At 35.6% G+C, this 72,089-nt stretch overlaps 3 protein-coding genes across 5 annotated transcripts; 1 reads left to right on the forward strand and 2 right to left on the reverse strand.

Moving 5' to 3' along the window:
* Nucleotides 1-19,868: 19,868 nt before the first annotated feature.
* On the reverse strand, nucleotides 19,869-23,695 carry LOC112318422 (olfactory receptor 6C74). 2 transcript variants are annotated; one of them, XM_024575671.3, is made up of 3 exons: nucleotides 23,657-23,695; nucleotides 22,053-22,113; nucleotides 19,869-21,080 (listed from the first exon to the last, which is right to left on the reverse strand). In XM_024575671.3, exon 3 carries the CDS (start codon nucleotides 21,053-21,055, stop codon nucleotides 20,117-20,119), a length of 939 nt encoding a protein of 312 aa, XP_024431439.2. In that variant the 5' UTR covers nucleotides 21,056-21,080; nucleotides 22,053-22,113; nucleotides 23,657-23,695; the 3' UTR covers nucleotides 19,869-20,116. The 2 variants fall into 2 exon arrangements, with proteins under 2 accessions (XP_024431439.2, XP_053776709.1); XM_053920734.1 differs by lacking the exon at nucleotides 23,657-23,695 and adding an exon at nucleotides 22,948-22,997.
* An 11,319-nt stretch (nucleotides 23,696-35,014) lies between these two features.
* On the reverse strand, nucleotides 35,015-43,231 carry OR10A7 (olfactory receptor family 10 subfamily A member 7). 2 transcript variants are annotated; one of them, XR_008426526.1, is made up of 3 exons: nucleotides 43,118-43,231; nucleotides 36,684-39,974; nucleotides 35,015-36,071 (listed from the first exon to the last, which is right to left on the reverse strand). XR_008426526.1 is itself a non-coding variant. In XM_024575907.3 (2 exons), exon 2 carries the CDS (start codon nucleotides 39,689-39,691, stop codon nucleotides 38,741-38,743), a length of 951 nt encoding a protein of 316 aa, XP_024431675.1. In that variant the 5' UTR covers nucleotides 39,692-39,974; nucleotides 43,118-43,231; the 3' UTR covers nucleotides 35,015-38,740. The 2 variants fall into 2 exon arrangements, 1 of the variants encoding a protein (XP_024431675.1); XM_024575907.3 differs by having other exon boundaries at nucleotides 35,015-39,974.
* Nucleotides 43,232-57,473: 14,242 nt separating this feature from the next.
* On the forward strand, nucleotides 57,474-59,334 carry LOC112318269 (olfactory receptor 10A2). The gene has a single exon (XM_024575449.4). The coding sequence runs from the start codon at nucleotides 58,040-58,042 to the stop codon at nucleotides 58,997-58,999; it is 960 nt and encodes a 319-aa protein (XP_024431217.2). The 5' UTR covers nucleotides 57,474-58,039; the 3' UTR covers nucleotides 59,000-59,334.
* Nucleotides 59,335-72,089: the final 12,755 nt, after the last annotated feature.

Raw genomic sequence — 72,089 nt, forward strand, 5'->3', positions numbered from 1 at the left:
ATCAAATCTCCTCCTTCTTACCACACAATAACATTTTCCCCTCTTTAGTCATCTCATACTCTCTTTGACATATCTTATAATATACACAATCTCTCTTACCTTTGTAAATCTTAGTGCAATTGCAGTTGAGATTGCTGATGCGGTGGGGGTGGTTCTTTTGGTTGGCATAGATTTGGTTGTCTGCTAATGCTGGTTTGTTAACCAACACTTTCACAACAGCATACAAGACAAGGTGGGAGTTGTGACTTCTAGTAAGCCCATTGGAGGGAAGAATCCACCTACAAAGAAGCTCCCAACAGGTAAACCCCAAGTATAACAAAAGAGCCCACACAAATGGAAGAAAGGGCAACCCTAGAGCACCAGACAAGGAGATCAAAGAGACCATACTACTGAGTCCCACAGAACCCCTATCACAGATGTTTACCCCACAGGACAGCTGGCAAAGCAGAGCATCCAGAATCTCAGAAACAAACAAAGATTCACTTCAAATGGGGAGGCAAAGAAAGAACCTGCAGTTGAATAGAATTGAAGAATCCCTAGTAAAAAAGCTAAATGAAATGGAGGCAAGCAAATCATCAGACACAGAATTAAAAAGAATGGATATAAGGATACTCAAGGCACTCAGTGAAAACTACAAAGAAATGAGTGGGAAATAAAACAGCATGAAACGGAAATAAAAACTATAAACAAGAACCAAGAAGAAATGAAGAATATAATACCTTAAATAAAAAATACACTTGAAAGAATTACAAGCAGGCTGGATGAAGCAGAGGATGAAATTAGTGAGCTATAAGGCAAGGTAGAAAGAAATACCGAGATAAAGGAGCAGCACTAAAAAAAAAGACTAAAAAATATGAAGATAACTTAAGGGGAATGGCTGAACAACATGAAATGCAACAACATTCGAATCATAGGAATTCCAGAATAGAAAGAGGAAGGGATAGAAAACCTATTTGAAAAAATAATAACAGAAAACTTCCCTAAACTGGAAAGGGGAAAAGCCCTACAAGTTCAGGAAGCACAATCAAGATGAACCCAAAGAGGCCTACTCCATGACACATCATAATTAAAATGCCAAATTTTAAAGACAAAGAGAGGATCTGAAAAGCAAGAGGGAGAAACAGATAGTAACATACAAGGGAGTTCTGTTAAGGCTAGCAGCTGACTTCTCAACAGAAACACTGCAAGCCAGGAGAGAATGGCAAGAATATTCCAAGCAATGAAAAGCAAAGGCCTGAAACCGAGACTACTCTACCCAGGAAAGCTCTCATTAAAAAGGAAGGCAAAATAAGTAGTTTCCCAGACCAAAAAGGCGAAAAGAATACACTCCCACCATGCCAGCGTTGCAAGATATAATAAAGGACTGCTGTAAGAAGAGGAAGGAAAAGAGTGAGACAGAGAGGCACACAGGTGCAAATGGGAAAAATGGCAATGAATATGAACCTATCAATAATAACCTTAAATGTAAATGGATCAAATGCTCCAATCAAAAGACATAGGATAGCTGAATGGATAAGAAAGCATGACATGCACATATGCTGCCTGTAGGAGACCCACTTCAGAAAAAAAGACATACACAGACTGAAAGTGGAGGGTTAAGAAAAAGTATTCCAAGCAAATGGACAGGGAAAATAGGCTGTTGTAGCAATACTTATATCAGACAAAATAGATTTCAAAACAAAGGCCATACAAAAAGACACAAAAGGACACTTCATAATACTCAAGGGAATAATCCATCAAGAAGACACAAACATTGTAAACATATATGCACCCAATATAGGAGCACCAAAATATATAAGGAAAATCTTGGAGGACTTCAAGTAAGAGATAGAAAGCAAGTCAATTAAAATAGGGGATTTTTTTTTTTTTTTTTGCAACAGCATGGATGGAACTGGAGAGCATTATGCTAAGTGAAATAAGCCAGATGGTCAGGGACAAATACCATATGATCTCACCTTTAACTGGAACATAATAAATAGAAGAAAAAAGGAAACAAAATATAACCAGAGACATTGAAGTTAAGAACAATCTAACAATGGGCAGGAGGAGTGGGAAGGGGACAGTGAGGAGAGGGGGTTACAGGAACTACTACAAAGGACACATGGACAAAATCAAGGGGGAGGGTGGAGGTGGGGGAGGGAGGGGGATTCAGCTGGGGTGTGGTGGAAGGATGGGGAGAAAAGGCACACAGCTATAATTGAATAACAATAAAAAAAATTTTTTTAAATAGGGGATTTTAACACTCTAATGTCAACAATGGATACATCTTCCAAACAAAATACCAGCAAGGATATTGCAGAAATGAACAATGCCCTAGATCAAATGGACATAACATATATATATAGACCCTTTCATCCCAGAGAAGCAAAATACATATTCTTTTCAAATGCACATGGAACATTTTCAAAGACAGACCACATATTAGGACACAAAATAAGCCTCAACAAATTCAAGAAAATTGAAATTATATCAAGTATTTTCTCAGACCATAAGGGCTTGAAACCAGAAACCAACCTCAAGGAAAAACTCAAAAACACTCAAATTTATGGAGATTGAATAGCATGCTATTAAACAATGAATGGGTTAATAATGAGATCAAGGTAGCAATTAAAAAGTATCTGGAAACATGAAAATAAACAAACAATAGCCCAAAACCTATGGGACACAGGGAAGGCAGTCCTGAGAGGGGAGTTCATAGCAATACAGAGACCTACCTAAAAAAGATAGAAACATTTTAAATAAATAACCTAACCCCACATCTACAAGAACTGGAGGAAAAACAATAATCAATGCCCAGAGAAAGTAGAAGGAAGTAAATAAAAAAGATCAGGGCAGAATAAATGACAGAAACTAAAAGAACAATTCTAAGGATCAATAAGTCCAAGAACTTGTTCTTTAAACAAAATTGACAAGCCTTTAAGCAAACTCATCAAGGAAAAAAAAGAGAGGATTCAAATATATAAAATCAAAATGAAAGAAGAGAGAATACAACTAATACCACAGAAATACAAATGATTGTAAGAAATTACTACAAACAACTATATGCCGAGAAATTTTGTATCTGGGTGAAATGGACAAATTTCTAGAAAAACATAATCTTCAAAAATTGAATCAAGAAGAAGGAGAAAGCCTGAACAGACCAATAATAGCTAGTGAAATTGAAGCAGTAATCAGAAAACTCCCAGTACACAAAAGCCCTGGAGTGAACAGTTTCACAGGAGAACTTTACAAAACATTTAAGGAAGAGCTAACCCCTATTCTTCTCAGACTATTCCAAAAAGTCCAAGAAGGATGAAGACTCCCAATTCCATTATGAAGCCATAAATATCCTAATCCCAAAACTAGATAAAGACACAACAAAGAAAAAAAACTACAGATCATTATTGCTAGTGAACATAGATGCTAAAATCCACAAAAAAAATATAGGCAAACCGCATCAAGCAATGCATTAAAAAGATAATACACCATGATCAAGTTGGATTCATCCCCGGGATGTAAGGATGGTACAATATTCACAAATCAATAAATGTAATGCATCACATAAACAAAAGAAAAAACAAAAATCACATGATTATATCAATAGATGTGAAAAAGCATTTGATAAGGAACAGCACCCATTTATGATAAAATCATTTAGCAAAGTGGGACTAGAAGGAGCATACCTCAACATAACCAAGGCCATATATGAGAAACCTACAGCCAACATCACACTCAATAGGCAAAAAATAAAGCTTTCTCACAAAGATCAGGAACAAGACAAGGGTGTCTGCTTTCACCACTTCTACTCAACATAGTATTGGAAGTCCAAGCCACAATGATCAGACAAGGAAAAGAAATAAAAGGCATCCAAGTTGGAAAGGAGGAAGTAAAACTGACACTGTTTGCAGATGGCATGATAGTGTACATAGAAAACCCTATAGACTCCACCAAAAAACTATTCAACCTAATGAGGAATTTGGCAGAACAATGGGATACAAAATCAATATTCAGAAATTGAAGGCACTTTTGCATACCAACAATGAAACTGCAGAAACAGAAATCAGGAAAAAAATCCCATTTGATATAGCAACAAGAAAAATAAAATACCTAAGAATAACCTAACCAAAGAGGTAAAAGATCTGTACTGAGAAAACTATACAACACTGAAGAAAGAAATTAAGGGAGACATAAATAAACGGAAGCATATACCTTGTTCATTGATTTGAACTAACATCATCAAAATGTCCATTCTACCCAAAGGAATTTATAAATTCAATGCAATCCTTATTAAAATACCAATGACATACTTCACAGGTACAGAACAAACACTTAAAAAATTTATATGGGACCATAAATGAGCCCAAATAGCCTCAGCAACTTTGAGAAAGAAGAACAAAGAGGGAGGGATCACAATTCCTGATAAAAACTGTATAAAGAGGCCACTGTAATGAAAACAGTCTGGTATGGCGTAAGAACAGACACATAGATCAATGGAACTGAAGAGAGAGCCCAGAAATAAACCCAAGCCTCTATGGTCAATTAATATTTGACAAAGGGGGCAGGACCATAAAATGGAGTAAAAATAGTCTCTTCAACAAATGGTATGGGAGACCTGGACAGCTACACGTAAAAAAATGAAACTTGACCACCAACTTACAACATACAAAAAAATAAACTCAAGATGGATAAAAGATGTAAATATAAGTCATGATACCATAAAAGTCCTAGAGGAGAACATAGACAGAAAAATTTCAGATATTCCACACAACAGTATTTTCAACAATATGTCCCCTGAAGGAACATAAACGAAAGAATAAACAAATGGACTACATCAAATGAAAAAGCTTCTGCATGGCTAAAGATAACATCATCAAAATGAAAAGGGAACAAACCATGTGGGAAAATGTTTGCCAATGATACCTCACACAAGGGTTTGGTCTCCAAAATATATAAAGAACTCACACAACTCCACTCCAGGAAGACAAACAACCCAATTAAAAAATGGGCAAAGGACTTGAACAGACACTTCTCCAAGGAAGACATACAGAGGGTCCAGAGACATGTGAGATGAAGCTCAGCATCACTACCCATCAGATAGATGCAAATTAAAACCACAATGAGGTACTACTTCACACCAGGGAGAATAGCCATCATAAACAAATCAACAAACAAGTGTTAGAGAGGATGTGGAGAAAAGGGAACCCTAGTGCACTGTTGGTGGGAAGGCAGACTGGTGAAGCCACTGTGGAAAAGTTTAGAATTTCCTCAAAAAACTAAAAATGGAACTGCCTTTTGACCTGGCAATTCCACTGCTGGGATTATACCCTAAGAATCCTGAAGCACCAATCCAAAAGAACCTATGCAACCCAATGTTCATAGGAGTGCAATTTACAATAGTCAAGTGCTGGAAACAGCCTAAGTGCCCATCAATAAATGAGAGTATCAAAAAACTGTGGTACATTTACATGATGGAATACTAGTCAGCCTAAAGGAAGAAGGAACTCCTAACCTTTGCAACAGCATGGATGGAACTGGAGAGCATTATGCTAAGTGCAATAAGCTAGGTGGTGAAAGACAAATACCATATGATCTCACCTATAAGTGGAACCTAATCAACAAAAGAAACAAGCAAGCAAAATATAAGCAGAGATATGGACATAAAGAACAAATTGACATTAAGCAGAGGGAAGGGGCAAGGTGGATAAAGGGGGAAAGAAGGGGAAGGGTTATCAAGGAACATCATAAAGAACCCATGGACAAAGACAAATGGGGTGTGAGGATTCAATGTAGGAGGTGGGGGTGGGTAGGGCAGAGGAGGGTAATGGGGGGGAAATGGGGACAACTGTAATTGCACAACAATAAAAACAGGAAAACCATAAGAAAATCAAATTATTAAAAGAATACAATATGAAAATACCTTCTGGTCTAGTTTGCTCCAATAAGAAACTTCCTTTTCCTAATACAGAAATAATAATAGTAATAATAATAATAGGCACATAGCATACTTTAATGTTGCTACAAATAGATTCAGTTATTTTAGCACTTTCGAATTGTTTTATTTCTTTTCCTTCTTTTTTTAATCCATAGATCTTTAATCTTTGCTTTATTTTTAATTACATATATTGAGGGTTACATCAGTTAATAAAATTATATAGGTTTCAAGTGTACAATTCTATAATATATTATCTGTATATTGTATTGTGTATTTATCATCCAAAGTCAAATCTCCTTCACTTGAAAGAAAGAAATTTCTTTTTTCAGTGTTGTGTAGTTTTCTGAGTACAGATCTTTTACCTCCTTGTTTAGGTTTATTCCTAGGTACTTAATTTTTCTTGTTGCTATAGCAAATGGGATTTTTTCCCTAAGTTCTGTTTCTGATATTTTGTTGTTAGTGTACAAAAATGTCTTTGATTTCTGGATATTGACTTTCCATCCCACTGTTTTGCCAAATTTACTTATTAGGTGGAGTAGTGGGGGTTTTTTTTGTGTGTGGAGACTATAGGGTTTTCAAAAAGTCATCAAAAGTAGTAAAAAAAAAAGTGCTACTTGTGTTTAAATATGAAGAAAATTTATTTTAAAATATTTTTAAAGTTAACTTTTTTATTTTAAGTATACTTGGTATACAACATTATATCAGTTTTATTAGTTTTAGGTATACAATATAGTGATTTGACATTTTTCTACTTTACACTGTGTTTGTTTCACTAGTTATAATTATTTAGTTTGCACAGTCTGTCACTCTGCAAACTTACCACAACATTTAAAAAATTTCTTAAGAAAATGTCAAATCTACTACCAGAATTCACACTGCTGTTATGCAAAAAACACATCAGATCAACTTTTGAAAAAACCTATAGTTTCTCAACTCAAAACCTATAGTTTGATTTGAACCTTTGTTTCTCAAATAAAAACCTATAATTTGATTAGAACCTTTGTGAAAAACCAGTAATATTTTTACTGATTTTTAGAGATAGAGAGGAAGGGATAGAGACAGAGAGAAACATCAGTTTCCTTCCACTTTTTCACTGGTTGATTCTTGTTGTGACCTAGAGATTATTATGCTAAGTAAAATAAGCCAGTCAGAAAAAGAAAAATACCATAAAATCTTACTTATGTATGGAATCTAATAAGCAAAATAAAATGATGAACAAAATACAACCAGAGGCGTGGATACATGGAACAGTCTACAGATGACAGAGGAGAGAGGGTGAAAGGATCTGGATAAAAGGTGAAGAGATTAGCCAAAGAACATATATGGACAGACTATAGATGCAGACAACAGTGTGGTGAAAGGCCGGGGGGCTGAGGGGTGGTGGGGCAAGGAAGGGGGAACACAGGCAAAGAGGGGGAAATGGAGGATGTATGCAATAGTCTCGACAATAAAAAACAGTTACATGTATGTGTATATGTGTATGTTGTCTATTTCTGGACTTTATTCTGTTATATTGATCAATTTACCTATTTGAGGATAATGCCACCCTGCATTGGTAACTACAGCTTTATAAGTATTAACATGAGGTAGTTTCCTCTAACATAGTTCTTTTCTAAAACTATTTTGATGATTCTGGGCCCTTTGTGTTTCTATATGAATGTAAGAATCAGGTTGTCATTTTGCACACGCACACACACACAGGGCACCTTCAGGGGTTCTGAGTGACATTGCATCGGATCTCTGGGTCAGTTTCAGCACATTCAGCATTTGAAAAATACTGAGTCTAGCCTATGAACACTATAGCTGAACCATCGACAAATTTTATTTCTTCATTTGATTGTAAACACAGACAATAACATGGTGGTTACCAGAAGGAAATGGCGGTAGAGGGGTAAGAGGATAAAGAGTGTCAAATATATGGTGACAGCCTTTATTTAGGTGGTGAACATACAATGCAATATATAGATGGTGTATCATACAATTGTACACTTGAAACCTATATAATTTTATTAACCAATGTTATCCCGATAAATTTAATAATATGAAAGGGACCCCAACTTTAAAAGTGTTTTCTTAATACACAAGAATGATTCATTTTTTGGTTTACAAGCAAATCTATATAAGAAGAAAGAAAAGAAGAAAGAGAGAGAAAGAGAGAGAGAGAGAGAGAGAAAGAAAGAAAAGGAAGGAAGGAAGGAAGGAAGGAAGGAAGGAAGGAAGGAAGGAAGGAAGGAAGGAAGGAAGGAAGGAAGGAAGGAAGAGAAAAGAAAGAAAAAGAAAGAAAGTAAAGAAGAAGGAAGGAAAGGAAGAAAGAAACCAAGCAAACCACCATGGACATATTCCTGAAGAGTGACATCTCCTCACAAAAAGCTTTAGGCAGGTCCTTCAGGGGGTATTCCAGAAGGTCTTGTTATTGCAAATAACAGCTGCATGTGTGTTATTGCCCCTGAAGATATTTCAATGGAATGAGATATGCAGGTGGCAGACACTGATATTGATAATCTTGACTCTGTGTAGGCCTAGGCTTCTGTGTCTGTGTCTTAGGTTTTTTTTTAATATATTTATTGATTATGCTATTACAGTTGTCCTATTTCCCCCCCCCCCCACTCCACTCCATCCTGCCCACCCTCTCCCTCCCACATTTCCCCCCTATAGTTCATGTCCATGGGTCATACTTATAAGTTCTTTGGCTTCTACATTTCCTATACTATCCTTACCCTCCCCGTGTCTATTTTACACCTATCATCTATGCTACTTGTTCTCTGTACCTTTCCCCCCACTCTCCCCCTCCCACTCCCCTATTGACAACCCTCCATGTGATCTCCATTTCTGTGGTTCTGTTGCTGTTCTAGTTGTTTGCTTAGTTTGTTTTTGTTTTTGTTTTAGGTGTGGTAGTTAAAAACTGTGAGTTTGCTGTCATTTTTACTGTTCATATTTTTGATCTTCCTTTTCTTAGATAAATCCCTTTAACCTTTCATATAATAAAGGCTTGGTGATGATGAACTTCTTTAACTTGACCTTATCTGAGAAGCACTTTATCTGCCCTTCCATTCTAAATGATAGCTTTGCTGGATACAGTAATCTTGGATGTAGGTCCTTGCCTTCCATGACTTGGAATACTTCTTTCCAGACCCTTCTTGCCTGTAAGGTCTCTTTTGAGAAATCAGCTGACAGTCTTATGGGAACTCCTTTGTAGGTAACTGTGTCCTTATCTCTTGCTGCTTCTAAGATTCTCTCCTTATTTTTAATCTTGGGGAATGTAATTATGATGTGCCTTGGTGTGTTCCTCCTTGGCTCCAGCTTCTTTGGGACTCTCTGAGCTTCCTGGAAGTCTATTTCCTTTGTCAGATTAGGGAAGTTCTCCTTCATTATTTGTTCTAATAACTTTTCAATTTTTTGTTCTTCCTCTTCTCCTTCTGGTACCCCTATAATTGAGATGTTGGAACCTTTCAAGATATTCCGGAGGTTCCTAAGCCTCTCCTCATTTTTCTGAGTTCTTGTTTCTTCATTCTTTTCTGTTTGGATGTTTCTTTCTTTCTTCTGGTCCACACCGTTGATTTGAGTCCCAGTTTCCTTGCATCACTATTGATTCCCTGTACATTGTCCTTTGTTTCTCTTAGCATAGCCTTCATTTTCTCATCTAATTTGTGACCAAATTCAACCAATTCTGTGAGCATCCTAATTACCAGTGTTTTGAACTGTGCATCTGATAGGTTGGCTATCTGTTTGCTGCTTACTTGAATGATTTCTGGAGCTTTGAAGTGTTCTGTCATTTGGACCTTTTTTTTTTTTTGTCTTGGCGCGCCTATTATGTAAAGGGGCAGAGCCTTAGGCATTCACCAGGGTGGGGTACTGCTGGTTTCTGTGCTGTGATGCTGTATGTGGAGGGGGGACCGAGAAGGAGCAATGGCGCTTGCTCCACTCTGCCAGATTTCAGTCACTCCCTCTGCTACCCACAATCAAACTGGACCCCTCTGGTACTGATTCCTGAGTGATGGGCTTGTGCACGCTCTAAGCCACTGTGGGTCTCTCCAATGACCTCTGTGAGGCTAGGAGTTTCTCCTGCCGCCTCCTGAACACCCACATGTTTTCAATCAGAGGTTTGAGGCTTTATTTCCCGGAGCTGAAGCCCTGGGTGCGAGGTCTGTTTCACTCCCCCGCTGTTCCTTCCAGTTTATCTGTGCTCGAATGTGGGGTTGCGGGGTCTGCTATCAGTCGCACTGCCTGCCCCATTTGTTCCACAGTCCGCCAAGTCTCTGAGTCTGGCTGTGTCAACGTGAGTCCTGTCTGCCCCGGCTGCCCGTCTCCTCCCCTCCTACCAGTCTGGATGAATGTTTCTTCTTTATCTCCTTGGTTGTCAGACTTCTGTGCAGTTCAATTTTCTGTCAGTTCTGGTTGGTTTTGTTTCTAAATTTGTGTTGTCCTTTCAGCTGTGCGAAGAGGCGCAGTGTGTCTGCCTATGCCTCCATCTTGGTTTTTCATTCTCTTGAGCATCTTTTATATGTCTCTGGACCCTCTGTATGTCCTCCTTGGAGAAGTGTCTGTTCAAGTCCTTTGCCCATTTTTTAATTGGGTTGTTTGTCTTCTTAGAGTGGAGTCGTGTGAGTTCTTTATATATTTTGGAGATTAAACCTTTGTCTGAGGTATCATTGGCAAATATGGTTTCCCATATAGTTGGTTCTCTTTTTATTTTAATACTGTTTTCTTTAGCCGTGCAGAGCTTTTTATTTTGATGAGGTCCCATTTGTTTATTCTTTCCTTTATGTCCCTTGTTCTAGGGGACATATCAGTGAAAATACTGCTGAGTGAAATATCTGAGATTTTCCTGCCTATGTTCTTCCCTAGGAGTTTTATGGTGTTATGACTTATATACAGTTCGATTTTCTGTCAGTTCTGGTTGTTTTTCATTTTTAAATTTTTGTGGTCCTTCTTTTGATTGTGGGAGGAGGCACAGTGTGTCTCCCTATGCCTCCATCTTAGCCGGAAGCCTGATTACATGTTTTTCAAACATTCAGAATTAATGCACTGAGCTGGCTGGGGTTATTGTGGTTTTGATTGTATGCAGGATAGACCTGTCATGTTATGTGAAATTATGACCATGTTACTTTCTTTATTTGGAGACCAAGTAAGGTTTAAGAAAATGTTCATGAGTGTCAGATTGACAAGGTCTAGACTTGAGATGGTTAATTGTTTGTATCAGTTTGACTAGGGTGTACAGTATGCAAATTAACATTATTTCTGTGACAGTGTTTCCAGATGCAATCAGTATTTGAGTCTGCTCCTGAGTAAAACAGATTGCCTGCCAACGCAGTGTGGGTGGGTATCATCCAATCCCTTGAAAATCTAAGTAGAACAAAAAGGTAGAGAAAAGGGGGTGGGGATTTGCTCTCTCCTCCTGCCCTCAGCTGCAGCTTACACCATCAATTATTCCCTGGTTCTCAGAATGGTATCGATGACTTTTCTGAGTCTCCAACTTGCAGAGCAGATTGAGGGATTTCTTAGCCTGCATCATGAAGTGAGACAGTTCCTTAGAATAAATCTCATATTAGTTCCAGATCTCTGGAGCACCATGAATAACATAAGCAGCATATCCATATTTTGCATATAATGATATTTTCTTATCAATTGGCTCTGTTTATGAAACATCCCATTTTATCAATATGAATGCCACTTTCAGTTAAATCTGATGTCCTACCATTAGTCTAATGAGAACTTACATTGTATGATTGATATGTCCATGTTATATAGTTTCTATTCTATTTCTTTATATTAAAAACACATCTAACTTAATCAGCATGTAATTTTATTAATCAAATGAAAATTGGTTTTAAAAAGGTTTTGCTCTTGTAAATTCAATATAATTGCTGATATCTACCTTCCTATTACTATGTCACCTTTTGATTGACCTGTTTTGTTCTTTGAATTCCTTTTACATGCTTTCATTTGGGATAATAGACTTTTATTTTTCCATTTTACCTCTATTGATTGTTTTGTTATATTTAATTATTATTTCAGACATTACCCTACAGATGACAATATGTATCTTACCTTAATTAATTTGTTTTCTGCTGATAAGAACTTTGAGTATTTTAGCTTAATTTACCTCTTCTTACTTTTGAGTTACTGTTGTGCATTTCAACTCTACATGCCTCAAACTCTTCCTGGATCTATTTTTTTAACATAGTTATCATTAAGTCTGTTCATTTAGTTTATCTTATTACTACCATTATCCTTTTTGCATCTCTGTGTTGCCTTCTGATATTTTTTAATAACAGAATTGTTGACAACATATTTTTAGCTACATATTTATTTTATTGTACTACAAATATTTTATTTGAATACTGAATGCTAGATTATTGGTGGAGTGTTATTACATATATGTTTTTAAATATATTTTATTGATTATGCTATTTATAGTTGTCCCATTTTCCCCCCTTTATTCCTTTCCACTCTGTACACCCACTTTTAGTTCATGTCCATGGGTCATACATATAAGTTCTTTGGCTTCTACATTTCCTATACTATTATTTACCTCCCCCTGTCTATTTTCTACCTACCATTTATGCTATTTATTCCTTGTCCCTTTTCCCCACTTCTTACCCTCCCTTCCCCCATTCATAACCATCCATGTGATCTCCATTGCTGTTATCTGTTCCTGTTCTAGTTGTTTGCTTAGTTTGTTTTTGTTTTTGCTTTTTTTAGGTTCAGTTGTTGATAGTCATGAGTATGTTGTCATTTTACTATTCATATTTTTTTATCTTTTTCTTAGATAAGGTCCTTTAACATTTCATATAATAAGGGATTGGTGATGATGAACTCCCTTAACTTGACCTTGTCCGGGAAGCACTTTATCTGCCCTTCCATTCTAAATGATAGCTTTGCTGGATGGAGTAATCTTGCATAGCTTTGTCCTTGCCTCTCATGACTTTGAATACTTCTTTCCAGTCCCTTCTTGCCTGTAAAGTTTCTTTTGAGAAATCAGCCGATGGTCTTATGGGAACTCCTTTGAAGGTAACTGTCTCCTTTTCTCTTGCTGCTTTTAAGATTCTCCCTTATCTTTAATCTTGGGTAATGTAATATGATGTGCCTTGGTGTGCGCTTCTTGGGTCTAACTTCTTTGGGACTCTCTGAGCTTCCTTAATATATGTAAAGCATTGTTACCATAGCAAGTAACAGCTCCGTGTATGTTATTGGAATTTCAAAAATTTGTAACCATTATTCTCTTCATCTAAAGCTTTGGTGCATTTTTCTCTCTTTTGTTTCCTAGGCCTGATTTCATTTTGTCTTATTATTTTTCTTTTTTTTAATATATTTATTGATTATGCTATTACAGCTGTCCCATTTCCCCCCCCACTCCACTCCATCCTGCCCACCCCCCTCCCTCCCACATTCCCCCCCTATAGTTCATGTCCATGGGTCATACTTATAAGTTCTTTGGCTTCTACATTTCCTACACTATTATTACCCTCCCCCTGTCTATTTTCCACCTATCATCTATGCTACTTATTCTCTATACCTTTCCCCCCTCTCCCCCTCCCACTCCCTTAATGACAACCCTCATGTTCTAGTTGTTTGCCTAGTTTGCTCTCATTTTTGTTTTATGTGTGGCCGTTAATAACTGAGTTTGCTGTCATTTTTACTGTTCCTATTTTTGATCTTCTTTTTCTTAGGTAACTCCCTTTCACATTTCATATAATAAGGGCTTGGTGATGATGAACTTCTTTAACTTGACATTATCTGAGAAGCACTTTATCTTCCCTTCCATTCTAAGTGATAGCTTTGCTGGATACAGTAATCTTGGATGTAGGTCCTTGTGTTTAATCTTGGGTAATGTAATTATGATGTGCCTTGTTGTGTTCCTCCTTGGGTCCAGCTTCTTTGGGACTCTCTGAGCTTCCTGGACTTCCCGGAAGTCTATTTTCTTTGCCAGATTAGGGAAGTTCTCCTTCATTATTTGTTCAAATAAGTTTTCAATTTTTTGTTCTTCCTCTTCTCTTTCTGGCACCCCTATAATTCAGATGTTGGAATGTTTCAAGGTGTCCTGGAGGTTCCTAAGCCTTTCCTTATTTTTCCGAGTTCTTGTTTCTTCATTCTTTTCTGGTTGGATGTTTGTTTCTTACTTCTGGTCCACACCATTGATTTGAGTCCCAGTTTCCTTCTCATCACTATTGGTTCCCTGTACATTTTCCTTTGTTTCTCTTAGCATAGGCTTCATTTTTTCATCTGTTTTTTGAATAGATTCAACCAAGTCTGTGAGCATATTGATAACCAGTGCTTTGAACTGTGCATCCGATAGGTTGGCTATCTCTTCGTCGCTTAGTTGTATTTTTTCTGGAGCTTTGAAGTGTTCTGTCATTTGGGCCATTTTTTTTTTTTTTTGGTCTTGGCGCTTGTTACTTTAAGGGGTGGAGCCTTAGGTGTTCACTGGGGCGGGGTAACGCTGGTCCCTGTGCTGTGACGCAGTACGTGGGGGAGGGGCTGAGAGGGAGCAATGGCACCCGCCTCACTCTCCTCCGGATTTCAATCTTTCACTCCGCTACCCACAATCAAACTGAGCCACTCTGGTGCTGGTTCCCGAGTAAGAAGGCCTGTGCACACTCTAGGCCCCTGTGGGTCTCTCCAACAACCTCTCCTGTGAGGCTGGGAGTCTTCTCCTGCTGCCGCCCCAACCCCCACGGGCGTTTTCAATCAGAGGTTTGAGGCTTTATTTCCCGGAGCTGGAGCCCTGGGTTGCGCAGTCTGCTTTGCTCCCCGCCATTTGCCCGGTTTATCTGTGGGCGAATGTGGTGTCCCAGGGTGCTACCCTCTGCTCTGCCTGCCCCGTTCTCCGCCACTCTGAGTCTGGCCCTCTGGGTTTATCTGTGCAAATGTGGGGCCGCAGGGTCTTCTAGTGCTCAGACTGCCTGCGCCATTTGTCCCACACTCCGCCAGTCTCAGTCCCGCCACAGCCACGCGAGTCCTCTCCACCCAGGTGCCCGTCTCCGCCCCTCCTACCAGTCTGGATGAATGTTTATTTTCTATTTCCTTGGTGTTGGTCCCCCTTGCTGTTCGATTCTCTGTCAGTTCTGGTTGTGCGAGGAGGCGCAGTGTGTCTACCTATGCCGCCATCTTGGTTCTCCGTCTTATTATTTTTCTAAGTCCCACAGTAAAGAAATGTGTTCTGCGTACTTTTTATAAAAATAATTCTAGATATTCTCCTAACCAGTTTTCCAGTATTTAATCCCCTCTTCTGTTTCAATTATTGTAAAAATATTTCTTGAATTATCAATACCAATTATTTTTAGATCATTATTTTCTACTCTTAAATAAAAGTATTAGTTCTAATTGTTTCACAAACTGTGTGCTAAATATATGTAGATGTTCTTGAGTCTTTCTATTTCTGTTACTTTCATGGGATTTAGTCATTTGAACCTTTTTTGGTACACTTGTGAATTTTTTACTATATACTCAAAACTGTATGCAAATGTTAAAAGCTCTGAATGATGACTTATTCATACAAATAAGATTTGATTTAATCTGGCACACAGATACAGGCAGACATCCTTGATCAAAAGAAGAAATGAGGTTATTCATATATTTATTTTATTATTATTATTTGAGAAATGATCAATTCATTATGCTTATTCTTAGGGTGTATAATATCAGTGGTCTCAACTAAAAGCCTAGGTATTTAATCAGGCTCTTTCACTTAGACAAATCTTAGTTGTCAATTTTTGTCTTTAGATACTAGAAGAGAGCAAGAATTTCTTCTTAGATTCTTCATCAGTTTAGCTGTTGCTTTGTACTTGTGACCACAGGATTTCATTGCTTGATACTTAGGACTTATTAAATGTGTTCAGGGGGGAAAAACTCTGCAAAATGTCAGGCCTGTTAATCTCCATTTCCCTTTTATCCAGGATATTTTTCTATCTGAGAAAAGTCCTGGGTGCACTGATAAGTGTGGATTCCATTTTGTATCTCCCCGGCTCCATGAGAAAGAAGAAAGCAAAGCTCTACCACTTTCTGCAGGGATATTTACAATGCACTACATAAGAAAGAACAAGAGGTTTTAAGAGAATAGTTGTGGAGAATATGGTTCCTCCTCATAAGTATCCTTCCCTCCAAGACTGGATTCTCAAATCTAGTGCTATTTTGCTCTCTAATAACATCACGTAGTTTTTGTTAATGTTTTCGGGGCACATTATTTTTCAATGTCTTGTTAAGGATAAATTTACCCAGTTTCTGCTAATATAAATATCTTGCATTATCATTACACTGTTGTCAAAAGTAAAATGACAAACTAAAAAAACAGGTATTGGTGCATTAGTAATAACTAAAGTCCTGATTTATTTGTATTTTATTAGTTTTTCACTGACTTTTTTTTTTAATTACAGGTTCTAATCCAGGATACTACTATGTATTTACTCATGAAGTCTCCTTAGTTTTCTCTGGTCTTGATCATTTTACTGTCTTTCTTGTTTTTTATGTACTTAGTATGGAGGAATACTTGTCATATATTTTTTAAAGTTTTCCTCAATTTGAATTTGTCTCTCTCTTTTTTTTAAAGAATAGATTAAGGCTATGTATTTTGGGAAAGAATACAAGAATGATGAAGGACCTTCTAATCACATCTTATTAGGGGGTAAATGACATCAACATGATTTATAGTTATTAATATATTCCTTGGTAACTTGGTTAAGGTAAACTTTTCATGTGAAAGTATTATATTTGTTGTGTTATAATTCCCTCTTGGAAGTAATTCACTAAGATAGTCTACATCTAAAGAATAGAGAAGGATAAATAAGTTCCACTTGCAAGAAAAGGTATTTTCATATATTTTTTTGGAATTCTTCCATAAAGAAGATTTGTTCCTTCTCCCACACTTATTTATATCACTGCAAACTCATGTGAATAAATTTTACATTTTCTTTCAGACTCCCTCACTAATAGTTTGAAGAGTACTTCTAATTTGAAATTGTTTGAATAAATTTCAAATATTTTATTACCCAGTGATTTAGAACATGTATTTCAAAATAATCTGTGTCTAATTCAAAAACTATTATACCACTCCACATAAAGTGCAAGGAAGTTATGATCATATATTTCTAATTCATCCCACTCATCCACATACCATTTTGCTATACTTTTCACTTTACCATAAACACTCAACACATTATTACAATCACTGTCTCAGTCACTGTTATTTTAGAGCAACTAAAATGAGGATGGAGATTATATTTTACCTCCCTTTATTCCATTTTTGAAGCTCTTAATTTTTTTGAGAAATTTTAACTTTTTTATTTATACTATTTTTTCACTACTTTTTTTTATTGTTCAAGTACAGTTGTCTCAATTTTCCTCCCACCACCCCCACTGCCCCACCTATCCCCACCTCCCGCCCTTGATCCTACCCCTCTTTGGCTTTGTCCATGTGTCCTTTATACATGTTCTTTGACGACCCTTCCCCTTCTTTCCCCCATTAACCTCCTCCCCCATCCCTCTGGTTACTATCACTTTGTTCTTTATTTCAATGTCTCTGGTTATATTTTGCTTGCTTGTTTGTTTTGTTTATTAGATTCCACTTATAGGTGAGATCATATGGTATTTGTCTTTTACCACCTATTTTGTCAATAGGAAATTCTTTAACATTTCTTTATATGCAGATTTATTAGCAATACAGTCTTTCAGTTTTGGTCTGTTTTTATTTTTCTTTCATTTTTTCTATGTAGAATTTTAGATTGTGACTGTATTGTCTTTTTGCTTGTCTTGCTTCTGTGAGAAGTCAGGACAAATAGTTATTTGTGTTCATATGTAGTTAATATGCTTTTCCCCTTGAATGCCTTTATGATTTACTGTTTGCCTTGTTATTTTATCAGTTTTACATTGATGCACCTGGTTGTTTTCCCTCATCTTGTGTTCTCTGAGCTTCTTCAATCTATGTTTTGGCATTTCTCAATACTTTTGGAACATTATTAGCCATTCACTTCATAAACACAATTTGGAATTAGGTGTGTGTCTTTTTCTTTCACCAGACTAGGGAAGTTTTTGGTCATTATATCTTCAGATAGGTTCTAGATCCCTTACTCATCTCTTCTCCTTTTAGTATTCCCATGATGCAAATGTTGTTACACTTCAGGTTGTCCCAAAGGTTTCTTAAGCTCTCCTCATTCTTTGTAATTCTTTTTCCTTTTTGCTGTTCTGCTTGGATGTTTTTCTACCTTGTCTTCAAAATCACTGATTCGATGCTCTACTTAATCTAACCTACTGTTTATTCCTTCCAGTCTACTATATTCTAGATATTGCATTCTTTATTTCCGACTGGTCCTTTTTTATTGCTTCTACATCTTTTTTCATGCTCTTAAATATCCTCATAATCATTATACTCTAAACTCCATATCTGATAAATTGCTGGCCTCCTTTTCATTTAGTTCTTCTGGAGGATTCTCTTGTTCTTTCATTTGGGTCCTATTTATTTGTCTTCCAATTTTGGTTGCCTCTTTGTATTTGTTTCTATGTATTAGGTAGATCTGCAAAGACTCTGGTGCAAGTCTTTGTCTCACACTGATTGTGACTGGCCCTGGTCAATGTTTTTGGAGTTATCACCAATCCACAGCACGTGGCTCCCTCTGCTAGGCCTGTTTGTGTGCAGAAAGAACCTGGCTGTGCACCAAGGCTGGCTTTTACTAGCACAGACTCTGGGGGAAGATCAACTAATGTCTCAGAACTCCCATAGATCTGCCTTAGTTGTTAAAATAATCACTGATATAGCCTCACAGTGTACTGAGCAGCCCAGCTGAAGCTCCACAGGGTTGGTCAGAGTTATTCCTGAAGACAGGGCTATTGGTTCCCTTCAGGCTGATGCCACTTACAGGGGAATGCTTTGCCTAAGAAAGATGGCCTCTACAGTATGGGGAATGATTCAGCACAGGGATCCTAATGCTTATTCCTTCAGTTCTCTCCCCAGAGCCACCAAACCCAGTCTCTTGGACAGGTATTTTAAGCAAACTCATCCTGGTTGTCACATAACAGAATCAAAATTAATCAGAATATTAAGAGAACCTTTGATTTTTTTATAGATTGTCTCAAAATTTTATATATACACATTTTTTCTCATTTCTTTGCTCTTAAAATTTATAAAAGATAATGTTTTAGGATGATTAAATCTATTTTCTCAAAATGGATTAAAAACTTTACCAAAATTATCAATAGAAATATAACTTGTTTAAATAACCATTTTTCCTGAAATCATATTCATGACACAAATATATTTTAAGATCCTGTTTATTCAACAAATGCTACACAAATCTACATACTTGTTTAGTCAGTTGCATTGTATATGGAGTTTTTTTCCTGCCTTATATATTACTTCTTTAAATAGTATTTTTCAAATATTAATTCTTTTTTTTAATTCTCACCCTAGGACATGTTTACTGATTAATTTTTTTAGAGAGAGAGGAAGGGAGAAAGAGAGAAAGAAACATGTATGTGAGAGAGAAACATCTATTGGTTGCCCCCCCATGTGTGCCCCAAGTAGGGGTCAACCTACAGCTTAGGTATGTGCCCTGAGGGGGATGGAACCTGCAACTTTTTGGTGTATAGGATGACACTCCACCAACTGTGCCACCTATCCAGGGCTCAAATATAACTTTTAAAAATAACTAGTTTGTATAAAATGTCCTTTAAAATAACAATTATATTTTTAATAAACAAACATTCTCAAAGATGAGCATCAACACTATTGTAATGTTATAATTTCCTTTTAATTTTTTTAAAATAGAATGTGAACCAATGACTTGGTAGTATTACAACAAATATAAATGACTATTAGTTTTAAGTAGGTTATAAATGATTACAAAGAAGTATAGTAATAAACTTTGTATTGCATGCTACATTAAATATAATTCCAATGAAATATTTTAAAGTCTTGACCAACTAGAATTGAGTAACAAAAAATATAGAGTAAAAATTTAAACTCAATTTCTTTTACATATCCAGGGGAAAATAAAGTGAGATCAGAAAAATAGTCTATTGAAAAAAATAGAGAAAATTAATGTCTGTAGAGCAATGATTTCTGTGAAAATAAAGCTTGAAAGACATAAAGCTAAATATCAGAAACGAATGGTAAAAAAAAGGAGAAATTATGTATTGAAAGCTACTGTTGCACACACTGGTGTTATTAGGGAGTCCTTTGTTCATTTTCATTATATAGATAGTGCAATAGGATATTCATTTTTTTGAGAAAATAATTACCCTGTGGACCATAATCATGAAAGCTTTTTTTACTTGTTGGTTCCGTAAAGTGTAGATGAAAGGGTTCAAAAGTGGTGCAACTGAGGTATTCAGAACTGCAATTCCCTTAGAAAAAGCTATTCTTTCTTTGAATGATGGTTTAACATACATAAAAATGCAACTGCCATAAGAAAGAGATATCACAATCATATGAGAGGAACACGTTGAAAAAGCCTTCTTCCTCTGACTAGTTGAAGGGATTTTTAGAATGGTCAAGGCAATACAAGTATATGATGTTATCACCATTAACAATGTGACCACAAGAGTCACAAAAGCTGAAATGAATGCCATCATTTCAAGATTCTGTGTGTCTGTGCAGGAGATCTGGAGGAGAGGAGTAGTGTCACAGTAGAAGTGCTCAATAATATTGGAGGCACAAAATTCTAAGTCCAGGCCCATGACAAGTGGTGGAAAGATGATTAAAAACCCAGCAAGCCAACAACTGAGGACAAGCTGTATGCAGATTTTACTGTTCATGATGGTTGTGTAATGCAGGGGCTTGCAGATGGCAACATAGCGGTCATAGGACATAGCTGCCAGCAAGTAGAACTCAGATGCTCCAAAAAGGAAAGCAAAAAACACTTGAGTGATGCAACAATTATAGGAAATGGTTTTGTCCCCTGTTGCCATAACAACCAGCAATTTGGGAATGCATGTAGTAGTATAGGAAATTTCTAAAAAGGAAAAATTACGAAGGAAAAAATACATGGGGGTCTTGAGGTGAATATCCACCAGGCTGAGTGTGATGATGGTCAGATTGCCAGTGATGCTTAGCAAGTAAATGAGAAGCAGGAAGATAAATAACACAATTTTCCACTGTGGGTCATCAGTCAAACCTGCTAGGATAAACACTGTCACTCTTGTATGGTTTTCCATTACTGTTCTCCAACATTTGCTATGTCTAAATAGGAAATAAAGAAAGAAAATGATGATCTTGATGGAAAAATAACTAGTGTTGAAAGTAAAGTTAGCAAAGTGATGTTTCAGATAGAATTTATACAATGATCATATTTATGTTTTAAAGATGTGTTTGCCAGGAAAAAAATAGTTGAAACTTTAGTTTGCCATTGTACTACTAGAGAATAATCTGTATAGCAATAGTAATTGTTGATTGTTTTTATGTGATTGTTTTAATTAGAGGGATTAGAGAGAGTCTCAAAGCATAGAAAAATGCTTTTTCTCTCCTATTAATATGGAAGAGTTGGGGTGACTTGGCATTTCCTGTCCAAATAAAGAAGTTTGCACACTAGAACCAAAATGATGTCTTTAGAAGCTCATGTTTTGCCTTATATATGCATATACCACAAACCTAGCCAAAATCAATAAATAGAGCTAGTACACATTTTACTATTTTATTTAACTAATCAAATTCAAATGCCTGATTCCTGTCTCATCTACTTTCATGGTTAATTTGATCCAATTCCAGATAAGTGATTAAGAGGCACTGGAAAAATTTTATTTTCTGTCCTCAGTAGTACTTATATCTCCTCAATCTCTGTTACAATCCAGCACTTTCCACTTCGTTACCCCAAACAAAAGCAAGAATAGTCTGGCAATGTCAGGTTATAATTTTGAGAATGGACCAGGTAGAATACAGTGAGAAGTGAGAATAAGTAATATATTTATAGAAGCAGAGGAAAATATATAAATATGAATTCATGGAATTATATGAAACAGAAGTAAAGAGAAAGATAAAGACAAAAATAAAGCTTTATGGAACCCTACAGAGGTAAGGAAAGTTTTTGAGAGACAGGATAGTGAGTTTGAGGGGAAAAAAGGAAACATTAAAAAAATATGTTAGTAGGTAAAAATTATAAGGAGGAATATTTACCAGTGAAACTTCTCTTCAGCTGCTTGCATTTCTTATACTTACCTTTTTGTTCTTTGTCTAAAATACAGACTGAAAACATGAAGAGTTGTGAGATCAACATATCCTAAAAGAGAAGAGAATTATTTGCTAAATTTCAGACACATAATGAATCACAGAATAGTGTGACACAAATTTTAAGAGATATATATTTTATCATCATGAGAATATTCAAATATCTGGCTAACACACAATTGAAGGAATATTATAGATGGCTATTCTCAACATGAGGCATATATTGAGACAGATTGTTCTGGTTTGTACAGCTAGTAAATCGAACATCAGCATTGATTGAAAGAGTGTATTTTCCAAAGTTGCCCTCTTAACAGTACAACATCAGGTACAAATAATTATGGGCCAGATTATGGTGAATTTTTAAAATTAAAAAGTTTAAAGATATCACTAAGAAAAATTTCCTTTCTCAGTATCTTCATCATCAAACACATAAAACGGTTAAGGTCTTATGATGGTATTACATAAAGCAATGTTTTCTATATTGAGGATACCAAAATAATTATTTCTAATCCCTAACCCATGCATTATCATTAAAAAGGTATATAAAGAAATAAAATAAACTTATAAGGACAAACAAAAGCTGATTCCAATAATATCTAGATGAATTTACAGGAGGAAAGGTGGATTCAAAGAGGTTTTAAATATTAAAAAAAAAGAAAGAGAAAGTATTTCTTGGAAAGGAAGCAGCCTGGACAGAGATAAAGTGGAGTACACACATGATTTTCTTAAAGATAATGATTAGAGTTTTATTATCAAAATTATGTATATTTAATATATAGACATTACTGAGTGAAAACCAATTAGTTTTTCCCCTGGACATTCCTTTCACATTCAGATAATTGCAAACCAACCTATTACAAGTATTTTCCTCATTTACACAACTTACCTTAATGGCAACATTGCAGCAAGGCATATATTTAAATCACCCAAATAAAAATTTTGTGATATCTAAAATTGTAAAATAACAAATGTGCATTGTATTAAGCCAACAAGTTTGCTGAAATTTGTTACAACAGCAATAGAAAATGAATATTAAAAAAATTATGATGTCAAGTCATTTCTTTGTCAAATTTCAACAATTGTATTCACCAACTAACCTGCAACACACACTGTAAAATAAACAACAAAATTTATCAAATGAAACCATTAGAAGTTAGGATTATGAATGCAAATATGATTAGCTGTATTAGATACTATCAATACTAGATAGAGTCCAAAAAGAAAAAGGATTTCAGTACTAAACTTTCATTACAGTCTACTTGTCTCTTTTCACCATTTCCCTTAAGTTAAAATTTAAAAGGTTGGGGGAAATGAAGTAAAAGGTAAAAATAGAACAAATGTGAGATTAAATATATTTAACAGGAAATATTGTCATTACATTTTAGAAAAATTGTTTTCATCTTTTTTAGTGTACCAAGAACACCTAAAAACTGAAACACCTTTTTAAATAGATGGATACACAGATTTATCCAGACAAATCACATCTGCCTCAATATTTAGATCTTTCATATCAAGCTGAAGAGAGGACACCAATATCCCATTTTTCAAATGCATCTCCTCATATTCTACAATCTAAACTGTTTTTTATCACCTACTTTGTAAATAGTTTGATTAGCCATTTTATTACAGATTTTAAGATAGTGTGTTAAATTTCCCCATTATTTACTGAATACTCTTAAGTATTACACACTGTTCCATATAAAATTAATCAACACTTGATTCCAAGGAGTATTTATGCTTTCTATGCTCTAAAGGAAAATATCTAGAGATTACGAAGGCTTCTCATAAGGATATGAGATCCATGAACACCATTTCCAAAGCAAACCAATTTATATGTTACACAAGTGTTTTCCCCAGACACTAAATAATTTTAAAAAATAAATTTTTAAAAAATGAGTTTTTATTATGTCTCCAGATAACTCAGTATACATCTCCCTAATATATGTGAGACCTCCCATGCATTCATGCCTTAAAATCTCTGATACATAGAAAAATATTTGAAAGAAAAAGAAGTTTATTTTATTTCACTTAGCATAATGGTCTCCAGTTCCATCCATGCCAGGCAGGGAAAGACAAGTACCATATGATCTAACCTTTAAGTGGAACCTAATCAACAAAACAAACAACAAGCAAAATATAACCAGAGACATTGAAGTAAAGAACAAACTGACAGTAATCAGAGGGGAGGTGGGAGGGGATAATGGTGGGGGAAGGGGGAAGAGTTTTCAGGAAAACTATAAAGGACACATGGACAAAACCAAGGGGGAGCGACCAGGGGAGGGAGGTGGGGATGGCTGGGGTGGGGGGGAGTAAAGGGGGGGTAAATGCAGACAACTGTACTTGAACAACAATAATAATTAATTTTTAAAAGAATAACCTAAAAATATAAAGAAGTTTATTTTAGTCAGTAATAAAATGTGGGAATATGAGATGTACAATTTAGCCTGGTAGAAAATATTGTATCTGAGGCTAAATGTACCATTATTTTGTAATTCTCTAGACAGAGCTATTTTATTTTTACATGCCATTTGTTTCTATACTGAAAGCTGTGTTTCCTCAGGAAAGTGATATTATCTAAAGGATCTTAAACTGATTATTTTATAACTACACATTCTCCACCACTTTGTTGTTAAAGGAATATTCATCTATCTTTCTCTGCAGCTATCCTTCCTTGCTAGTGAAGACATGAGAATAGATTCTGCCCAAAGGATGTAAATGGAGATAATTTGTGCAATTTCCAGGGCTTATTCTTTGATAAAGTGTGTTTGACCACCTCTTCCTCTTTACTCCCTATCATTGTTGGAGTGGAGATGGGATAACAAGCCAGCCTGAGCCATGACTATGGGCCATTACACTAAGAATGGCAAATCAAAAAGAGCAAACGGGAACCAAGATGGCGGCGTAGGTAGACACACTGCGCCTCCTCGCACAACCAGAACTGACAGAGAATCGAACAGCAAGGGGGACCAACACCAAGGAAATAGAAAATAAACATACATCCAGACCGGTAGGAGGGGCGGAGACGGGCACCTGGGTGGAGAGGACTCGCGTGGCTGTGGCGGGACTGAGACTGGCGGAGTGTGGGACAAATGGCGCAGGCAGTCTGAGCACTAGCAGACCCTGCGGCCCCACATTTGCACAGATAAACCCAGAGGGCCGGACTCAGAGTGGCGGAGAACGGGGCAGGCAGAGCGGTGGGTAGCACCCTGCGGCACCACATTCGCCCACAGATAAACCGGACGAACGGCGGGCAGCGAAGCAGACCGCGCAACCCAGGGCTCCAGCTCGGGGAAATAAAGCCTCAAACCTCTGATTGAAAGCGCCCCTGGGGGTTGGGGCGGCAGCAGGAGAGACTCCCAGCCTCACAGGAGAGGTTGTTGGGGAGACCCACAGGGGCCTGGAGTGTGCACAGGCCCACTTACTCGGGCCAGCACCAGAGTGGCCCAGTTTGATTGTGGGTATCGGAGTGAAAGATTGAAATCCGGAAGAGAGTGAGGCGGGCGCCATTGCTCCCGCTCAGCCCCTCCCCCACGTACAGCGTCACAGCGCAGCAACCAGCATTACCCCGCCCCGGTGAACACCTAAGGCTCCGCCCCTTAAAGTAACAGATGCGCCAAGACAAACAAACAAACAAAAAAATGGCCCAAATGACAGAACACTTCAAAGCTCCAGAAAAAATACAACTAAGCGACGAAGAGATAGCCAACCTATCGGATGCACAGTTCAAAGCACTGGTTATCAATATGCTCACAGACTTGGTTGAATCTGTTCGAAAAACAGATGAAAAAATGAAGCCTATGCTAAGAGAAACAAAGGAAAATGTACAGGGAACCAATAGTGATGAGAAGGAAACTGGGACTCAAATCAATGGTATGGACCAGAAGGAAGAAACAAACATTCAACCAGAAAAGAATGAAGAAACAAGAACTTTGAAAAATGAGGAGAGGCTTAGGAACCTCCAGGACACCTTGAAACGTTCCAACATCCAAATTATAGGGGTGCCAGAAGGAGAAGAGGAAGAATAAAAAATTGAAAACTTATTTGAACAAATAATGGAGAACTTCCCTGATCTGGCAAAAGGAAATAGACTTCTGGGAAGTCCAGGAAGCTCAGAGTGTCCCAAAGAAGCTGGACCCAAGGAGGAACACAACAAGGCACATCATAATTACATTACCCAAGATTAAACGCAAGGACCTACATCCAAGATTACTGTGTCCAGCAAAGCTATCATTTAGAATGGAAGGGAAGATAAAGTGCTTCTCAGATAAGGTCAAGTTAAAGAAGCTCATCATCACCAAGCCCTTATTATATGAAATGTTAAAGGGAGTTACCTAAGAAAAAGAAGATCAAAAATAGGAACAGTAAAAATGACACAGTTATTAACGACCACACATAAAACAAAAACGAGAGCAAACTAGGCAAACAACTAGAACATGAGGGTTGGAATAAGTAGCATAGATGATAGGTGGAAAATAGACAGGGGGAGGGTAAGAATAGTGTAGGAAATGTAGAAGCCAAAGAACTTATAAGTATGACCCATGGACATGAACTATGGGGGGGGGATGTGGGAGGGAGGGGGGTGGGCAGGATGGAGTGGAGTGTGGGGGGGAAATGGGACAACTGTAATAGCATAATCAATAAATATATTTAAAAAAAAAAAAAAGAGCAAACGCACAGAGGTTCCTGACACCATGACAGGTTATACCATCAAAGAAACCCTAAGAATGTACCGAAGGGTGTTTTTCCTGTTTTTATTTGGTATTTTTAATGAATTAATATTTTTACAGTTCTTTTTAAAATTTATTGTTGTTCAATTACAGGTGTCCCAATTTTTCCCCTGTTGCTCTCCGCTGCTGCACCCACCCCTGACACCCACAGTTAATCGTCACCCTGTTGTCCATATCCATGGGTCATTTAAATATGTTCCTTGACTTGCCCCTTCCCCTTCTTTCCCCCATTATCCCCACCCACTCATCCCTCAGGCCACTGCCAGTTTGTTCTTTATTTCCATGTCTCTGGTTCTATTTTGCTCATTTGATTTCTTCCTTAAAAAAAAAAATTGTTGTTCAGGTAAGGGCAGTTGTCTCCATTTTCACCCCATCATAGCCTCCCGCCCCACTCATCCCCACCTCCTACCCTGGATGCTACCTCCTTTGGCTTTGTCCATGTGTCCTTTATATATGTTCCTCAGTGACCATTCCCTTATTTTCCCCTATTATTCCTCTTCCCCTTCCCCTCTGGGTACTGTCAGTTTGTTTTCTATTTCTATGTCACTGGTTATATTTTGTTTGCTTGTTTGATTTGTTGATTAGGTTTCACTTATAGGTGAGATCATATGGCATGTGTCTTTCACCATCTGGCTTATTTCACTCAGCATAATGCTCTCCAGTTCCATCCATCCTGTCATGAAGGGTAGGAGCTCCTTCTTCCTTTTGGCTGCGTAGCATTCCATTGTGTAAATGTACCACAGTTTTTTGATCCATTCATTTACAGATGAGTACTTAGGGTGCTTCCAGCACTTGGATATTATAAATTGTGCTGTTATGAACATTAAAATGCATAGGTTCTTTTGAATTTGTGTTTCAGGATTCTTAGGGTATAATCCCAGCAGTGGAATTGCTGGGTCAAAAGGCAGTTCCATTTCTAGTTTTCTGAGGAAATTCCATACTGTTTTCCACAGTGGCTGCACCAGTCTGCCTTCCCACCAACAGTGCACTAGGGTTCCCTTTTCTCCCAACCTCACCAGCACTGGTTTGTTGATTTGTTCATGATGGCCATTCTGACCAGTGTGTAGTGGTATCTCAATGTGGTTTTAATTTGCATCTCTCTGATGGCTAGTGATGCTGAGCATCCTTTCATATGTCTATGGATTCTCTATATGTCCTCCTTGGAGAAGTGTCTGTTCAGGTCTTTTGCCCATTTTTTAAATTGGATTGCCTGTCTTCCTGGTGTTGAGTTGTATTAGTTCTTTATATATTTTGGAGATCAAACCCTTACCTGAGGTATCATGGGCAAAAATGTTTTCCTATACTGTTGAATTCCTTTTCATTTTGATGATGCTTTCTTTAGCCATGCAGAAGCTTTTTAGTTTGATGTATTCCCATTTTTTTATTTTTTCTTTTATGTTGCTTGCCCTAGGAGACATATCAGTGAAAATATTATTGCATGGGGTATCTGAAACTTTCTTACCTATGTTTTTCCCTAGGACTTTTATGGAGTCATGACTTGCATTTAAGTCTTTTATCCATCTTGAGTTTATTTTTATGTATGGCATAAATTGGCGGTCTGGTTTCATTTTTTGCATGTACCTGTCCAGATCTCCCAGCACCATTTATTGAAGAAGGTATTTTTATTCTACTTTAGGCTCCTGCCCTCTAACACACCAGCTGAACATTTAAATGAGAAAATAAACATATTTTTTGTGAACTGCTGTCATAGTTATCTTTTTCATACTCTACCAAATCTATGTTATCAAAATCTGGGAAGGGCCTGAACTTAGAGTCTACCAGGTTATCCCACCACCATTTCATAGGTACTGACAGAGGAGACGAGTATCCTGGGTCTGTGACAACTTTATTACTCACTAACATAACAGGAAGCAGGAGCTTCACATTCTCGTTCCCTTTTCCTTTAAATTAAGAACAGACAGTAACCAGAGGGGATGTGGGAGGGTACAAGGAGGGGGTAGGGGAGAAGGGGGAAGGGTTTTCAGGAACATCTGTAAAGGACACATGGGGAAAATCAAGGGGGTGGGATCAGGGGTGAGAGGTGGGAATGGCTGGGGTGGGGGAGTGGTAGAGAGGCAATAGAGACAACTGTACTTGAATGACAATAAAAAAAATTCTATGGGGAAAGAGGATGGCTACTGGATGTTGTTTATGGCTGAGAAACCCTGAGGTTTGGGAATTCACAGTTTTTAAAAGGGGAAAAAAATTGCCCTAGTCTTTCCAAATTAGAAGACAACGTCTTTAGTATAATGGTCTGAAAGGAAAAAAAAAAAAAAACTGACAAAGCTGTTTACTACAAAACATTCTTTTTTATAACTTGATGTTTATTTTTTAATTTTTAAAGTTATTTTTATCTTCCCCTGAGGACACTTTTTCACTGCTTTTTTTTTTGTACAGAGAGAGGAAGGTGGAGAGAGAGAGAGAGAGAGAAACACCAAACGGTTGCCTCCTGGATGCTACCGGAACAGAAATCAAACCCGCAACCTAGTTATGTGCCCTGACCAGGAATTGAATCCGCAACCTTTCAGTGCATGGGATAGCATTTAAACCAACAGAGCCACACAAGCCAGAGCTATTTTATAATTTTTAATTGAATTTATTAGGGTGACATTGAATAATAAAATTATATAATGTTCAAGTTCAATTCTATAATGATACATCATCATGATTGTATTGATGTTCATAACCTCAAGTCAAGCCTCTTTCCATCACTATTTTATGTTGTCTTTGGAGAAGTGTCTATTCCAGTCCTTTGACCATTTTTGATTGGATTGTCTGTTTTGTTGCTGTTATGTTGTTTGTGTTCTTCATAAATTTTGCATATTAACCCCTTATCAGATGTATCATTGGTGAATATGTTCTCCCAATTCCATGAGTTGTCTTTTCATTTTATTGATGGTTTTCTTTGGGTTTTTTTTTTTTGCATTTTTAATTGTTGTTCAAATACAGTTGTCCCCAGTTTTCCCCATTACTCTCCCCTGCCCTACCCACCCTCACCTCCCACATTCAATTCCCCCCACCATTGTCCATGTCCATGGGTCCTTTGTACATGTTTTTTGACTTGACCCTTTTCCTTCTTTCCACCTTTATCCCTCTTGCCCCACTCTGGTTATTGTCAGTTTGTTCTTTATTTCCATGTCTCTAGTTCTATTGCTTACTTTCCTTTTAGTGCAAAAAGTTATTTAGTTTCAGTAGTCTCATTTGTTTATTTTCTTTTGTTTTCCATGCCTGCACAGATATACCAGAAAAAAATATTTCTGCGAGATATGTCCAAGATTTTACTGCCTATGTTTCTTCTGGGAGTTTTAAGATTTCAAGTCTTACATTTAAGTCTTTGATCCATTTTGAGTTTATTCTTGTTCATAGTGTAAAAACATTGAGTTTCTGACCTATATCATTTTCCGTCTCCTTGAAGGACTTCTTTTAATTTTTTGTAGGGCAGACCTGCTAATGATAAATTCGCTGTTTTTGTTTTTCTGAGAAAGTGTTTACTTCTCCTTCACTCTTAAAGGATAATTTTTCCAAGTATAGGTATCTATGATGATGGCTTTCTTCATTTACCATTTTATTTTTTTAAGATTTTATTTATTTACTTTTAGAGAGAGGGGAAGGGAGGGAGAAAGAAAGAGAGAAACATCAATGTGCAAGAGAGACATCAATTGAACAGATTCATAGTACATTTTTCTAACATCATTTATACAAATAGACTGTATTACTGCTTTTTATGTTCTTGCCTCTTTTCTCAAATATCAATTGACATTAAAGGCATTGGTTTATTTTTTTCTGTTCCATTCCCCTATATTTATGTTTTTATGACAGTATCATGCTGTTTTACATACTATGGCCTTGTAGTATAGCGTGATATCAGGTTGCATGACTCCTCCAACCTTGTTCTTCTTTCTCAAGATTGCTGAAGCTATTTGGGATCTTTTGTGTTTCCATATAAGTTTTTGGAATATTTGTTATAGTTCTGTGAAATATGTGATTGGTGTCTTGATAAGAATTGTGTTGAATCCATAGATTGCTTTAGGAGTATGGACATTTTAATAATCTTAATTCTTCCTATCCATTAACGTGGTATATTCTTTCACTTATTCATATCTTCCTCAATTTCTTTCTTCAGTGTCTTTTAATTGTATGAGTACAGGCCTTTGACCTAATTGGTTAAGTTAATTTCTATGTGCCTACTTTTTTGTTGAAATAGTTATGGGGATTGTTTTCTTAGTTTTTCATTCTGATAAATCATTATTGGTATATAAATATGCCAATGGTTTCTGATTATTAATTTTGTGTACTGCTATTTTACTAAGTTAATTTAACAGTTTCAGTAATTTTTTTGTGGAGTCTTTAGGGTTTTCTACATACAGTATCAAGTCATCTGCAAATAATGACAGTTTAACTTCTTTCTTTCCTATTTGGGTGCCTTTTATTTCTTCTTTTCTGATTACTGTGGCTAGAATTTCCAGTACTATGTTGAATAAGAGTCATGAAAGCAGACATCCCTGTCTTGTTCCTGATCTTAAGGGAAACACTTTTAGTTATTCTTTCTTGAATAATATTGGTTTGTCATATATGACCTTTATTATGTTGAGGTGTGTTCGCACTGTTACTACTTTGCTGAAAGTTTGTCATAAATGAGTGCTGAATTTTATCAAATTCTTTTTTTGCATCTATTGAAACGATCGTGTGATTTTTATCCTTAATTTTATTTATGTAGTGTAGCACATTAATTTGTGAATATTGTACCAACATTGCATTCCAAAAAGAAATACAACTTGATCATGGTATGTGATTTTTTAAATGTGTTGCTGTATTCATTTTGCTAATATTTGGTTGAGGATTTTTGCATCTATGTTCATCGGGGATTTGGCATATAATTTTCTTCTTTTGTAGTGTATTTATCTAGTTTTGAAATTAGAATAACTCTGTCCTTGTATAATGAGCTTGGGAGCCTTCCCTTCTCTGGAATTTTTTGGAATAGTTAGAGAAGGGTAGATGTATGGTCCTTGAATCTTTAGTAATTTGCCATTGAATTCATATTATTCAGAACTTTTGTTTCTGGGATTTGTTTGATTACTGCTTCAATTTCATTAGTTATAATCTATTCAGACTTTCTGATTTGTCCTGATTCAGTTTTGAAAGATTGTATATTTCTAGAAATTTATCTCTTCTCCCAGATTGTCCAAAGTGTTGGCCTATATTTGTTCATAATATTTTTTTATAATGCTTTGTATTTCTTTAGTGTCACTTGTTACTTCTCCTATTTCATTTCTCATTTTATTTATTTTGAGCTTCTCTCGTTTTTTCTTGTTGAGTCTGGTTAAAGGTTTCTCAATCTTGTTTGTCTTTTCAAAGAACCAACTTTTGGTTTCATGATCTTTTGTATTTTTTTAGACTTTATTTTGTTTATTTCTGCTCTGATCTCTAGTGTTTTATTTCTTCTCCTCACTTTGGGCTTTATTTGCTGTTCTTTTTCTAGTTCCTTTAAGTTTATTTTTAATAGGTTTTATTTATTTTATTTAGAGAGAGGGGAAGGTAGGGAGAAAAAAAGGGAGAGAAACATTAATCAGTTGCCTCTGCACATGCCCCAGCTGGGGACCAGGCCCACAACCCAGGCATGTGCCCTGAGCAGGAGTTGAACTGGTGACTTTTCACTTAGCAGGATGATGCCCAACCAACTCAGCCATGCCGGCTAGGGCTAGCTCCTCTAAGTTTAAATTTGGATTTTTTATTTTATATTTTTCTTGTTTCTTGAGGTAGACCTTTAATGCTACAAATTTTCCTCTTAGGACTGCTTTCTCTATGCCCCCATAGATTTTAGGTTGTTGTGTTCTCATTTTCATTTGTTTCAAGGTATCTTTTGATTTATTCCTTGATTTCATTGTTAACCCATTCATTGTTTAGAAACATGCCTTTATTTAGCCTCCATTTCTTTTACGTTTTTCAGTTTTTTTCTTGTGATTGATTTTTATTTTCATAACATTATGCTCAGAGAAGATGCTTGATATGATTCTAATCTTTTAAATTTATAGAGATTTGTTTTGTGTTTCAACATGTGTTCTGTTCAACAAAAAGTTCCAGGTGCACTTGAAAAGAATGTATATTCTGCTCCTCTGGGGTAAAATTCTCTGAAGATATCAATTAAATCCATCTTATCTATTATGTCAGTTAAGGCTGCTGTTTCCTTGTTGATTTTCTGTCCGGAAGACCTATCCATTGATGACAATGGGGTGTTAAAGTCCCACACTATGACTGAATTACTGTTGATCTCTTTATGTTCATCAAGATTTGCTTTTTATATTTAGGTATTCCTAGGTTGGGTGCATACATATTTACAAGTGTTATATCCTCTTTTTGAGTTGCTCCCTTTATCATTATGTAGTGTCCTTCATTTTCTCTTACTAGTACCTTTGTTTTAAAGATTATTTTGTCTCATATAAGTATTGCTACCCCAGCTTTATTTTCATTTCCATTTGAGTAAAATATCTTTTCTACCCCTTTACTTTTAGTTGCTGTGTATTTTTTGTAGTGCCATGGGTCTCTTGTAGACAGCATATATATGGGTCTTGTTTTCTTATCTACTCAGTTACCCTATGTCTTTTGATTGGAACATTTAGGCCATTTACATTTAAAGTGATTACTGATAGGTACATATCTATTGCCATTTTATTCTTTTTAAAAAAATTTTTATTGTTGTTCAAGTATAGTTGTCTCCATTTTCCCCCCTCCCCAACCCCCACTTCCCACCCTTGATTCTACTCTCCTTTTGTTTTGTCCCTGTGTCCTTTATACATATTCCTTGTTTTGTCCATGTTTTGTCCTTTATACACATTCCTTGATGGCCCTTCTCCTATTTTCCCCATTATCCCTCACCCCACTCCTCTCTGGTTACTGTCAGTTTGTTCTTTATTTCAGTGTCTCTGGTTGTATTTTTCTTGCTTGTTTGTTTGGAGTCCGGAGGGTATCCCAACCTGTTGCCTATGCAGGGGAGTACTCCACCCAAGAAAAATAGTGTCTGCGGTGTGGGAGAAGAATTCAGCTCAGGGATCCTGGCAGCTCTCCCTTTAGCTCTTTCCCCAGACCCACAGACACCACTGTTTCCCCACACAACTCTAGTCTGCCCCACCCTCACTCCACTGGTACTCAGGGTGAGTGGCTGTGAAAGATATTTTGTGCATTTGTCTTATAAGAGGACACCTGTGTCTAGCAGACTCTCTTCTGTTCCTGGTGGACAGAATCCCCACTTATTTTCTCTGCCAGATATTATATGGGTACCTCTTCCCAACTCTGGTGCTCTGGGCTGGGGAGCCAGGCTTGCAGTTGAGACTCCACACTTCTAGGGGGAACCTTTGCAGCTGAGATAACTCTCCAGAAACTTAGTTACTGCCTGTGGGAGTCAGGCCAGTCCTTTTTGCATCTTTGTCCTTCATACATGTCGCAATATGGCCACTTGTGTAAATCTTTGGTTATAAGACATCTGTTCAGCATGTCTTTGGGTAGTTCTTCAGGTTGGTTGCTTTATATTTTAGTTGTAACTCAAGTTTGGGCCTGTGAGGAGGTGTGTGTAACATCCACCTACTCTTCCACCACCTTGGATCCCTGTTTTCTCTTCTTAGTACTCTAGGGTTTTAATATATCTTTTAGGTTAGTGCAACTCAGGCATTTTCTACCAAAGCACCATAGCAAAGAATAAGTCACTGACCCAGCAGTTGCAGTAGAAAGGACAGTCATAGCCCAAAAGACTCCCTGTAATATCAAGATATATCTTGGGTTAGTCAACCCCATAATACTGTGCATTTATTTTAATATAAAATAATGCTCTAAATTGCTTACCAATAACATTCCATTTCCCTAAATATTTGAGTAAAGTCATCCCACTAGGAAGAGGCATAACAATTCGCCAATGGCTTCCCAACTTCCTGGTCCCTCCACCCCAGTTTTAGAAACTTAATGCTTTCTGATCAAAATTAATCATTCAGGAGACAATGTATTGCTGAAGATTATTGAGGATGGTAAGTACGTAACAGGGAGAGTGAGTGGGTCAGTGTAAATGTACTCCTTTCAAGATCTAAAGCTTCTGAACTTAAAAGGAAATGTGGAGTCATATTCTTTTTATTATGTCCCATGAAATTAAATTAAATGCCACACAATTATGAAAATAAAACAAAATAAATTAAAACTACTTTAGGGCAGTTTTTATTTATTTTTGTATTAAATGTATTGGGGTGACACTGATTAATAAGATTATATAGGTTGGAAGCACACATTTCTGTATGTATAATCTATATATTGCATTGGTTTTTATTGCATTTTAACATATAAATAAAAAGCAATGCTATATATGTTGGATTGGATTCACTGATTTGACTTGAATGTCATTGAAATAAATCAAAGTTAGATTTTTAAGCTATATTGAAATATCAGCCACATCAATAGCTTTTTCTTCTTAACTCAGCTCCCCTGTATGTGACAAAATTGGATAATATGTAAACTAACTAATCTAGCCAACTTTTATTTAGGTGTACCAGGTTTGGCCTATGAGGACATCCTCTGACATTCAAACATAAGCACATTTAGAGGAAATAGTTCCAGAATTTCTTGTAATGAGCAATATAGGGGCATATATAAGAAGTCGTCTATGGCATTGTAAACTTAAGAAGGGTCCTTGTAAAAAAAAAAAAAAGATTTTTTACTACAACCAAAAAACCACTCATATGTCCATAAAAGCAATGATGAAAACACTTACCCAAAGAAAATTCTGTAATTACTTTTAGTGACAAAAGTGTTAGCACTTCTATTGGTGAGAGAACAGCCCACCAAATCAATCCTGTCAGTCGTTGCTCTAGATATAATGACTGTATTAATTAACTTTTACAACTTTCAGGAAAAATTAATTTGTAAATTGATGCTTAAATATTTTTATTGTTCTTCAGTTACATTTGTCCCACTCATCTCCCCGTTGCTCACCTGTACCCTATACCCCCCACTCCCACAGCCAATCCCCCCATATTGTCCATGCCCATGAGTCCTCTATTCATGTTCCTTTGCTTACCCCTTTCCCTTTTTTCTCCCATTACTCCTGTCCCCATCTCCTCTGGTCACTGTGAGTTTGTTCTTTATTTCCAAGTCTCTGGTTCTATTTTGCTCATTTTTGTTGTTGTTGTTGTTGTTATTGTTATTGTTGTTGATTAGGTTCCACTTACAGGTGAGATCATATGGTATTTGTCTTTCACTGACTGGCTTATTTCACTTAGCATAATGCTCTCCAGTTCCATCCATGAGGCTGAAATTTTTCAAAAAAGGTCTCCATGAAGATCTTGTAGCTCTGTGACTTACATCATTTTTAATAAAACTATTTGAAACATAGTGATTTTATTATAAATTCCATGCAAAAAGCCATGGATTATAAATCATACAGGATATACAGTAGGTGAATGACTTATGAACATTTTTTTTGCATCTTATAGGAAGAAATTAACTACATTTCAATCAGAACATAATATAAGCATAACTAAAATGTACTTGTTAACATATGAGATCCACTCAATATTTCCTTTAATTCTAAAAATAATACTATCACTCAAATGATGTTTACTATGTAACAAGTGCTTCCATAGCTCTTTTTATGTACTGCCTATTTTATTCCATTTATGTGTTATTATGCTACTTTATTAAACATGTACAGGTCTATGCACTACTAAAATGATTTTACAGCCTCACATCTACCCATGAGTCACATGCAGCTAGTATAAAACTATTGCAATAGTCTTATCTGATAGTCACGGAATTTAGTAACATTAATTTAAAATCTATATTAAGCTTTAAGAAATGGCCCCTTTGATAGAGGATTGGATAAAGAAGATGTGGTACATATATACTATGAAATACTACTCACCCATAAGAAAAGATGAACTTCTGACATTTGCAACAACATGGATGGACCTTGAGAACATCCATGGACTTTGACTCTGGGTGGTGGGCACACAATGCAGTGTACATGTCAGGTATGAAGAAATGTGCGCTTAAAACCTGTATGATCTTAAAACCAATGTTACCCCAATAAATTATTTTTAAATAATTACTTAATCTTAAAAATAGCCATTATAAGGAGAAAAGATTTAAAGGAACTGATATTTCTAACCCCAAGTTCCCATTATAATCAGTGAATACAAACCTTAAGAAATCACAATTAAATTAAAATAGTTGTCACAAGTTTTAAATTTGTGATTATTTTTAAATTCTCCTGAAAATTAACAAAGAATTATGGAAGGTGGTAACTGCTTTTAAAATAATCTGTACAATTAAGACAAACATTGGCTAATGACTTAAAATGACAGATCTCATTATATATAAATTGCATAAAGTCAATATATCCTTATGTTAGTGAAATTAAGATTTTCTAAAATTAAACTTGACCCAATCTCATTTTTCTTTTCTGTTGTTTTAAGGCACTTTAAGGCCTTAAAGACCAAATTCCCATATACATGATGCTTTACCATGATGAAAATATGACTAGATATTTTTAAGAAGTTAACATATTGGATTTCAAATTCACAAGGGTCTGAGTTCAAATTCTTGTGGTCATCTCTCAATAACTCTGCCTTGTCAAGTTACTCAGACATTCTGATAATAATTTGTATTTTATGAAAAATAAATGTATCATAGGGTCTATTGCTTGAGTCATTGTAAAGGCATTTTCAAAAGCAGTACCTCGATAAATCATGTTGGCTATAATCATTACTCTTTTGCTTTTACTATAGTGTCAAGCAAATGTTTACTGTTTAAATTCTTAGAAGTAATAGGTGATGAATAAAAACTAATAGCTGATTTAGCCAATGATGAAAGAAGTCTAGAATCAAGTCTAGAAACATTAATACTAAGGTAATTAATTTTATTAAGTAACCTAATTTAAATCAGCAACCATATAAAGAATATACACCATGAATTTTTGGCAAATACAAATCTCCACCTTTCAAAATATCTTTTAAAGTCACTTAAAACACATTATATAATTGATCTTTGCATCATATTAGCTGCAGAATATATAATGGTTTGTGGTGGGCATTTTCATTTACCCTTCATGACTTTTTCCATCCTGCTGCCCCAGAAGGCTGGCCTTTATATAATTCATTAACAGACATTCTTGCTTTCTGTCACAGCTTTGGTTTGATCAAGAATGGGCACCAGCCATAGATTTAAGAGAAATCAGAATAAGGCTGGCATGATTGTCTTTCCCTACTAAAGAACAGAGCTCCTTGTTGGTAGCTTTTTCTTACAGTTTAGCATTCTCCAGGTTCTACTTAAAACTCCTTCTCCTTATCCCTTTAGGTCAAGAGGTGGAATTTCCATCACATGAATTGTGTAACAGTGATCAAAGCCTGCTCCCTTATTTGTAAATAGTCCCCTCATAAAGATTTTCTCAAGTATCCCAATTTTGGAGTACCATCTGTTTTGGGGGGTTTTTTTAAGATTTTATTTACTTATTTTTATTTTTTTTCATTTTTTTCTTTCTTTTAAATGTATTTATTTATTTTTATTCAGTTACAATTGTCTGCATTTTCTCCCCTTCCCTCCACCCCACCCCAGCCAGTGTATTTAGAGAGAGGAGAAGGGAAGGAGAAAGAGAGGGAGAGAAATATCAATGTGTGGTTGCCTCTTGCATGTCCCCTCTTGGGGACCTGGCCTGCAACTCAGGCATGTGCCCCAGTTGGGAATCAAACTAGTGACCCTTTGGTTTACAGCCTGTGCTCAATCCACTGAGCTACACCAGCCAGGGCTGGGGTTTTTTGGTTTGTTTGTTTGTTTTGGATTTCGTTTTGCTGGGACTCTGGACACTGAAATCCACCCATCACAGTGACACTGACAAAATAAGAGCAAATCTTCAAATAAGCTTTTGTTTGTGGGTTCTGCTGCCCCTACTTTGTTTAGAAACACACTATGCAATAATAAAACTCAAAACACATCCAACTTCTGCAAGACTTTTCTAGTGAACATCCTCTTGACTGCTGCCTTCACTTCATTGTTCTTTAGGCTGTAGATTATAGGGTTTAACATAGGAGTGATGACAGTGTAGGACAATGACACTAATTTTTTGCTCTCTGGGGACTGGTTGGATTTGGGCCGTAAGTAGGTCAAGCTGGCTGTTCCATAGAAAAGGGATACCACAATGAGATGTGATGAACAAGTGGAGAATGCCTTCTGGCGACCAGTAGCTGATGGCATCCTTAGGATGGTTGTGATAATACGGGTGTAGGAGACCAAAATGAGGGAAAAGGGAAACATAATAAACAGTAGTGTGGAAGCAAGGGCTTGCATTTCATACATGTTTGTATCCTGAGAGACTAGTTTCAACACTGGGGGACCATCACAAAAAAAGTGGTCCACAGTGTTTGGCCCACAGAAAGGAAGGGCCATCATCCATGCAGTCTGTAGCATAGAGACAGGAACACCGGAAATCCAAGAGCCTACAGCCATCCACAAGCATAAAGACCTATTCATTATGACTGAATATCGAAGAGGGTTACAGATGGCCACAAAGCGATCATAAGCCATCATGGAGAGGAGGAAACATTCAGAGCTGCCAAAGAAGAAGAAAAAGTACATCTGGGTACCACAGCCTATAAAAGAGATGATTTTCCTTGGTGACAGCAGATCTACCAACATCTTCGGCACCATGACCAAGGTGAAACAGACTTCGAGAAGTGATAGGTTTCGGAGAAAGAAGTACATGGGTGTCTGAAGAGCAGGATCCACACTGGTAACTGTGACAATAAGGAAGTTGCCCAACAAAGTGACTGTGTAGATGACCAGGAACAAAGCAAAGAGGGAAACTTGCATCTCAAGGTTGTTAGTCAAACCGAGAAGAATAAACTCAGTGACTCTGGTATGATTTTCACAAATCATATCTTAGACTAGTTTCTCTCTAAAAGTCAAAGTATGTGCATCAAAGGGTAGTCTTAGAATATAAATATAATTTCAAAAATATCAATAAAATCCACACGTATATCTCTGCTTTCAGCTGTCTTACCATTCTATTTTTCTGAAGCAGAGAAAATGTTTATAATAATATACAATCAAGGGAAAATAAATATTTTACATGAGTCTTATTAATTGCTTATCACCTAGGTGAGTTTTTCCTCTCAACAGTAGTCATAGTCTGCAGTTCCTATTCTTCATTAGAGGCATGCTATTTTTCCAGAATTAAGTAGAAAGAGTTAGACAGAAAATAATCAAAATAGAATCATCTACTAATTTTAATATTATTTTATTTTAAATTATTGTTACATTAAAAAACAAATCCAGGATGCAAAAAAAATAAGTTATGGGGTAGCTTGACTTTTCTAATGCTTGATTATGTAAAAGTTTCTACTGAATGAGGTGTATTTAACACCATTATATGTATATATGGGAGAAACAGTAAATAAAGATAAATAAACAAATAAATATAACATATAATGATTTTGGTGCTTTCTTGTCTTCATTGGACAGCTAATTTATGTGACTTTTGATATTGTCTCTTGAACCATACATAATTTGACTTTACTAGGCCCCTATTTCTTATTATAAATATAGTCATATCATTTGAGTTGGACTTTAAAAAACACTGAACAAAGATGACCTACAAAAAAGAAATCTTCTTTCTAGCACTATGTTAATTCCCATCCATCAGAATAGTTCTGCTTCCAGCTGTGCTGTGACTTTGTTAAATTAACATTTATTAGATAAAGCCCAGGAGTGTACGATGGTAAGCCACAGTTCAACAAAAGACCACAAGGGAAAGTGAAATAGCATTTATTACTCCTGGCTCCTGGAAGAGCTACATGGAACACCTCAAGGGGCCTTATGGGGAAGTAAAGTCCAGGTGCAGAACAGGACCTGGGGTTCATGCTTTGTAGGACTGAGGATGAAGTACTTTGGAGTTCCCTGGCTAAGGATGGATTGGTCAATTCTAACCCAAAAAAACAGGGTTTGGTATGCTTCCCACAAGTTTTATCCAAGGGATACACAAATGGGAAGACCCTGGGAGGCAAAGGAGATTGTTTATCACAGGGGCAGTTGAGGAAGTCATGTCAGAAATTTAACATTTCCTAATGACTTTGCAGGCTGCTATGTAGTGTATGCACTCAAGGGAGGGGCTAATGTCAGCACAAGGCCCCTATAGGTTCCTTGGCTACAAAAAAAATGGATGCCAAGTCAGCATTATCATGCAGTAGTTAGCTGAACTCTGAACAGAGTCAATTATGTCCAAACTGCATGGTCAGAAGTGGAAGCTAGTCATTTTCTTCCTTTCTTTTTTTAAGGGGGGAGGGGGAGGGGGCTGATATCTCATTGTGGTTTTAATTTGAATTTCTCTGATGATTAATGATATTAAGCATCTTTTCATATGTCTATTTTCCACCTGTATGTCATATTTTTTACAAATACAGTTGTTCCATTTTCCCACTTTCCCCTGCCCCACCCACCCCCACCTCCCACCCTCCATCCAAGCTAGTCATTTTCAATCATGTGCCTGGTAAAAAGTCCTGCCATAAGGTACTAATTCAACTGTTATAAGCTCAAACACTATCCCTTATTTAGAGTAAATTATTTTAACTAAAAGTGGAATTATACAAATATTTTCTGTATAGGCCTACTTAGCAATAGCATATCAAATGTTACAATCACAGAAACCTATGTTGAAAAAAATTATTCATAATGCTACATTGGAACTAAAACAAATGGTTTCTCATTTTTTCAAATGTTGGGGTAAGGTAAATATTGGATCAATTATTTTATAATACATTTTTCAAATATATTCAGAAACTTTATTTTATAATCAAAATGATATTTAAAATAGATTTGCCCTCTGGAAGTAAAAAACTAAAAACTTACAGCCTATAGATCCATACTGAAACAAGTGGCCCATATTTTAATTCTACTCTATAAATATGTGCTTTGGTAAAATCTCACCTGTTTGTTTACTGGAAGTTCTCAAACCAATGTCCACAATAGAAAAAGGAAAGGGACTCTGGTGATCCCAAGGTATCATGCCTTTAGAAGTCTCAGAATGCTAGGTAACAGATGTTTTAATGATTATGACCATTACCCTCTCATTACAATTGGCAAAACCTGCTTCAATACCATTTTCATCATCAGTAATAGCAACAACAATATTATTATTTCTGGTATATTTAGCAAAACATAATAAAATGCTTTATATGCATTATAGTGCTCACTGGCATTTTACAACAATTCTAAACTTGTTATGCCTCTAAAAATACTCCATCATCTGTCTTGAGGAAAAAAAATATAACACTTGATGAAGGTATTGAGAACATATTGCAGGCTAATAATTTTCTGTGCATTGCTAAAAAACTCAACCACCACTGCTTCTCAGAGTTCTGCTACTTATGTGGCACAAAGCAATGGCTGGTCCTTCCCTGAATGATCAAGGTCTATTGTAAAACTAGAAGTTTATAGTGTCACAAATCGTACCTCTAAATATTCTCTGTCTTTCGAGATCCTAAAAAACCCTACTGACATCCTTTAGAGGATATACTTTGCATATATCCTCTAAAGAAGGAGATTCATCAGCAATGACGTTGCGATAACTACCACAAATCTATACTGAAGTCTTTTTTTTTAATTTGCTAACTGTGGTTGAGTTGCATTAATACTACATAATTCTACAGAATTTTACTGTTTTTACATATTGCATGGTATTTTGATAATTTAATGATATTTACTTAAGTCCTAATTTAGTTGGCTATGTCCTAATAAGGCCAAAGAGTTTTTTCACTTTCCATTAAGCAGGCCACCTTCAACCTTTTCTGAGAAATTAGACCTTACCTCTCATTTCAGCCAGCTTTCTTGAAGTATGTGTTTTTTCATAAAAATGATTATAGATCAATCCAATTATATCACCAGTATTTGGAGTAAAACCTGAAGCGGACATCATCACTAAGTTTCTCTAACTGAAACAGCACTCTAATAACCATAAGTATAAATTAGTAAAAATTAGAGAACAAATAATCAATATCTGAACTGAAAATACTCTATATGGTTAAAATCCAAAGCATTTCTTAAATCAAACTATTGTTTTCCTGATACTCTTTTCCTCAACATTTCAAGGGCCTCATTTTTTTACTTTAATAAAACATAGTTGTTCCTTTTTCCATAATTAAACAAGCTTCCATATTAATTTTTCCTATATAGTTTTGTTGACACAGATACACAGATAAAACTAGGTTTTTAAAAAACTGAGTAAAATAAATTATAAAGAAATATATAATAAAATAAAAATAAAAAAGAATTTATAACCAAGAAAAGAAATATATGAATATATCTTACCAGATAAGACCCCATATTTCTTCTTTAATTAGAAGTTTAATAATTTTTTTAAATATAAGTAATATTTTATAAGAACTGTGAATTGAGCTCTTGATTTTCTCAAATCTTCAGAATTAAGCAAATGACTTTGGCAAACTAATCTGTTTTGCCTTCATAATAAATGGCTGATATAGGTTAGTAATAATATTTAAAAGTGTGACTGGCCTTGGGGAAATAATCCCTGGGACTTTAAAGGGATTACCATTAATTAAACAACTATTTTTATTTCATAAGGGGGAATGCAGAATTTTGATGGAATGGTCTATATTTTCTTTAAGTCATAACAACTACAATTTAATATGTATTTATTTCCCAATAATAGGTATTTTGTGGTAGGTCCATTGGGCATACTGGTCAAGTCCCTTGGGATTACAATTATTAATATGCAAAAGTTATGTGAAGAATATAAATTTTAATTCTCCTCATAAAATTTTTGTATTTACATAGATATACTCTTATTCAGTATTGATAAAACAAATTTGTACCATGCCCTTGAGACACGTGGTTTTGAATTTCATTTTTATTCATTTTTAAAATTTTATTATTTTAAAGTTATACATTTTTAAAATTGTTAAACACAACAAATTAAGACAGAAATTGGCATGCATTTTATTGTTGTTTTGCACCTTAAATAGTTTGACTATTAGTTTATTTCACTATGAGAACACTGTAAACACTACCAAGATGCATATATAGTTCCACGGAAGCATTATCTTATATTATCTAAAATGGTTAATATTATAAACAAGTAAGCAATTTTCCTTTCTTTTTAAATCCTTGGAATTTTTTACAATGTAATAATTTTTTGTTGAATTTAGAGGGGCGACATTAGTTAATGAGATTATATGATTTTTTTATTGTAACTTCATTTTTTTATTTTTCATTTTTCACTTATTTTTTACTATATTTTATTGATTATGCTATTACAGTTGTCCCATTTTCCCCCCTTTATTCCCCTCCACCTTGCACACCCCCTCCCACCCACATTCTCCCACCCCTTTAGTTCATGTCTATGGGTCGTACATATAAGTTCTTTGGTTTCTACATTTCCTATACTATTCTTAACCTCCCTCTGTCTATTTTCCACCTACCATTCATGCTACTTATTCTCTGTACCTTTTCCTCCTCTTTTCCCCTCCCACTCCCCTGTTGATAACCCTCCATGTGATCTCCACTTCTGTGATTCTGTTCCTGTTCTAGTTGTTTGCTTAGTTTGCTTTTGTTTTTGTTTTAGGTGTGGTTGTTAATAACTGAGGTTGCTGTCATTTTACTGTTCCTATTTTTTATCTTCTTTTTCTTAGATAAATCCCTTTAACATTTCATATAATAATGGCTTGGTGATGATGAACTCCTTGAACTTGACCTTATCTGAGAAGCACTTTATCTTCCCTTCCATTCTAAATGATAGCTTTTCTGGATAGAGCAATCTTGGATGTAGGTCCTTGCCTTTTATGACTTCAAATACTTCTTTCCAGCCCCTTCTTGCCTGTAAGGTCTCTTTGGAGAAATCAGCTGACAGTCTTATGGGAACTCCTTTGTAGGTAACCATGTCCTTTTCTCTTGCTGCTTCTAAGATTCTCTCCTTATCTTTAATAATCTTGGGTAATGTAATTATGATGTGCCTTGGTGTGTTCCTCCTTGGGTCCAGCTTCTTTGGGACTCTCTGAGCTTCCTGGACTTCCTGGAAGTGTATTTCCTTTGTCAGATTAGGGAAGTTCTCCTTCATTATTTTTTCAATTAAGTTTTTAATTTCTTGCTCTTCCTCTTCTCCTTCTGGCACCATATGATTCAGATGTTGGAAGGTTTAAAGTTGTCCTGGAGGTTCCTCAGCCTCCCCTCATTTTTTTGAATTCTTGTTTCTTCATTCTCTTCTGTTTAAATGCTTAGTTCTTCCTTCTGGTCAAAATCATTGATTTGAGTCCTGGTTTCCTTACCTTCACAGTTGGTTCCCTGTACAATTTCCTTTATTTCACTTTTCATAGCCTTCACTTTTTCCTCTATTTTGCCAACATACTCAACCAATTCTGTGAGCATCCTGATTACAAGTGTTTTAACTGTGCATCTGATAGGTTGGCTATCTCTTCATTGCATAGTTGTATTTTTTCTGGAGCTTTGATCTGTTCTTTCTTTTGGGCCATTTTCTTTCTTTCTTTTTTTTTTTTTTTCCTCAGTGTGCCTGTTACATAGTAAGGGGTTGAGCCTTAGGTATTAACCAGGGAAGGGCAACCCATGTTGCTGAGTTATGGCGCTATATGAGCGGGATGGGTCTAAGAGGGAACAGTGAGTCCCACTCTGCTCTCTGCTGGCTTCCAGTCCCTTCTGCCACTAATCACTAGCAAATTGGGCCCTTCTGGTGCTGATTCCCAGGGGGTCAGTGGTAGTTTTGTGTACATTCTAGGACCCTGTGGGTCTCTCCAACAAACTCTCCTGTGAAGCTGAGAATTTCTCCCACTACGGCATTTACCACAGGTTTTTACAGTCAGAGGTTTTGAGGCTCTATTTCTTCACACTGGAACCCCGGGTTGCGTGGTCCATCTTGCTCCCCAGTTGTTCTTCCCAGTCTATCTGCATGCAAATGTGGGACCACCTGCTCCACCAGCCACTGTCTTGCCCAGTCCACAGGTCAGTACTCTGCCTGCCCTGGTCCTCCAGCTATCACCTTGCCTCGAGTCCTCTCTGCCCGGCTGCCTGTCTCCACCACTCCTACCAGTCTATATGAATGTTTCTTCTTTAACTCCTTGGTTGTCAGACTTCCATACAGTTTGATTTTCTGTCAGTTCTGGTTGGTTGTTTTTTTTTTTTGTCCTTCTTTTGGTTGTATGAGGAGGCACAGTGTATCCACTTATGTCTCCATCTTGGCCAGAAGTTTGAGATTATATGAATTTCAATGTGATACATGATTTCTGTGATTCATGATTAGTACACTTCATTGTGTGACCTGGAATTTTTTATTCTCAGAATTTCTAAGGCTATTTTAATTTAGTTATAGAGACATATTATTGTTTGAAGTATTTTATAATGAGCCAACAGATCTGTGAAAATCACTCCCTTTTATTTATTATAATTGTTACAGAAGCCGTTCCTAAATAACTTATAAAAACTTAAAACAGTTAGGATTAGCACTATGGGAATGATTTTTAAAAACATCTAATGAGATTTGGGGGAAAAAAACATTTTGAAAAGGCCCTGGCTGGGTGGCTCAGTTGGCTGGAACATGGTCCCATACACCAAAAGGTTGAGGATTCAATTCCCAGTCAGGGCACATACCTGGGTTGCAGGTTGAATCCCCAGTCAGGCACGTTCAGGAGGCCACCAATCAATATTTCTCTCTCACATCAATGTTTCTAGTTAACTTGTGCATGAGCAGGAGACTTAAAAAGTAGCTCCATGGGAAATGCATCACTTCCTCATTTTACTTCCCTCTGAAAAGATAAAGAGAAGGTTCCTACATTTATGTAAATTAAAGGAAAATGCCTTAATCCTTATTTTCCAAGTAAACTAACAATGGTTTTATGATTTAAATGTTTTTAAAAATCATTAATTGATTACATATACCTTAAAATAAGTTTAAAAAAATCTCTAACCATTTTCAAGCAAAATTTATGGCATATGATATATTTCATTTATCTTTTTGTGTGTGTGCCATGACTAGAGATCAAACCCTCAACCTTGGAATATTGGGAGAATGCTCTAACCAAATGATCTACTCAGCCAAAGCCTACAGGCTTTACTTTAAATGTATTTTTATTGTTTAAACTATGACAGTGGTCCCCATTTCTCCCTCTTTGCCCACCTCCATCAATCCCTTGCACCCGCTTTCCCTCAGGTCATCACCACACTGTTGTCTGTGTCTGTAGGTTGTGGATATATGATCTTTAGCTAATCCCTTCATCTTCTTTCAAAGAGCCTCACCTCCCCCACCCCTCTAAGAGCTATCAAGCTCTTCCATGTATCCATGCCTCTGCTCCTCTTCTGTCCGTTACTTTATTTTGTTCATTAGATTCCACATATAAGTGAGATCATATGTTATTAGTCAGTCACTGACTGGCTTATTTCACTTAGCATAATAATCTCCAGTTCCATCCATCCAGTTCCAGTGTAAATGTACCACTGCTTTTTTATCCACTTATCTACTGATTGGTACTTGGGCTGTTTTCAGAACTTGGCCATTATAAATAACACTGCTATGAACACGGGAATGAGTGTATTCTTTCAAATCAGTGTTTTAGGATTTTTAGGATATACTCCCAGAAGTGGGATTACTGGGTCAAAATTTCCATTTTTAATTTTTTGAGGAAACTCCATACTATTTTCCAGAGTGGTTGCACCAGACTGCATTTCTACCAATAATGCATGAGGGTTCCCTTTCTTCCACATCCTCACCAGCATTTGCTGTTTGTTGATTTATTGATGATAACCCTATTGTCAGATGTGATGTGATATCTTACTTGGTTTTAATTTGCATTTCTCTGATGATTAGTGATGTTGAGCATCTTTTCATGTCTATTGGCCATATGTATATCCTCTTTGGAGAAGTGTCCAATCAGGTCTTTTGCCCATTTTTTAATTGGACTGTTTGTCTTCTTGGTGTGGAGTTGTTTAAGTTCTTTATATATTTTGGAGATTAAATCCTTATCAGATGTATCATTGCCAGTTATGTTCTCCCATACAGTGAGTTCCCTTTTCATTTTGTTGATGGTCTCTTTTGCTGTGCAAAAGTTTTTTACTTTTATGTAGTCTTATTTGTTTATTTTTTCTTTGTTTCTCTTGCCCTAGAAGATACATCAGCAAAAATATTGCTACATGAGTTTTCTGAGATTTTACTACCTGTGTTTTCTTCTAGGATTTTTATGATTTTACAACTTACATTTAAGTCTTTTATCCATTTTGAGTTTATTTGTGTGGAGGGTGTAAGTTGGTGGTCTATTTTTGTCTTTGCATGTACCAGCCCAATTTTCCCAACACTATTATTGAAGAGACCATTTTTACTCCATCATATGTTCTTGCTTCTTTTGTCAAATACTAATTGACCATGAAAGTAGGGGTTTACTTTGGACTCTCTGTTCTGTTCCATTGATTTATATGTCTGTTCTTGTGCCAGTACCAAGCATTTTTTATTACAATGACTTTGTCATATAGTTCGATATCTGGTATCATGCTTCCTCCAACTTTGTTCTTTCTTCTCAACATTGTTGAGGCTATTTGGGGTCTTATGGTTCCATATAATTTTTGAAATATTTGTTCTAGATCTGTGAAATATGCTATTGGAGTTTTAATAGAAAATGTGTTGAATATATAGATTGCTTTGGGTAGTATGCACATTTTAATAATGTTAATTTTTCCTACCCATGAACATGGTATATGCTTTTGCTTGTTTGTGTCTTCTTCCATTTTGTTTTTTAATGTCCAGCATTTTCTGAGTATAGATCTTTCATATCTTTGCTTAAATTTATTCCTTGGTACCTTATTTTTTTGTTGCAATAGTAAATGGGATTGTTTTCTTAGTTCCTCTTTCTGATAGTTCATTATTGGTGTATAGAAGTGCCACTGACTGCTGGACATTAATTTTGTACTCTGCTACTTTACCAAAATCATTTTTGAAATCTAGCAGTTTTTTGGTGGAGTCTTTAGGGTTTTCTATGTATAATATCATGTCATCTGTGAATAATGAGACTTTTACTTTCTCTTTTCCAATTTGTATGCCTTTTACTTTATCTTTTTGTCTGATCACTGTGGCCAAGAGTTCCAGTACTATGTTGAATGAGGGTGGTGAAAGCAGACATCCCTGTCTTATTCTGATCTTAAGAGAAACATTTTTAGTTTTTTCCCATTTAGTATGATGTTGGCTGTAGGTTTTTCATACATGGTCTCTATCATTTTGAGGTATGATCTCTCTATTCTCACTTTGCTGAGAGTTTTTCACAGAAATGGATGCTGGAATTTTTCAAATGCTTTTCTGCATCTAGTGATATGATCATGTGATTTTTTATCCTTCAATCTGTTTATGTGATGTATCACATTTATTTATTTGTGAATAATGTACAAACCTTGCATACCAGGAATAAGTCCAACTTGGTCATGGTATATAATCTTTTTAATATATTGCTGAATCCAATTTGCTAACATTTTGTTGAGGAACTTTAGCATCTATGTTTGTCAGGGATATTGGCCTATAATTTTATTTCTTTGTAGGGTATTTATCTGGTTTTGGAATTAGGATAATTCTGGCCTCATAAAAAAGAGCTTGGGATCCTTCCCTCCTCTTGAATATTTTGGAATAGTTTGAGGAGTATAGGTGTTAGTTCTTCCTCAAATGTTTGGTAAAATTCATCTGTAAAGCCATCTGCTCCAGGACTTTTGTTTTGGGGGAGGTTTTTTTTATATAACTGCTTCAGTTTCATTAGTTCTAATTGGTCTGTTCAGGTTTCTGATTCTCCCTAATATAGTTTTGGAAGACTGTATTTCCTAGAAATTTGTCCATTTCACACAGTTTGTCCAATTTGTTGGCACATATTTGTTCATAGTATGTTCTTACAATTCTTTGTATTTCTGTGAAGTCCATTGTTACTTCACCTTTTTCATTTCTGGTTTTATTTATTTGGGTTATCTCTCTTTGATTCTTGATGGGTCTGGCAAAAGGTTTGGCATTGTGTTTTTATTTTCATAAAACCACCTCTTGGTTTCATTGATCTTTTGTATTGTTTTTTTAGTCTCCATGTTATTTATTTTCACACTCATCTTTATTATTTCCTTTCTTCTACTCACTCTGGGCTTTTTCTGTTGTTGTTTTTCTGATTCTTTTAGGTGTAGTGTTAGATTGTTTGAGATTTTTCTTGCTTCTTGAAATAGGCCTGCAATGGTATGATGTTCCCTCTCAGGACTGTTTTTGATGTGTCCTCTAGATTTTAGATTGGTGTGTGTTCATTTTCATTTTTTTCCGGGTAATTTCTGATTTCTTCCTTGATCTTATTGGTAACCCATTCATTGTATAATAACATGCTATTTCACCTCCATGTGTGAATGTGTTTGAGCTTTTTATTGTAGTTGATTCCTCATTTATGTCATTGTGATCCAAGATGATTGTTATGATGTCAATTTTCTTGACTTTGTTAAGCCTTATTTTTTTGTCTTAATATGTGGTGTATCTTTAAAATGTTCCATGTGCACTTGAGAAAAATGTATATTCTGCTGCTTTGGGATAAAATGTTCCATAAATGTCAATTAAATCTATCAGATCTGTGTGTCATTTAAGGTCGCTGTTTCCTTGTTGATTTTCTTTTTTTTGTCTGGAAGATCTATCCATTTAGGTCCTTGGGGTGTGAAAGTCCCCAATGTGACACTATTGCTGTCAATATTTTTTTAACCCTGCAGAGGTTGGGGTCAAAATAATATAGGTGGCATGTATCTGAGAGTTACACTTATTACTAGTTTATGCTGAATTGCAAAAAAATTTAAAATACTTCCATGTTGCATTTATTATACTTATATAATAAAGTACATGATTTTTATTATTATCAATTGGAATCTAGAAATTTTTAAGCAAAGAAATATAAAAATGTAAAGAATGAAAATTTTTTCTTTTCAAATAATAGAAACATGGATACAAACAAAAAAGTTTTTAACATTAATTTAGCAGAATCTTCAATAGGTGGTTTTGCAACACATTTGTAACAATCATCACATGTAACATATTGCTATGCTCAAGGCATAAATCCTTCTCACAACACTTGCAAAAATATTTTGATAAGCGACTCACTTTGGATGCATAGCAACATATCTTTTTCTTTTTCTGCTTATTGACAGAGCCATTTTCAATGGTAAATGAAAAGAAAAACACAACCCTGACTTCAAAGTTCATAAAGTAAAATAACTACACCAACACTGACTTCAGAGTTCACAGTATCTCTCAGATACAATTTACTATCAAATACTGCACACCCGTACAAAACTAGTGTTAAAACCAAACTGACAGCTTAAATGTTATGGCTTAACATTAGTCGCGTACAAATGCACAGCTAGTCATGACATTGAACTTATGCACCCAATGTATGTAACAATATTTAAGAGAAGAGTATGTATCTCCCAGATCAGCCATGACCTCTGCAGGATTAATGTCCACCAAGAGTCTTTTTATATATGTAGGTGATCCTATATTGGATGCATATATGTTTACCAGAATTATATCTTCTTGGTTGGACCAATCCTATTAGTATAATGTAGTGACCTTCTTTGTCTCTTGTTATGGCCATTGTTTTAAAGTCTGTTTTGTTAGATATAAGTATTGCTACCCCTGCTTTTTTTTGTTTGTTTCCGTTATCATGAAATATTTTTTTCCAACCTTTCACTCTCAGCCTTTGTGAATCTTTTGTTCTAAGTTGGGTCTCTTGTCAACAGCATATATATGAGTCAGGTATTTTTTTTAAATCTTTGTTTCTGACTTTTTTGCCTGATGGCCTTCTGCTCTCCCTTTCACATCTGTAGTTGACCTTAATAATCAAAAAGCAAAAATACCACTGAAAGAGGCAGAATAGGGAAAGAAGAGGTAAAAATAAGAATAATAAAGGTAATATTCCCATTTATAAGGCCAAGTGCTAGATGATTTCATTGATAGGTGTTGAAACAATAAATAAAATCATAACAATAAAAATCATAAACATATTATTTAAAGCAATAATGATTCAGCTGCCCTATGTTTTCTGTTTGCACATTTAATCCATTTACATTTAACATTATTATTAGTAGTAGGTACTTATTTATTGCCATTTTATTCTTTATGCCTGTGTTCCTCTCTCTATATATCTTCTTCTTACAGCAGCCCCTTTCACATTTCTTACAATGCTGATTTGGTGGTAATGAATTCCTTTAACCTATTTTTTTGGTCTGAACTCTTTATTTCACCTTCTATTTCAAATGATAGCCTTGCTGGATAGAGTAACTTTGGACTCAGATCCTTGCTTTTCATTACTTTTGAATACTTCATGCCATTCCCTTCTGGCCTGTAGTATTTCTGATGAGGAATCAGCTGACAGCCTATGGGAACTCCCTTGTAGGTAACTAACTGCTTCTCTCTTGCTACCTTTAAGATTCTTGCTTTGTCTTTAACCTTTGTCATTTTAATTATGATCTGTCTTGGTGTGGGTCTCTTTGGGTCCATCTTCATTAGGACTATCTGTGCTTTCTGAATTTCTGTGACTTTTTCTTTTACCAGGTTCAGAAAGTTTTAGTGGTCAGGGATTCCCCAGAGAAGTGTGGGCTCTAAACCTCTAGCTGGGCTCCCCAGCCTACAGCACCAGAGCTGGAAAGGAACCCAGATAACAACAAAGTGTGAAAAGCAGCATGGTTTTCACATTTTGTTGTTATCTGGGTTTTTGTCTGCCAGGGAGAGACAACTAGAGATGCAGAGAGCCTCTTAAAGGGCCAATGTATAACTCTCTGTCTGATAAGTTGCTTACCTCCATTTCATCTATTTCTCCTGGAAAAGTCTCTTGTTCTTCCATTTGGAGTCTGTTTCTTTGTCTCCCCATTTTGGCTGTTTCTGTGTATTTTCTGCCTTAGATGTTAAACTAATCATTCACTAAGCCAATCAGCTGTTAATCTAATCAATCTGTAACCAGCAGTCAGGCTTAAATTCCACAAGGTGGGGCAGAGTAATTCCTGGGGGCAGGGTTATTGCTTCCCCTCAGGCTGATGCCATTCAGAGAGGAGTGTTCTGACTGAGAAAGATGGCCTCTGCAGTGTGGGGAATGATTCCACACAGAGATCCTGGCAGCTGTTCCCTCAGTTCTCTTCCTATAGCCACCAAACATAGACTGTCCTCAAGCATCTCTAGTGCACTCTGCCCTCCCTTTGCTGGAGCCTACAGTAAGTGGCTGCAATCAACATTTTAGAATAATGATTATAAGGATACTCAACAACATAATAAAGACATAGAACCCATAAAAAAGGAACAGTCAAAAATAAAGAATGCAATATCTAAATAAATTATACATTTGAAGGAATAAAGAGTAAGGAAGCAGAGGATCAAATCAGTTTTGGAAGACAAGGTAGAAAAAAAAACACTAAGGCAAAGCAGCAAAAATAAAAAAGACTTTTAAAAAATGAAGAGAGCTTAAGAAACATTTTGGACAACATGAAGTGTTAACAACATCCACATCATGGGAATACCAGAAGAAGAGAGTGAGCAAGAGATCTAGAACCTATTTGAAGAAATAATGATTAAAAACTTCCCTAATTTGGTGAAGGAAAAATACACAAATCCAGGAAGCTCAGGGAGTCCCAAACAAGATGGACTTAAAGAGGACTACACCAAGACACATCATAATTAAAGTAACAAGGCTTAAAGACAAGGAGAGAATCCTAAAAGGTGTAAGAGAAAAGCAGATAGGTACCTACAAAGGAGCAAGAATTAGACTGTCATCTGATTACTCATCAGAAACATTTCAGTCCAGAAAGGAGTGGCGTGAAATACTCAAGGTGATGAAAAGCAAGGACCTACAACCAAGACTACTTTATCCAGCAAGGCTATCATTTAAAATCAAAGGAGAACTAAGGAGCTTCTCAAACAAGAAAAAGCTAAAGTAGTTTGTTAACACCAAACCAGTACTGCAACAAATGTTAAAGGGTTTGCTTCCAGAAGCAGAAGAAGAAAAAAAGAAAGGAAAAAAAAAAAGAGGAAAACAGTCCAACGATAAAATGGTACTACATATGTATCTATCAATAATCACCTTAAATGTAAATAGATTAAATGCTCCAACCAAAAAACATAAGGTAGCTGAATGGTAAGAATACAAGACCCATATATGCTGCCTTCAAGAGGCCCATCTCAGATAGAAAGATACACATAGACTAAAAGTAAAGGGTTGGAAAAAGATATTTCATACAAATGGAAAAGGAAAAAAAAGCTGGGATAGCAGTACTTACATCTGACAAAATACTTTAAAAACAAGGACATAGTAAGAGACAAAGAAGGACACTACATAATGATAAAGGGAACAATCCAACAAGAAGATATAACCCTAGTAAACATTTATGTACCCAACATACTAGCACCTAAATAAGTAAAGCAAATCTTGGACATAAAAGGAGAGAATTTCAGAAATACAATCATAATTGTGGATTTTAACACCCCATTGTCTTCAATGGATAGATATTCCAGTCAGAAAATAAACAAGGAGACAATCACCTGAATTTTCTCTTAACAAATATCCTACATCCAAACATAATATTCATGTTATTTTTTCCTTTTTTAATTATTTTTTTTATTTTATTGTTGTTCAAGTACAGTTGTCTGCATTTACGCCCCTCCTCTCCCCCCACCCCAGCCATCCCCACCTCCCTCCCCTGATTCCACCCTCTCCTTGGTTTTGCCCATGTGTCCTTTATAGTTGTTCCTGAAAACCCTTCCCCCTTTCCTCCCCCATTATCCCCTCCCACCTCTCCTCTGGTTACTGTCAGTTTGTTCTTAATTTCAATGTCTCTGGTTATATTTTGCTTGCTTGTTTGTTTTGTTGATTAGGTTCCACTTAAAGGTGAGATCATATGCCATTTGTCTTTTATCGCCTGGCTTGTTTCACTTAGCATAATGCTCTCCAGTTCCATCCATGCTGTCACAAAGGGTAGAAGCTCCCTCTTTCTTTCTGCTGTGTAGTATTCCATCGTGGAAATGTACCATAGTTTTTTGATCTACTCTTTTACTGATGGGCACTTAGGTTGCTTCCAGCACTTGGCTGTTACAAATTGTGCTGCTATGAACATTGGGGTGCATAGGTTCTTTTGAATTGGTGTTTCAGGGTTCTTAAGATATAGTCCCAGCAGTGGAATTGCTAGGTCAAAAGGCAGTTCCATTTTTAGTTTCCTGAGGAAAGTCCATACTGTTTACCACAGAGGCTGCACCAGTCTGCATCCCCACCATCAGTGCACTAGGGTTCCCTTTTCTCTGCATCCTCTCCAACATTTGTTTGTGGATATGTTTACGTTGGCCACTCTGACTGGTGTGAGATGGTACCTCATTGTGGTTTTAATTTGCATCTCTCTGATGGCTAGTGATGCTGAGCATCTTTTCATATGTCTCTGGGTCATCTGTATGTCTTCCTTGGAGAAGTGTCTGTTCAGGTCTTTTGCCCATTTTTTAATATTGTGCTCTGGTTTCAGAACTAGTTTGAGAAACACTTAACCCAAGTCCAGATGGAAATTGAGAAATATAGTATCAGCTTTTGTTTTGTTTTACTAATATTTTACAAAAAATATCAAAGATGAACACTTAAGTCATTTACATAACTTGGCTATGCTGCAATGAACATGAGGTACAGATATTTATTTGAGATATTGATTTTATTTCCTTCAGATATATACTCAGAAGTAGGATTGCTAGATCCTGTGGGAGTTCTAGTTCAATTTTTTGAGGAACTTCCAAGCTGTTTTCTATAATGGCTGTACCAATTTAAATTTAAACTAATAGTGTACAAGAATTCCCTTTCTTCACATCCTTACCAGTACTTATCTTTTGTCTTTTTGTTAATGGCTGTCCCAACAAATGTGCGGTGATGTCAAAGTGGTTTTGATTTGCATGTCTCTGATGATTAGGGATGTTAAGCATCTTTTCATGTACTGTTGTCCATTTGTGTGTCTTCTTTGGAAAAATACCTATTCAGGTTTTCTGCCCATTATTTGATTGGATTATTTGGGTTTTGCTATTGATGTGCATGAGTTCATTGTATGTTTTGTGTATTATCCCCTTATTAGATACATGGTTTACAAATATTGTCGCCCATTCCACAAGTTGACTTTTCTTTTTGTTGATCATATCCTTTGCTGTCTAGAAACATTCTTGTTTGATGTAGTCCCACTTGTTTATTTTTGCTTCGGTTGCCTGTGCTTTTGGTGTCATATCCAAAAAGCATCTCCAAGACCAATGTCAAAAAGGAATACTATTCAGTCATAAAAAAGGAAATCTTGTCATTTGTGATGGACAACATGGGTGAATCTAGAAGACATAACTGAAATAAGTAAAATAAACTAGACACATAAAGACAAATACTATGCAATCTCACTAATAAGTGTAATCTAAAAAATGTATTTTTAATAACAGAGTAGAATGGGGCAAGAGGTGGGGAAAATAGTGAGATGCTGATCAAAGAGTTCAAGCCTTCAGCTATAAGATGAGTAAGTTCTGAGAGTCTAATGTATAGTGACTATAATTAATAATACTGCACTGCATACTAGAAATTTGCTAACAGTGTAGATCCTAAGCTTTATCACACACACAAAATTAACTATGTGAGGTGATGGATATGGTCAGTAAACTGATTGTGATAATCATTTTACAGTTTATATATACATATATATCAAATGATCATATTGTACAGTTTAAATATATACAATTTTGTCAATTAAACCTCAATAAAGCATTAAAAAGAATAGACAAAGAAAGTGCATTCTGCTTAAAGCAATGGGAAGCCTTGAGAAAGAATGAGTTTTGTTTTGTTTTTTATTGTACTCAAAAAACTATACAACACTGAAGAAAGAAATTAAGGAAGACACAAACAAATGGAATCATGCACCATGTTCATGGATTGGAAGAATTAACATCATCAGAATGTCCATACTACCCAAATCTATTTATAGATTCAACACAATCTGTTGAAGTACCAATGACATATTTCACAGATATAGAACAAACATTTCAAAAATTTATATGGAATCATAAATGACCCTGAATAGCTACAATTTTTTTATTTCTGTAAGACAATGATAAAAATAATTTTCATATTTTGATCAATTATTTTAATTCATTTCATGGGAAATTTAGAGTTTTCCCTCATCAGGCCTATTTATTTATGCTACTAACAATTTAATCACAGATAACAAATAAAGTGAATGCTCCCTGCAGGGTTATGGAGACTACCTTGTGTCCTACACTGTGTCTACTGATATCACAAAGTCCTGAGCAGTGACTGCCCATTTGAAGAGTTTAAAGAAAATTATTATGGCAAATATCCATAAAGTTCAATAATTAGTGTAATGGCATAATGAAAATCCCCTAGAAATTTTAGTTTTGTGTATTATGCAAGCTTAAGTGATGTAACTAAACAATGATAGATTATCTCTGGAAAATGTATTCAAAAAATGAAAACCCAGTGGTACATTGAATGTTCAGTGTTGTTTCTGAACAAATTTCTCTTGAGACAAACATAATTAAGCCATGCAATGGATGTCTGGTCTCTAGTCAGAATAGAAATACTGCTGATTCTACCACCATGTTATAATTTGGAATCTTAGAAAGTCTAGACGCACAGCAAGGAAAAGAAAGTACCTGTGATTCTAGGTATGTTCTTCTATTCATAAATTCCTGTAAAATCACATTGAGGTTGTGGGTAAAAGACTAATCATTTGGGTTTCCTTGGTTTTTAGCTTCATATTCATTGGCTTACTCTTTTCAAATCAGAATGCACAAAAATATGTATGAAAATGAATACATAAATGGCTGGAAATATAATCCCTTCCAAACATGTAAGGAAGGCCATGAAAGTTAGAAGACCAGAATATAGTATATCTACATTTTATTCTATACACTTATGTTTTATGTGACTCCTTTACATTTAATCCTTTCAGATGTTACTTATATATAACAGCCTGTGTATATAAGAATATCAGAAAAAGAAAAAAGAAAAATCACAAGATTCAGAATTCAAAATCAGGAAGAAATACTGCATCTATTTTAATTGAGCAGTTATTTAGAATGGTTTAACAAAAGGAATCCAAGTATGTAGGTTCTCATGACAGACCATTGATCCTAGGAAAACTGCTTTTTCTGAGGGTCATTCAAGACCTTGCCAGATGACCGGATTTGTTTAGATATTATCTGCCCTCTCTGTTGTCTCCACAATGTCTAGCTCTGAGCCTATGAGTGGAAACCAAACCCTCTGCACCATATTCACATTTGCGGCTTTTTCATCTTTAGCAAAGTTACAACCTGTGCTCTTCGTTGTGTTCTTAATCATTTACTTGTTTACTGTGGGAGGAAACCTCATTATCATCTGCCTGATCTGGATCACCCCTTCCCTGCACACTCCCATGTATTTCTTCCTGGTCAACCTCTCCTTTCTGGAGATGTGTTATATCACCAGTGTTGTGCCTCAGATGCTGGTACACCTGCTTGTAGAGACCAAGACCATAAGTGTGGGAGGCTGTGCAGCTCAGATGTACATATTTACCATCTTGGGACTGACAGAATGTTGCCTGCTAGCCGCCATGGCTTATGACCGCTTCGTAGCTATCTGTTACCCACTGCATTACACTCTCCTGATGGGCCCTAGTATGTATTTGAAATTGGCTGCAGCATCTTGGACCACTGGCGTGGTGGTGGAATCAGTCCAGACCACCTGGATCTTCACTCTGCCCTTCTGCGGAACTGGAAAGATTCAGCACTTTTTTTGTGACATCATGCCTGTAGTAAAACTGGCTTGTGTTGATACCTCCCATAATGAGATTGTGGTGTTTGCCGTCTCTGTGCTCTTTATTATGAGTCCCTGTTTCCTCATTCTGTGCTCCTATGTGCGCATTTTTGTAACCATCTTGAGAATCCCTTCAGCAGCTGGCAGACAGAAAGCTTTCTCCACTTGTTCTTCTCATATCCTTGTCGTTTCTCTCTTCTATGGCACTGCCTTGTTCACTTATCTCCAACCTAAGACTTCACACACTCCAGAAACAGACAAAGCGACTTCACTCATGTACACAGTGGTTACACCTGCCCTGAATCCTGTTATCTATACTTTAAGGAACAGGGAAGTGAAGGAAGCCTTTCAAAGGGTAGCACAAAAGAACTGTCTTAGACAAATGGCCTAAACCAGCTACAGTACATAAAACTTACACTATTGTACAGAGAGATTACCCAATGTTTTATGATCCCTCTCCCAACAATATTGTCATTAAAGTGTGTGTGGCATAGTAATCAGGAAACAGTTGGATATGTTCCACATTTTTCAATGTGTTGAAGCAAAAGGGAAATATTCGGTAGGATCATTAAATATTTATCATTCATTCAATCAGCAACATTCAATCAGCATAATTACTGAGTGTCTCCTGTGTCCTGAACACCATTCAGTTTTTCCTTCTACAATGGTAATAGGATTGAAGTTAATATGTTTCATGCCATTTTACTAAGGAAAATAAAATTTTCTTTCTTGTGGGAAAAAAGTAAAAATTAATAGAAAGTAACTAATACATTTTTGGTGTCAAATATAGGCTGTTAAGTTCTTAATTTAAATTCTTAAATGGAGTATACACATTTAATTACTCTGGGCTCTATAGATATTAATAATCATGCATCTGAAATAATCAATGTTAATAAATACTGATGAGTTATGTACATTTTAACACTATAACACAACTCTAACTATTAACTTGTGAATCCAGTGAGGGATCCTGATTACTTATCTAATATATATATATAATTTATACATGTATATGTAATATATTGATATATATATAGGCCAATGATAAAAATATGGCAGTTATGAAAGTTTTTAATCAAATTTTAAAATTGTGATTATTTCATTTTCCTGTTTTCCTCTGTGTTGATTACATAATATATTGCTTTGTTCAGATTATCATTCTCTGTGAATTAACACTCAGGTCCTAAATTTTTCAGAATAGCATTGATTAGAATCTAGGATGTTTATTAATAGAATTACAACTGAAAAGGACATACCTGGGAATTTTAAACTCAGAGACTAATCATCACTGCAAGTAGAAGCTGAACAAATATATTCATTTCTTGTGACTGAACAATATGAATGTAACATTCTCTCCTATTTACAAGAATTGAGTGTTTATGATTGTGCATGAGATACTGTGATAACCTTAGGTGGAAGAAACTTCACAAGAGCAGAATCCTGAAGACTCCATAGGCACTACCTATATAAGAGCAGAGCCTCACCCCTTCCAAAGGTGTCTCTTAGTTGTCTCTGACACACTAACAAATACTTCATATGCATGCATGTGTGTGCACACACGCACACGCACACACATACACCAGTCCAACAGCTGTCAGTCAACCCAATTTCTGATCTTTTACATTGTCTTGTTCTCATTTTAAAATATTCACATGTCTGAGAAGCCCCAGCAGCCTAATGGACAAGGCATTGGCCTCCTAAAATATTCACAGGTCTGCAAAACCACTTAGAAAAGCTCTGCTGTTGTCATGTATTACTAAACTATTAAGAAATATATCTGTAATAGTGTCAACAATGAAAAAAGTAAAAAAAAGAAAAAGAAAATAAGACATAAATAAATAGAGAGATGATGATAGAGATGATAGATGTTAGATGAAATCCATGCTTGTGCCAGACATAGTATTTCTGGATGTTCTCAACCTCAGGTTCTCCAGGATACCAGAATGATGCTGAATTCCCAGAAAAGAGGCTGAAAGAAATGTCTTTACCAAATTTATGTGACCTTTTATTGCTTGAGCTTCAAAGCAGCTATTTCCAAAATTAAAAGTTTAAGGAAAATTTTCCACACATATCATGAGAGGCAAATAAATACTGTTAGTTTAAAAGAACAAGGAAAGATTCCAAAAAGCAATCTCAGAAAATGCCCTATTGGGAAATAGAGGCATGGATATGTGGAACAGACTGACAGCTGTTGCGGGGGTGGGTGGGGACTGGATGAAAGAAGATGAAGGGATTAGCTAAAGAATATTTATGTGTAACCCATGGACACAGACAACAGTGTGGAGATGGCCAGAGGGGAGGGGGGAGCAAGGCTGGGTGGAGGTGGGCAAAGGCGGGGGGAAGGATGGGGACATTTTTAATAGTGTCAACAATAAAATAAGAAAAAAATTTAAAATTTCCTATTATAAAATTTATGGAAGGAAAAGGATGTGTACAAATCTCGAGTTTAAATAACAAATAGTTGTAGGCACCAATGAGCTGCTTTCCCACACATGTTTACTTCTCTAAGAGTTGCCCAGCTCCTCATGTTAACACTACTTGGCATCACATCCACAGCCCCCAGTGCCACAAATCTCTAGTAGTCAGACCTTCAAAATTATAAAACCTGATATTACAATCATTATTTTATGTTTTTAAAGATACTAAAGCATTTTCAAAATCACATATAATGTTGATATTACATGCTGTTTCCTCTCCTTAAAAATCTCTTCTCCAACAACTATCTCCTTTTATCTAATTAATGCACATTCTTCCTTCAAATCTCAACTCAATAATTGCTTACTTATAAAAGCTTCTTTTTTATCTCTATAACTGCAACTTTTCTTCCTATTACATATTTTGTGGCATTGTCTAATTTTCCTTGGATCCTAAGTTTCCTTTTCATATTTACAGTGCTTGAATTGTGCATTTAATTTTTTAATTAATATATGTATTTTCAATAAATTTCAGGTTTCTGAAGGTTAGAACATGTCCATTTATTACTGTATCCCAGAACTTAATTCAGAGCCTGATAAGGATACATATTCAAATAATTAGAAAATATTAATAAATAAGTAAAATAATAAATGACAGTTATTTTTAGGGTTTTAACTCATTCAAGATATTCAAGTATACATTTCTTCTCCAAACTGCTTGTTATTATTACCTCACAGATCTTGTATCAATACTGTTCAGATCTCTTTTGATGTAGTTAGATAACTAACCATTGTGAGGCTAGATCTTCACCTCTATGCTACCTGTTCTTTCAGGAAAATGGATAATAAAACTTAGATCAAATATTTATTTAGCACCTACTATACGCCAGACATTGTCTTGAATGTTTTACAAAGTCTATCTTCTTTCCATTTCACAATAGAACTGTACGAGTATATTACTACCTCCATTATAAAACTGAGAAAACTGAGGCACAAAGAAAGAGTAGGAGATACAGGTAAAGATAAAACACGTGTATGGAATATTAATTTAGTCACTTGGTATTGTTCTACCTAACCACAACCCAATCCCAAAACCAATTAGTCAGTTTGCATTTTTAGTTTCAGAAATTCGATAGAAAATTAGAAATATATAAAATTCTCAAACTGTATATTTTTGACACTCTGCCAATCATGCTTTAGAGGGGAGAAATCTATTCTAAATATATTTCACTATGTTTTTGTTTCCACATTCTATTAATCCTAATGTAGAAGAGGCTTTTAAAAAAATTTTTATCTTCTTAATAACTATTATCCCTTTGCTCTATTTCTTGTTGAACAAACATACTTTCCCAAAACTAACACTTTGCATTAGCATCACATAGCGGGTATGTGACCAAGGCCTAACAGAAGAGATTAACTCAAAGTTTGACACATGACTCAGCAAAGCCCCATCAAACTAACTCTTCAGTTTTTACTTAAGCAAACAAGAAAAAGGTGGAAAAAGGTTTTTACACTTGAACTTGGGAAGATGTAACTCTGGAGCTCCTGAGGGCTGTATCACAAGGAATGAGTGACTTAACTATGATGTCTATGGGAGGAAAACAGTACCTAAAGCTGCCTAAATCTTGAGCCATGAATGACATACAGGCTGGTGAGTCCAGTGATACACTGCAACTTTCTGTTGCATGAGACAATAATGCCCTCCCGCTCTTCTATCATCTTCTTACATCGTTCTGAGACAAGTTAGTTATTCCTTACCAGCAACTGGAAAATCCTCAATAATTCAAAAGTCATCTTAACTGAAATTCTAGAGATTTAGACACAGCTATTTTTTAAACTCATCTTTTAACTCTCCTGGAAAAGATTAGTGATTGCCATACATTCTTCTAGTCTGACACGTCCTCATGTGGTTTAAATGTTTGGTAGCTTTCCCTCTATATCTTGTGAATTCAAATAAATTTTAACAATCTCATATTTAATCAAACAAATCTAGCACACATGTATTCTTTAAGAGTAGTTTAAGAATGATGCAAATTTCTGCAACAAATACTATTCATGTATTACAGAATAAACAATTCTGAGTCACCCATTTGCTGGCAGGATTCCTGAAGATTTTGATTTTATGAGGTTTTTCTATTGTCCTCAAAGGGAAGGGGCTGGACAAATTATAAAATGCAAAAGTAGTCTTTGTAATAAAATCACCTGACTCAAGAGAAGTCTCCCAAATATATGAGCCAAAGTATATGGTTAGTCTCCAGATTCCTTTCAAGAAAGGCATACATGCACTATCATATTGTTTTAATTTTTGAATTTAAAAAAATAATGCTTAAGTAAAACAAAAAATAATATTTTCTATGTATAGTTGTCACTAGGGAAAAGTAAATGCCAATTGTTTGTTAATAATTATTGATTGATCTGGCAACACTGATTAATCTGGCAACAAGAAAAATAACCCCAAATAGAATTTTGTATATTTATGTTTTCACCAAATTATGCATGTTTTCAATATAAGCAATACAATCAGTTCAAGTACTATGGCTGTTTAAAAGCCTCATATGAAAGGAAATAACATACACTATATTCACGTCCTACCAGTTAAAGAAATTTATTGAGAGGCTGTTTATTTTACTGTGTAAGTTTGAATGACTATTGACTGGCGATTTCTTAAATTTTTTATTTTATTTTATTTTTTATTCTTGTTCAGTTACAGTTGTCCCACCTTTTTCCCCATTGCTCACTCCTACCCCAGTGCCCCCTCAAGTCAATCCACCCCCCACCATTGTCTGTGCCTGTGAGTCCTCTCCTTTATTCCTCTTCCTTGAAATGCTCCCTAGCAGTACCATCTGGTGGACAGAATTTGTAGTGATTATATGTGAATGCCTTCTCCGGACATTTTTACAGTTTAAAAAAATATCTGAGCCAGTGTGTGTTTTCTTTAATTTCTCTTTTTTTCTTAATACCTTCACCTTTTTTACGCATCTTAGAAACAGTGTGGTGATTGCCAGAGAGAAAGGTGGAGTGTGGGGAGGCAGGAGAGGGTGATGGAAAGACATTTCACTTGGGGTGGTGAACACACAACAAAATATACAGATGATGCATTATAGAATTGTACACCTGAAATATACATAATTTTATGAAGCAATATCATCCTAATAAATTCAATGAAAAACTTTTAAAAATCTGACACTGATATTTCAGCTCTAAAGATGTGACATGTAATTTCATTAGTTATTACATTTAATAAAGTTATGTAAAATTTACCAAAATGAATAGAATCATATCCTCCTTTGCTCCTTCACTATGTTTTATGTGTATACCAAGTGAAGAACATGCCACACATGCCCAACTTCTTGTCACCTAATTCTGTTATTCTCTATAGCATGTATAACTCCCTGGCATGTCTTTTCCAAATAATTTATAAGCTGCTTGAGAGGAGAGATGGCTACTTATGGGGAACCGTTCCAAGTGTGGGAAATGTGGCCCTGCCCTCACTCAGAAAAGCCAGTGGGGGCAGGACCCACGTCCATGGATAGGGAATCAGGCCTACATTGTACATAGGCTGCTGTGAGACTTGCTTTTTGCTAAAACTCCCTCACCCTGAATTGAGGCAGCAAATGTTTACTGCATATCTTTAAAGTAACTTCCTAAAATCTATGCTAAACCTTTCAAGGACCAGTGTAACCAGAATCACCACTTTTCCCTTTACATTTGCAAATATTCTTCCTCTTTTAAGTAATTAGCAACACCCTCTCCTTTGTTTTCTGTAACCACCTAAAGCCAAATCTGTGCATAGTCAATGAGGATCATCCTCAATGTAATGTGCCGAGGAAAGCAATACAAGCCTGTCAAGGCAAGGGTCAGGGTGCTCTCTTCTTGAGATAGGGGCTGCGCCGTCCCTTTTCCTCCACAGGACTCGGTAGTCTGTGTGTATTTGTCTTTTGCCACAACAACACAGGATCCTGTGGGCCGGGATCCACGTCAGCTACTCTCTATTCTATATTGATGTTATGACCAGCAATAATTTCTACAATATTCAACCCAAAAGATCTACAAACTGTATCTCCATCCTTCAAAGAGGACCTAGAAGGCATTAAATGAATATTTTTAAATAAACAAATGAATAATTTTTCAATTCTAAGTGTTCCCACATTTGAAGGTCCAGGTTAAAAAAAAAAATAGAGCAAGTTCGTAAGGGTGGACAGGGTTGTCGTGTTTGGCCATGATACTTAGGGTCTGTCTTTAGGTAAGATGAATATTTTACAAGAATATTTAAAGGATTTATACTACAGGCTTATCATCAGAGAAGCAAAGGATAGAATTAAAAACAATAAGAAACATCACAGGAAGGTACTTTTCTGCTCAGTGTTGAAGAAAACCTCTAAAAGAACCATAGCTTTATGAAAATGAAGTGGGCTGCCTTCAAAAACATGAAATTCTCAACTGAGGCAACTATTCAAGTACGTCCTAATTGGTTATTGATTTAGGAAGTAAATAGGATTCACTCTGCATTATTTCTTACATTAAATTATCTAAGGCACTTCTATGACATGAAAAAAAACATATTTTGCATGTGAAAGTATTAAATATTTAAAGAAGGCATCTAATATTTAAATCTCCATTGTCTTCCTCCTTCCTATCCCCACCCTGTATATTTAGGTAGAATATGATTCTACCTCAACTTTCAGGGTATTATTTATATGCATGAATACTATAAGATGAACACCTATAATTAAGCACCTTTTTAAGGGTAATTTCTGTCTCATTGTCATTGATAAGAAATAATCTATCATCAAAACTAAAATTTTCTTATTTAACTAAAAATCTTTAACAAGAATAGCTATCTACTTTAAGGGAAAGCTTTACTTTAAAACACTTTCTTACTTAAAATAAGAAATCTCTCACATCTAAGTAATATGAGATTCTGGAAAATATAAAAAAAACATTTAAATTATAGCTTCATTATTTAGTGGCTGGTATTAGCATCAGTGAGAAGATGGACAATGTTATATTTTTGATCAAGAGCTAACATAGTGCCTTGTGTTCCTTTTCTGAAGATGTAAGTACCTATTGCATTGTTTTAGGGAGAGTACAGACAGATTCATTGTTCTCACCATGTCACTCTATTCTTTCATATTTGCCAATTTTAGTCATCATGGACAGAGAATTTCTACCCATAATTACTTTCCCAGAGCTATTCCTAACTTTTGGTGGGTGATGGGAGGAAAACTCTTTTAAAAGAACTTAGTATAATAGGTGTCTTTGGGAAGACTTGACAAAGATTTTTTTGTTAAACATTACTCAAATCCTGTGTATACTTGTTATTACAATTTGTATGTGGTGTGGTTTTTATATTTAATAGATATTAGTCCTAGGAGCATTATAACGGTGAAGTTAAATCAGTGTTACATTGTGCGGCTGCTGTTGTTAAAGGACTGGCTGAGAACAGTTCATCGTACAACTTAGTTCAAAACAACTAAATAGCGAAACAATAGTCCTGAGGTTATATGTGTGTTTGTGTGTATATAGATATTTATTATGCACATAGAGAGCCTTAAAGGGAATACAAATGATGAGTATATTAATGGAGTGAAGTAAAGATTGTAACATGTTCGTCTGATTGACTAATGGAAATATCTTCTTTGAATTCTCTCAATAAAATTTTTGAGCATCTCAAAATAAATTATTTAATTGCATTTTACCACTTGAACTACTTTTAAAAATACATATATATTTAAAATTCTAAGAAATTGGGTAAAATATCACTTTACATATGTGTACTAGAAGTAAGAGAAACTGTCAGTCAAAGTTGTATATGTGTAAGGGAAACAGTTTTAGAAAAAGAGCTCTTCATTGTTTCTCATTATCCTAGGTGATGTTTATTAAACCTGGTAAATAATATAAGATCACTATTTCTAATTAAGGAATAATAAATGAAAGTTAATTTTAAACTAATTTCCAGTGTTTAAATATTATAAAATGAGTTTAAACTGGAAGCTATAAATTACTCTCTCAAACATATTTTTTTTAAAAGATATGTCATCATGGCAGATATAATTCCCCATTGAAGCGGTCAGAAAATAGTGTCTGCATATACAGTAAGGTTACTTTTAACTGTGGACTCAGGAACTGCTCTGGTAATGTTGACATCCACCCTAAAGGTTCTTGTGAGTGCATGTGTGCATGTGCATGGCGGGTGTGAAAACTTAAGGAAACGCTTGTCTCTGAGTTTACATTTTTTGACATTTAATAGACCATTTGAAACTATTTCAAGCTTGAGTTACCCTATGATATTGTATTCAGGGATTTATTAATGTCCTTTCTAATTTTGTTCTTTGACTAAATTCACTTTTTAATAGGGCCCAATGAGACTGATTAAAGTCATGACTAATATTTTACATGAGCTTTATTTAAGATAATTCACAGCAGGATGCAAAGTTTCATTCCACCAAAGGGAATTGCCAGGTTGCCCTGGTGTAACCTATAGCTTATTATGGAAAAACCAGATCAAATTGAGGAAGTACAAGAAATTAGCTACCTTTCACTCCAAATTACCTTGAGACCATCTTCTCATTAACCTCATCAAAGGATGATTCTACCTCTCTTTGCTCTCTCTCTAACTGGCACACTTAACGCTGAAAATGGAGGATTATTTTAGACATCCGGTGGGAATCATGCTATTTGGAAGCCATCAGAATAGAACTGGCTCCAAACAGACTACCCTGAGAGTGACTTCATTTTTAATTTAAAATATTTGTATAAATATACTCCAAGGACAAAGATGATTAATGACAACAGTAGAGAAGTGCTACCTGAGTTTCTTTTGATTGGTCTCCAGGGTTTGTTGCATTAAAGATGTAAACTTCTTTTGACTCTAAACTCCAGAAGTCACATTAGACACTTTAGGTGAAAAGGATACCTTAAAAGGATTTTGTCCTCTTACATAATTAACATTTTATGCTTTTCAAAAAAAGTCAATCAGAAAATTTCCTCATCAATTATATAAACTATCAGGATGAAAGCAGGAAAGCCCTACTTATCAAGAAGTTTGTATCTAATATAAATATGGATGAAGTATTGTACAAAAATATGAAACTTGGAATAAAAAGAGTTGAATTCTAGTAGTGAATGGGTACCAATAAGGAGTGTACACATGGGATAATCATTTTATGTTTGGGGGATTGCACATTTTAAATTTTTAAGAATGCCAGCCTTATATCATAGATTCTTTAAAGACCAAATTTTAAAATCCATGAAAATTAATGTACACTCATTTCTTATTCTATTCTCCAGGATGAACTATATTCAACACAAAGTACCAGGTACCTATCATATTTTAGAGAAAGTAAAACAAATACCTAAAACAAGAGATTTGTCAATACCTTTAAAATACTCATTCTTGTCAAACACAAGTTATCACTAAGTATAACCTCAAATAATACCATGTTTTTCTTCTTCACACTATTTCTTCTATCTATAGTAGGGAAATTATAATTTAATTAGAAATCAAAAATAATAAGGCATCTATAAAATACCCAAATAGCTGGAATTAAATAATATCTAAAAATCAAGGTCAAAATAAGCATAAAAAAAGAAAAAATAACTGAATAATTCTACCTTAAATGATTGTGAAAAAATATCAAAATTACTGAGATGAGGCAAAACATAACCAGAGACATTGAAATAAAGAACAAACTGTCAGTAACCAGAGGGGAGGGAGTAGGAGGAAAATGGGGAAAATAGGGGAAGGGTTGTCAAGGAACATGTATAAAGGACACATGGGCAAAGCCAAAAGGGGGTAGGATCGAGGGTGGAGGTGGGGATGGGTGGGGTGGGGGTAGTGGTGGGGTGAGTATGAAGAGAAGTGTACTTGAACAACAATAAAAATGAATAGAGAACAAATTTAAAAATTGCTGAGATGAAGCTGAAGCAGGACTTAAAGGAAAATATATAGTGATGGATGCATATATATATGATAATAAAAATGTCTGAAACAATTATTTAAGATTCTATCTTGAGAAACTAAGAAAATGAGAAAAACCAAAAAGCAAAATGAACAGTAGAAAGGACATAATAAAGATGAGAGGAGAAGGCACTGCTATTAAAAAAGAAAAGAAAAGAAAAACTGGAGAAAAAGAGTAAAGAAAAACATTAGCTACAAAATGTTCCTATGAAAAGATAAATAAAAATTTATAAAACTCTAGCTATCTTAAAATGAAAAAAATGGACACAGATTAACCAATATCAAGAATAAAAGGACTCATGGACATGAACAACAGTGTGGTGATTGCGGGAAGGGGTAGGGGACATAAGGGAGCTAAGTAGCAATGGAAAAAACACAATTAAAAAGTTAAAATTTTTAAAATTTAAAAAATAATGAGGGTATCAATACACATTCACAGACATTTTTAAAGAATATTATGAACAGATTAGTACCAACTATTCAATGACATTCATAACATTTTTTAATTCCCTAAAAAAATCCCTGAGTTTACTCAAAAAGAAATAGATGTAAAAATTATCGACAAAATACAAGCAAACAATTCAGTTGCATATTCAAAAGATTATATACCATGACCAAGTGTGATCCTCTCCTGGAATGCAAGGATGGTTCTACATATGAAAGTGTATCAAGGTGATACACAGCATTAAAACAAAAAAAATGGAGGAAGTATGATCATCTCAAGTGATGCAGAGCAAGCATTTGATAAAATTTAACACCTTTTATTATAAAAGCACTCAAAAAGCTATGAATAGAAAGAAAGTGTTTCATCATAAAAAGGGCCATATGTGAAAAACAGACATGCTTAATAACAAAATTTTGCTTAATGATGAGAAAGATTAAACTCTTTCCCTCTAAAACCAGGGGGATAAGGCAAGACTGCCCACTTTTGCCAATTACACTCAACAAAGTACTGTAGCCTTAGGAAATTTTTGGCAAAAAAAAAAAGACTTCCAAATTAGAAAGGAAAAGGGAACATTATCTCTGATCACAGATAGCATGAAGTTTTACATAGAAAACTCTAAGTATCACACACACACACACACACACACACACAAACTGAGGGCTAAAAACTTAACAAAATATGAAGTATCAAGATGAAATAGGTAAAGGGATTAAGCAAAAAAAAAAAAAAACCCAAAACAGACAAAACAAAAACTCAGGCACACAGACAATAGTATGGTGATTACCAGAGGGAAGGGGGCATTAGGAGCCAAAGGAAGAGGGTAAATGGGGGATAAATGGTGACTGAAGGAGACTAGACTTTGAATGGTGAGTGCACAATGCAATGTGCAGATGATGTATTGTAGTGTTTTACACTTGAAATCTGTATAAATTTATTGACCAATGTAAACCCAATAAATTCAATAAAAACGATACAAAGTCAGCATGCATTTTTATAAATTAACAATGGACAGTGTGAAAAAATTAAGAAACAATTCTAACTACAATGAAAAAAGATAAAATACTTAGAAATTAACTTAATCAAAGAGGGGAGGTTAGAGGAATCAGGAAGTTATTCCTTATTCCTTAAGTATTCCTTAATCAGGAGGTTAGAGGAATACTTTTTGTTTTCGCCCATTGAGTGTGATGTTGGCTGTAGATTTTTCATATATGGCCTTTATTATGTTGAGGTATGCTCCATCTCTTATTTTGCTGAGAGTTTTTATCATAAATGGGTGCTGGGTTTTATCAAATGCTTTTTCTGCATCTATTGATATGATCATGTGATTTTAATGCCTCATTTTGTTTATGTGGTGTATCAAATGTATTGGTTTGCAAATATTGTACCAACCTTGCATCCCTGGGATAGATCCCATTTGATCACAGTGTATGACAATTTTAATGTATTGCTGAATCTGGTTTACTAGTATTTTGTTGAGGATTTTAGCATCAATGTTCATCAGGGATATTAGCCTATAGCTTTATTTCTTTGTTATGTCTTTATTTAGTGTTGGAATTAGGATAATACAGGCCTGTTTCAAAAGAGGTTATAAACCTTCCCTCTTGTTGAAATTTTTGTAATAGTTTGAGAAGGATAGGTGTTAGTTCTTCTTTGAATGATCAGTGAAATTCACCTGTGAAGCCATCTGGTCCAGGACTTTTATTAGCTGGGAGGTTTTTGTTTTTTATTATTGCTTCAGTTTCATTAGTTATCAATCTATGCAGGTATTCTGCTTCTTCCTGATTCAGTTTTGGGAGATTGTATGATTCTAGAAATTTGTCTCTTTCATCCAGGTTGTCCAATTTCTTGGCATATGGTTGTACATACTATTTTCTTACAATCCTTTATATTTCTGTGGTATCCATTGTTATTTCCCCTCTTTCATTGCTGATTTTATTAATTTGGCTCCTCTCTCTTTTTTTCTTGATGAGTCTGGTTAAAAGTTCATTTACTTTGTTTATCTTTTTAAAGAACCAGCTCTTGGATTCATTAATCTTTTTCATTGTTTTTTTCTTTTTAATCTCTATGTTATTTATTTCTGATCTCCCTTGATTACTTCCTCCCTTCTACTCCCTTTGTGCTTTGTTTGTGGTTGGTTTTCTAGTTTTTTTAGGTGTAGGGTTAGATTGTTTATTTGAGATTTTTCTTGCTTCTTGAAAAGGGCCTCTAATGCTATGAAATTCCCTCTTGGTACTGCTTTTGCTGTGTCCCATAGGTTTTGGGTTGTTGTGTGTTTATTTTCACTTGTTTTCAAGTACTTTTTTTATTTCTTCCATGATCTTACTGATGACCCATCCATAATTTAATAACATGTGATTTAGCCTCCATAATGTCTTGTGTATCTGAATGATTTTGAATTTTTTTACTGTAGTTGGTTTCCAGTTTCATGCTAATATTATCTGAGAAAATGCTTGATATGATTTCAATTTTCTTGAATTTGTTGAGACTTATTTTGTGTCCTATCATGTAGTCTATTTTAGAGGAATATGTACACTTTGTACACTTGTGAATAATGTGTATTCTGATGCTTTTGGGTGAAATATACTGCAAATATCAATTAAATCCATTCAATTTAGTGTGTCATTTAAGGCTGCTGTTCAGTTGTTTATTTTTTGTCTGCTAG

The sequence above is a fragment of the Desmodus rotundus genome, chromosome 3, assembly GCF_022682495.2.
Source record: "Desmodus rotundus isolate HL8 chromosome 3, HLdesRot8A.1, whole genome shotgun sequence".
Lineage (NCBI taxonomy): Eukaryota > Metazoa > Chordata > Mammalia > Chiroptera > Phyllostomidae > Desmodus > Desmodus rotundus.

Bases quoted from the DNA above. Each gene is read 5' to 3' on its own strand.
- LOC112318422 (XM_024575671.3), bottom strand. From the start codon at position 21,055: ATGGAAAACCATACAAGAGTGACAGTGTTTATCCTAGCAGGTTTGACT.
- OR10A7 (XM_024575907.3), bottom strand. From the start codon at position 39,691: ATGATTTGTGAAAATCATACCAGAGTCACTGAGTTTATTCTTCTCGGT.
- LOC112318269 (XM_024575449.4), top strand. From the start codon at position 58,040: ATGTCTAGCTCTGAGCCTATGAGTGGAAACCAAACCCTCTGCACCATA.